Source organism: Panthera pardus, unplaced genomic scaffold, assembly GCF_024362965.1.
Source record: "Panthera pardus isolate Hobbes unplaced genomic scaffold, ASM2436296v1 HiC_scaffold_10, whole genome shotgun sequence".
Taxonomy (NCBI): Eukaryota; Metazoa; Chordata; class Mammalia; order Carnivora; family Felidae; genus Panthera; species Panthera pardus.
Genome location: NW_026526655.1, coordinates 50,603,597 through 50,675,685, shown reverse-complemented (window position 1 = coordinate 50,675,685; position 72,089 = coordinate 50,603,597). Strand labels below are relative to the sequence as shown.

At 36.5% G+C, this 72,089-nt stretch overlaps 1 protein-coding gene across 2 annotated transcripts; it reads left to right on the top strand.

The window, feature by feature from the left end:
- Positions 1–20,014: 20,014 nt before the first annotated feature.
- Positions 20,015–52,807, top strand: NUP35 (nucleoporin 35). 2 transcript variants are annotated; one of them, XM_019461471.2, is made up of 9 exons: positions 20,015–20,122; positions 23,565–23,735; positions 27,476–27,603; positions 30,461–30,527; positions 45,982–46,123; positions 48,633–48,702; positions 49,742–49,870; positions 50,928–51,092; positions 52,149–52,807. In XM_019461471.2, exons 1-9 carry the CDS (start codon positions 20,083–20,085, stop codon positions 52,224–52,226), a joined length of 990 nt encoding a protein of 329 aa, XP_019317016.2. In that variant the 5' UTR covers positions 20,015–20,082; the 3' UTR covers positions 52,227–52,807. The 2 variants fall into 2 exon arrangements, with proteins under 2 accessions (XP_019317016.2, XP_019317025.1); XM_019461480.2 differs by lacking the exon at positions 20,015–20,122 and adding an exon at positions 20,582–20,695.
- Positions 52,808–72,089: the final 19,282 nt, after the last annotated feature.

The following is a 72,089-nucleotide window of genomic DNA, read 5'->3' as shown; positions in this document are numbered from 1 at the left end:
AGTCTATAGTTTACAATTATTTTAGTAATGGTTCTTGTGGAGTATTTCTTTAACACCACCAACAACAACAAAGTTTATTTTTGAGAGAGGGAGAGAGAGAGAGAGCACAAGGAGGGGAAGGGCAGAGAGAGGAGACAGAATCCCAAGCAGGCTCCAGGCTGTCAGCACAGAGCCTGATGTGGGGCTCAAACTCACGAACTGCAAGATCATGACCTGAGCCAAAATCAAGAGTCTGATGCTTAACTGACTGAGCAGCCACCCAGGAGCCTTTCTTGTGGAGTATTTCTAACAGCATGCCAAGCTATGCTACAATCATGCAGATTATGACAGTAATTGATAATGATACTAATGTTGTAGGATTATTTTTCGGAGTTTAATTCTATCAATATAAATGATGCCCAATGTAAGGATATATACACAATGACCTGATTTTGTTAATGCTTATTATCTACAGGGTGGTGATTCTTCAGTTAAAAAAAAAAACAAACAAATAGTACAATTTGCTTTTGCTCTTGTTTTTTACCCACTCTTCCACTTGCATATCAGCAAGAGAGGAAATGTGTTCCATTGCTTGTATTCTGAGCTGCCATTTCCCTCTGTCTATTGCTCAGTTCTTCTACTAAATTTGTGAATTTACTTAATAATCACTGTAATTCCTACTGTGCAGCTTCATGAACTCTTAGGGGTACATGAAAACAGATAATGTCTTGCCACTAGAGATATGTTTGTATGTACCTTTTATAAAAGCAAATTATGTGTGTGTGTGTGTGTGTGTGTGTGTGTGTGTGTGTGTGTGTGTGTGTTTTCCTGAAATAAGAGTCTGAGCTCTGAAGTCAGATTGTCTTAATTTAAATTTCTACTCCAGTGCTTACAGGGGTAAGTTAACATCTCTAGGCCTCTTCACTGAGTTGTTTTAAAGATTGAGATAATATAAACTAATCTTTTAGCACAGCACCTGACACATTGTTATTAATAAGTGTTAGTTACTATTATTATAGTAGTAAAAGTATAATAGTTATCGGGGTTGGATCCAGTTGGCAGCCTCATCTGATAAACCTATTCCCTTAGAAAGATAAATACGTAAATCTTTAAGAGCACAAGAAAGCAAGAAACAATGTCATCAGTGGAATAGAAATTGTGAACAATTCCTAAAAATATGTAGTATTAAGGATAAAAGGAACCACATCTCAAATCATATGTACTTAGGACTCCTTTGAAGATGGAGTCATTCCAGAATTGCTCTAAGCGTAGAGACTATGGATGGATATTGTCTGGGGAAAGAGTATGTTGATGTGGGCTGTGTATAAGGGTTGAGGAGTTACATGGACATTTGGCCAGCTCCTCCACACTTTTGCTGAAGAATTAGCAGTGGAGGCCTTTAGCCACTAGTTGTTAAAACAGGGATGTAGGTGCTTTGCCTAGTGAGGCAGATAGCTACTGAGAATACAGGAGCATTTCCCCTACCCCCACCATTAAAAAGACCACTAATGTCCCTAATGGCAATTAGCATCACTCAAATAGTGTGATTTTCACACAAAAAGAGACAAATAGATCAGTGACACAGATTAGAGTACAGAACAACATACCTAGGTATATGTGAGGATGACTTCTCTTATTGTGGTCACTGATAGATGCACTAGGGCAACTCAAAGTTATACGCTTTCTCGGGAGCCTCATCATATTATAGTCTCATATTGTAATTACAATTTTTTTGATCCTGCTTTTTTTTCACATCTCCATATTGTTGTTTTTTTTTTTTTTGCCCCCACCTCCAGTTTAAATAGAATTTAAAAATAGCGGGAAGGGGTACCTGGGTGGCTCAGTCGGTTAAGCGTCTGACTTCGGCTCAGGTCATGATCTCGTGGTTCGTGAGTTTAAGCCCGCATTGGGCTCTGTGCTGACAGCTCAGAGCCTGGAGCCTGCTACGGATTCTGTGTCTCCTTATCTCTCTGCACCGCCCCCCCCACCCCCGCCCCTGCCCGCTCTCTCTCGAATAATAAAACATAAAAAAATAAAAACGGGGGGAAGATGCCATACTCAAAAAGGACTTAAAGAGAATGTTATAAAGGGTTTATTTACAAAGGTGTAGGGGGAACACTCAGCACATGGAGAAGCACCTTGAATCTAACAATAGTGGACAGCCATTGCAACCTCTTGGACAGAAAGTGCAAAGGGTAAAAGAAGTTACCTGAATGTTGGAAAAGTTGTAGCCATGGAGAGGTACTGCTACATAGGAGGGGGCGGTGGCCGTAGGTAGAGGCACAGAGCCATTGCCAAAGTGTGGCCTGACAGGGAGGGAGCCCTTTTTTTTTTTTTTTTTTCATTGTGGAAAAATCTTTATTTTAAGAAAAAAATTTAGTTAACAAAAAAATTTAACAAGTTTCACTTAGCAAAATACACCCAAAAGGAAATCACAGTACAAAGAAAGTTTTAAGTCAAGGCCTCACCAATTCCTACAGTATTAGTAATGTGTCTCAATTTTCAAAACTAACTTATTTTTAAAAGCTTAAACTTGGGGCGCCTGGGTGGCGCAGTCGGTTAAGCGTCCGACTTCAGCCAGGTCACGATCTCGCGGTCCGTGAGTTCGAGTCCCGCGTCAGGCTCTGGGCTGATGGCTCGGAGCCTGGAGCCTGTTTCCGATTCTGTGTCTCCCTCTCTCTCTGCCCCTCCCCCGTTCATGCTCTATCTCTCTCTGTCCCAAAAATAAATAAAAAACGTTGAAAAAAAAAATTAAAAAAAAAAAAAAGCTTAAACTTAACCTAGAAGATTTTAAACGAAAATAAACTAGAATGAACAAACATGAGAAATGTTCCTCTTTGAATTAGGGATCTAGCACGTTGAGTTTTCCAAAAAAGTACGTCTCCGCAATGTGTTCACGGTGATGTGGTGTAAAAGATCCATTTAATGTACTCAAAACTACTTTAACTCAGATAACATCACTCTGAAGTACACTACCAAAATGTTAATTGAGAAAAGCTGAAAATAGTTTTAGTTTACTCAATATCACATGCTAGAAGAAAGTTTGCATGAGAAAACACTGAAGAGGTAATTTTTTAATTCAGATTTCACAAACTCATGGTGCAAAATGGGTCCCACAGCTTCCTCTAGAGTAATAATTGCTTTTCACTGCTTGTTGGCTGCCTGTGAAAATTTGATTGCAATAACTCAAATGCTCCTACAAAACTAGTCATATCCACCCATGCTGTTCTGGCCTCCATAGCCAGCCCCATAACAGCCACTCACAGACTGGCTCTCGAGGCCACTGTAAGTGGACTGGGCCGACACCCCTGGACTTCTCTTTCTTCTCTTCCTCCAATCTCTTCCCTGTGACTTTAGTTGGCCAGACTCTGCCAGAAGCAGGAAGTCAGTGGAAGCCAGATGACACAACCTTTATACATAGATTTCCTCAGGGGCATGGCAGGACAGAAAAAAGAGTAAATCTGTAGGATCCAAGAGAGAACATCTAGGATACTTAACACTGAAAATCATTTGGGATCCTGATTGTCACCCACCATATTTATTATTATTTTTGGTTTCATAAAATCTGTGAACTCTGTAAGAATGCCATGTCTACAAGTTACTGACAAAAGGGTTGGATTGCCTTGGACAGAGCAATTCTACATATTAGTACATATAATTAGACAACAGCTCTCTTAGCTGAATTTTCCTTTTCATATGGTAAGTTAATCAACCATTTAAACAAATATAATTCATCCCCTAAGTAAACTCTTTCGTATGGTTAACAAGGCTAGTGTGTGTGTGTGCGTGTGTGTGTGTGTTTTCATACACCTAACCTTTCTCCGTCCAGCAACCTAGTAATTCCGTCACTGAAAGAAGTGGTTCTTTATCTGACATGACTTCATAAACCAAAGCTATCTCTGGCGTATCCTTTTTTTCAGAAACAAAAAGATTTATAAATTTTTCCCAGGATTGGGAAATGTATAATTTCCCATAATGATACTTTTTATATTTAATTTATAGTGTTCTCCTTTCCAATTTTTGAAAAGAACTCATGTAATCAATCATTGCCTATCTTCAGCTGTATGGAACTCTCACAACATGTCTCCAATATGATCTGGCTTTGAGGACATTATTAGCAGTTTTTCTCAGTACTTCTTCAACACATAGAACTAGTTTCATATTAGGGGCTCCCCTGTAGGCTCTACTTTTTCATGGAACAAATATTTATTGGTGATGACCAATAATTGGTCTGACCACATGTCAGACACTGTGTTTTAGGCACTGGGGATACAAGGGTGAGCAAAACACAAAAATTCCCACTCTGTGGAGCTTGTGTTTAAAGTAATACTGTTTAGTAATAATCAGACATCATCTACATTGATTTTCTCCAATTTTAAAATGTCTGAACCATGGAGCCCTTTTTCTTAGGAGAAGTAGACAAATTGCGAAGAGTCTTGGCCTGCAGGGGCAGTATTTTCTAAGGATCTCCAAACACAATTACTCCTGTCCTATTGAAGGGAACAGAAGCCTTAAGAAGAAATACAAAAACTCCTCCTCACCAGTAACTTCCTACAAAGGTAATGTCAATTAAAACCAAAAAGTTTAAAGAAAGCAAATTCCTGGTTTTAGCATCACCAGGAAAAACATTTGTCTACAGATACCAATTGTGTATTCTTTTCATTGTAAGAAAAGATCCGTAAAAATTACAGGTTTTTTTCAGGTTTTAATTTAAATTGTAGTTAACAGACAGTAGAATCTTGGTTTCAGGCATAGACTTTAGTGATTAATCATTTACGTATAACACCCAGTGCTCTCCCAACAAGTGCCCACCACCCATTTAGGTCATCTCCTTGCCTATCTCCCCTCCAATAACCCTCAGTTTGTTCTCTATAGTTAAGAGTCTATTTTATATCTGCCTTTCCTTCTTTTTTTTTCCCATATCCATCTGTTTGGTTTATTAAATTCCACATATGAGTGAAATCAAACAATATTTGTCTTTCTCTGACATTTTGATTAGCATAATACACTCTAGCTCTATCCACATGGTTGCAAATGGCAAGATTTCACTCTTTTTTTATGGCTGAGTAATATTCCATTGTATATGTACCACAACTTCTTTATCCATTCATTAGTTGAAGGACATTTGGGCTCTCTCCATAGTTGGCTATTGTTGATAAAGTTACCCTAAACATAGGGGTGCATGTGTCCCTTTGGATCAGTATTTTGATATCCTTTGGGTAAATACCTAGTAGTGCAATTGCTGGGTCCTAGGTAGTTATATTTTTAACTTTTTGAGGAACTTCCATACAGTTTTCCAAAGTGTCTGCACCACTTTGCATTCCCACCAACAGTGTAAGAGGGTTCCTCTTTCTTCGCATCCTCACCAACATCTGTTGTTTTCTGTGCTGTTAATTTTAGCCATTCTGAAAGGTGTGATATCTCATTGCAGTTTTGATTTGTATTTCCCTGATGATGAGTGATGTTGAGCATCTGTTCATGTGTCTGTTGGCCATCTGGATGTCTTTTTTGGAAAGATGTATATTCATGTCTTCTGCCCATTTCTTAACTGGATTATTTGTTTTTATGGGTGTTGAGTTTCATAAGTTATTTATAGATTTGGATACTAACCGTTTTCTGGATATATTATTTGAAAATATCTTCTCCCGTTCCAAAGGCTGCCTTTTAGTTTTATTGATTAATCAGATTGACAAGACCTAGCATTCATAATTGTGTATGTACAATACAGATGCAAAATATGCAAAGCATAAACTTACAGAACTGAAAGAATAAACAGACAATTCTACAATCATACTTGGAAACTTCATTCCTTTCTTACCAAGTGATAGGACAAATGTACAAAAAATAAATAAGGATATAGAAGAACTCAATATCATCAACCAACATGATCCAGTTGACATTTATAGAATTCTCCACCCAACTGCAGCAGAATATTCATTTTTTTCAGGTGCCCATGCAACATATGCCAAGATAGACCATATCCTGGGCTATAAATCAAACCTCAACAAATGTAAAATCATATAGAATGTATTTTCTTAAGTTAATATATTTATTTTGAAAGAGACTGAGCATGCATGTGAGTTGGAGAGGGGCAGAGAGAGAGGGAAAGAGAATCCCAAGCAGGCCCCATGCTGCCAGTGCAGAGCCCAAAATGGGGCTTGATCCCACTAACAGTGAGATCATGACCTGAGCCCAAATCAAGAGTCAGATGCTTAACTGACTGAGCCACCCAGGTGCCCCTGGAATGTATTTCTTGACCACACTGGAATGATATTACAAATCATTAATAGAGCGACACCAGGAAAATCTCCCAACACTTGGAAATTAAGCAGCATACTTCAAAATAATCCATAGGGTAAATAGGCAGATATTTCAGAGAAACAAAACAAACATTGAACTGAATGAAAATAAAAATAATCATAGAAAAATGTGTGGGGCATAGCTAAAACAGTGCTGAAAGGGAAATTTATAGGAGACATGAAATATATACATTAGAAAAAAGGACAGGTCTCAAATTAATAATCTAAGCCTTTACTTCAAGAACCTAGAAAAATAAAAAAAATAAAAAAGAACCTAGAAAAGGAAAAGCAAAAGAAATACAAAGAAAACAGAAGGATGAAAGAAATCAATGAAATTGAAAACAGAAAAATAATAGAGACAATCAATGAGACAAAGAGTTAATTCTTTGAAAAGACCAATACAATTAACAAACCTCTTATAAGATTGACAAAGAAAAAAGAGAGAAGACACAAATTACCAATATCAGCAATTAAACAAAATATCAGACTGTGGACATCAAAAGGACAGTAAAGAGGTACTATGAACAACTCTATACATATAAACTTGGCAACTTAGACAACGACAATTTCCTTGAAAAGTACAAACTACTACAACTCACCCAACAGGATTAAATAATTTGAATAGCTCTATAAACTATTAGGTAAATTAAATTAGCAATTTAAGAGCTGCTAAAAAGATAAATCTCCAAGATCAGATTTTCTTATAAAACTTCATTGGAGAATTCTACCAAGTATTTAAAAGGAATTAACACTACTTCTACACAATTTTGTCCAGAAAACAGAAGAGGAGTGAATCAAATAAAAAGAAAACTACAGCCAATATCACACTTAAAATATAAATGTGGAATTCCTTGACAAAATATTAGCAAATAGAATGTAGCTTAACTCATTACAAATTCATTAAAAAATGAATTGTATACCATGACAGAGAGGGGTTTATTTCAGATATGCAAAGCTGGTTCAACATTTGAAAGTCAACCAGTATAATCCACCATGTTATCAGGCAAAGAAGAAAGGTCCCATGATCACAGCAATCAGTGTAAAAAAGGCATTCGACAGACTTCAACACCCGTTCAGCATCCTCCCAGAAAAATAAGAAAAAGGAAGAACTTTCTCAGCTTGATAAAGAGGAACTACAAAAAACCTATAGCTAACATTATAATTCATGGTGAAAGACTGCATGTTGTTTTTTTTTTTTTTAAATTGGGAACAAGGCAAGGATGTGCATGCTCACTGCTTTTCTTCATCATATTGTTTCAATTTTTAGCCAGTGCAATAAGTCAAGGAATTAAAAGGTATACAGATCAGAGAGGAAGAAATAAAAGTGTCTGTTTTGTAGACAGCACTGTTGTCTACATAAAAATCCCAAATAATCTATAAAAAAACTAGAATAAGTGAGTTCAGCAAGGTTGTAGTGTACCAGATAAATATCTAAAAATAATTTAATTTCTACACACTTGCAATGAACACTTGGTCACCAAAATTTAAAAGGCAATACCAGGGACGCCTGGTGGCTCAGTTGGGGATCTCATGGTTTTGAGTTCAAGCCCCACATTGGGCTGTCTGCTGTCAGCACAGAACCAGTTTCGGATCTTCTGTCTCCCTCTTTCTCAGCCCCTTTCCCTCCCCTGCTATCTCTCACTCTCACTCTCTCTCAAAAAAAAAAATAATAATAAACAAACTTTAAAAAAATAAAAGGCAATACCATTTATAATCATTCAAAAAAACAGAGAGAGAGAGAGAGACAGAAAGACAGACGGACAAATACTGAGATATAAATCTAACAAAACATGTATATGACTTATATGCCCCAAATCTCAGAATGCTGATAAAAGAAATCAAAGATCTAAATAAATGGAGAAATATACTGTGTTCATGGACTGGAAGATTCACCATAGTGAAGATGTCAATTTTTCCCAGGTTGATATACAGGTTTAATGCAATTATTATCAAAATCTCAGCAAGAATGTTTATAGATACAGATAAGATTATTCTAAAATGTATACAGAAAGGCAAAGAACAAGAATAGCTATAGGAATTTTGAAAAGGAAGAAAAACGTGTGCTTATTGTATAGCAGTACTTATCACATAGCTGTAAGATTTACTATATAGCTACAGTAATCAAGATTGTGTGGTTGGCAGAGAGACAGGCACATTGATCAATGGAAAAAGAAGAGAGAAGCCTGGAAATAGACCCACATAAACAAATTCAACTGACTTCTGACAAAAGTATAAAAGCAAAGAAAGAAAGATAGCCTTTTCAACAAATGGTGTTGGAGTAACTGGATATTTGGATTTCCATAGTTTAAAAAATGAACTTTGTTGCAGTCTAATACCTTCAACAAAAAATAATTAAAATATGGACACAGGTGCCTGGGTGGTTCAGTCGGTTAAGCGTCCGACTTCGGCTCAGGTCATGATCTCACAGTTCGTGAGTTAGAGCCCTGCGTTGGGCTCTGTGCTGACAGCTCAGAGCCTGGAGTCTGCTTCGGATTCTGTCCCTCTCTCTCTATCTCTCTATCTGCCTTTCCCCCATTAATGCTCTTTCTCTCTCTCAAAAATAAATAAACCTCAATTTTTTTTTTTTAAATGGAGCACAAATTTTAACTTTAAATGTTAAATTATAAAAATTCTAGAATAGAATAGGAGAGACTCTTTGGGATCTAGCACTAGGCAAAAAGTTCTTAGACTTGACACCAAACTCATGATCCATAAATGGAAAAATTTATAAACTGGACTTAATCAAGATTTAAATTTTTACTCGGTGAAAGACCTTATTAAAAGGCTGAAAAGATAAGCTACAGAGTAGAAGAAAATACTTGCAAACCGTATATCCAACAAAAGACTTGTTATATAGAATATATTAAAGAACTCTCAAAACTCAATAGTAAAAACTCCGTCAAATTAGAAAATGGACAAAAGACATGAGGAGACATTTTACTGAAAGGATATACATACGATAGATAAGCACATGATAAGATGTTCAACATCATTAGCCATCAGGGAAGTGCAAATTAGAACCACAATGAGGTATCATTACAGACCTATCAAAATGGTTAAAACAAAAAATAGTGACACCATAAATTTTGGCAGGATGTGAAGAAACTGGATCACTTTACATATTGCTGGTGGGACTGTTAAATGGTACAGCCACTCTGGAAAAAAGTTTGGCAGTTTCTTAAAAAGCTACATATACAACTACCACAAGACCTAGCAATGGTAATCCTGGCCATTTTCCTCAGAGAAATGAAGATGTATATTAATACAAAAACCTGTACATGAATGTTTAGAGCGGCTTTACTTACAATAGCCCAAACTGGAAACAACCTAGATGTTCTTTAATGAGTAAATGGTTAATGATATCATGGTGGCAGTGCATCCATACCACGGAACACTACTAAGCAATAAAACCAAATGAACTACTGATACCTGCAACGACCTGGATGAACCTCCAGAGAATTATGCTGGGTGAAAAGCCAACCCTCAATGTTATACAACTGCGTTATTTCTTTAATATAACATTCTTGAAATGACAAAATTATAGAAACAGGGAACAGATTAGTGGTTGCCAGAGATTAAGAAATTGGTGGCAGCAGAGGGAAGTGGCTGTGGTTGTAAAAGGGCCACACGACAGATCCTTGTAGGACTGGATACGTCTTCTGTCTTGATGTATCAATGTTCAATATCCTGGTTGTGACATTGTACTATAGTTTGGCAAGATGTGACCATTGGGGTAAACTGGGTAAAGCAGATATAGGATGTCTCTGCATTATTTTTTACAACTTTCTGTGAATCTACAAATATTTCAAAATAAAAACAGTTTCATTAAAAAAAAAAAAAATGTTAACAAGGGGCATCTAGGTGGCTCAGTCAGTTAAGCGTCCAACTTCAGCTCAGGTCATGATCTCACAGTTCATGAGTTTGAGCCCCATGTTGGGCTCTGTGCTGACAGCTCAGAGCCTGGAGCCTGCTTTGGATTCTGGGTCTCCCTCTCTCTCTCTGCCCCTCCCCTGCTCCCACTATGTCTCTCAATCTCTCTCTCTCTCTCAAAAATAAATAAACATTGGGGCGCCTGAGTGGCTCAGTTGGTTAAGCGTCCAACTTCAGCTCAGGTCATGATCTCACAGTTCATGAGTTCGAACCCCACATCCGGCTCTGGGCTGACAGCTCAGTGCCTGGAGCCTGCTTCAGATTCTGTGTCCCCTTCTCTCTCTGCCCCTCCCCTACTTGTACTCTGTCTCTCGCATTGTCTCAAAAATAAATAAACATTAAAAAAGTTTTTTTAATAAAAAAAATAAACATTTAAAAAAGTGTTAACAACAACAACAAAACCCACGTACCTGGCCTCATAGAGTCTACAATCTAGTTGGGGATAGATATTATTCTAAAATTTGTAGAAGTGTATAATTCAAAGTGTGATCTTGTCTAGTTACACAGGAAAGCTTTTCAAACTTTTGAGCGACATTTGAGATCAGTTCTAAAAGAGAAATAAATGTTAACCAACTAAGGGGGGTGGGGTGTCAGAGATCTTACAGAACTGAGGGAAGAACATGTGTAAAGACCCAGGAATGGGAAGAAGCATGGGACATTAGAGTAATGGAAAGAAGGCTGAGTGGCTGGAGCAGTGAACAAGAGGAGATGAGATGGTGTCAGAAGTGGCTGAGGTGTTAGGCCAGTCAAGTGAAGGCTTGCAGGCAGCTTTAGGATTCTGCTCTTTTAGAGCAGTGGAAACAAGGGAAAGGTTTTAAGCAGGAGAGCAACTTGCTCAGAAAGTTATTTTTCAAAACGTCACTCTCTTGGGGCGCCTGGGTGGCTCAGTCAGTTAAGTGGCCGACTTCGGCTCAGGTCATGATCTCGTGGTCTGTGGGTTCGAGCCCCGCGTCGGGCTCTGTGCTGACAGCTCAGAGCCTGGAACCTGTTTCAGATTCTGTGTCTCCCTCTCTCTGACCCTCCCCCATTCATGCTCTGTCTCTCTCTGTCTCAAAAATAAATAAACGTTAAAAACAAACAAACAAAAGGCCACTTTCACTGCATTGTGGAGAATGGATTAAGAAGGAGAAGGAAGAGCAATCAGGAAGCTAAGTCCAGGTATCAGATGATAAAGCTGGGATTTGGCTATAGCAATAAAAACATTAGGGAGTGGATATATCTGCAAGGTATTTAAAAGCAAAATTCACAGGACCTGGCACCGGATTGGTGTTGGAAAGAGGTTTTCAAGACCGTTCCAAGGTTTTCGGCTTTACCAGCTAGATAGCTGGTGGTATCTTTCTCTGAGATAAATATATTCATGTTTTACAGAAAAGACTTTAAGTTTGGGCTTTTATATTTGATTTTGGGGTGCCTTTGAAATATCTAAGAGCAGATGTTGTAGAAGCAATTGAATATATAAATTTGGACCTCAGAGAATGATCTGGTTTGGTGGTATGAATTGAGAGTCACTGAGGGTAACGGACACAGATGACATCACATAGGAAAGAGTTTTGAGTAAGATTGAGCCTTGGGGAACAACATTTAAAGGCTGGCTAGGGAAGGATGAGTCAAGAAAAGAAACTTAGCCATATGATCACAGAGGTAGGAGGAAAACCAAGAGAGTATAATGTCAGTGAAACTAAGGAGAATTTCAAAGAGTATTTAATGTGAATTGATGCTGTTGAGATTTATTTAAGATGAGCACTGAAAATGTCTGGATTTAGCTTCATAGAGATCTTTGGTGACCCTGGCAAGAGCTCTTTGGTGAATTAATGGGGAAAGAAGCCAAATTAGTTTATTAAAAGCTATGTAATATACTGAATGACAGATAACATTAGTGTAAATTTCAGTTATTGAGTATATATTTTATGTATCTATGCACTAGGTGAATAAGTCAATGTATGACATATGAGTTAGTTACTATTATTTAAACTATTCAGATTAAAAAGCTAACTTTCAGAGATTTTAATGTCACGTAACTATGGAGTATTTAAAATCAGGCTGGCTCCTGTCTTAAACAAAATGCTGCCGCTTCTCTAAATGAAGACATTGTCAAGTAAGAAAAGACTTACTTTTCCATTATTTTGCTCTTTTTTTTACATAAACTGGGCAAAATGTATGACCTTTGAACACCCTAGAATTTAGGCTTATTGAATTAAAAAAAAGAATTTAATTAAGGAAAATGTCAAACATACACAAAATTATAAAGAATAGCATAATCAATTACCCATCAGTAATTATCACCCCGTGGCTTTTCTTGTCTAAAGGATTCCCTTAGCCATTATTTTCCTTCCCTGCTCCTGCCCTCACCCATCCCAACAGATTATTTCAAGGCAAATCCTAGACAAAGCCCTTTCTAAAATCAATCCTATTTTTTTTTCAAAGTTGTCTACTTTGCCTGTTATAAACTTCCACAGGGCTTTCAAATATCTGATTAAACCTATATGACAGTTCAAATATAAAAGCAGGAAATAAAATTACACCTGAAAGTTATACACATTTTAAAAAATATACACCTTATTTTTTAGAGCAGTTTTAACTTTACAGCAAGTTTCCCATATGCCCCCTGCCTCCTCCCCACATATAGCCTCCCCCATTATCAACATCTCCCACCAGAATGGTACATTTGTGATGATGGGTGATACTACATTGACACATCATTATCATCCCAAATCCATCATTTATATTAGGGTTCTAGGGTTCCTCTTTGTGTTGTACATTCTCTGGGTTTGAATACATTTTTAATAGCATGTATCCACTATTATGTAGTATATTATGTATTATATACAGGGTAGTTTCACTGCCCTAAAAGTCCTATTGCACCTACTCATCCCTCCTCTCAAAGTTATGTAAATTTTGAGGTTACTTTTTCACTTCCAACAGATGAAAGGAACTATTTAATTGATTTAAAGGCTGGGGTACCCTGGGTGGCTCAGTCGGTTGAGCGTCCGACTTCAGCTCAGGTCATGATCTCACACTCCGTGAGTTCAAGCCCACGTCATGATCTGTGCTGACAGCTCAGAGCCTGGAGCCTGTTTCGGATTCTGTGTCTCCCTCTCTCTCTGTCCCTCCCCCGCTCATGCGCTGTCAAAAATAAATAAACATTAAAAAAATTTTTTTAATTGATTTAAAGGCAACAGGTGAACCAGCTAAACTGATGTTTCCTTTGATATTTGGCTGCCCCCTTTCTGCCAGTTGTTTACAAAAATTCATACACTTCCAAATGTAAGAGTTTATTTTTAATTTATAAAGACATGGCTTTGGTAATTATATTTATAGAAATCAGATAGTGCAAATAGTTATTAATGGATTTATATTTTTCTGAACATGTTCCCTATGTCCTAAACATTATAAAGGTCTCTAGGAGATCATTTATCTTTGGCCCTATGAAGTCATGGTTCCTCTGTGTGCTTTACATGACATCACAGTCTAAGTGACTCGCAGCTCATGCTATACCAAATGCCAAAGTCTGAGATAATGAGAACGTGAGTGACAAGATGCTTCCTCTCCTTGCTTTCTTTCTGAGGGTGACAACCTCTGTCCTTTTCTTAAAGTTTGACTAGAGGTGGATATCTTTTTCTTCACTTTAATTTAAAAAAATTATTTGTGTTTATTTTTAGAATAGATGGAGAGTGGGCTTTTAGGAGAACGAATTTACACTTATACACAAATGTTGCAAATTAATAAATATTTATAAATAGCTACTGAGTATTGAGTTATATACATGATATGCACAAGCAGTTTGGCTGTGAATATATCAAATATATTGAACATAAATAAATTTTGAGATTTCACATATTTCTGACTTTTAAAAAATTTGTTTTGGCTTTAGAAAAAAATTGAAATATATATAAAGCCCAGAGCTAATTTTCAAGTGGGCTCTCTGTAGCCCAAGGTACTCTATCCAAGTGTTTCAGGGCATTTGGAGGTGTGATAGTCAATAGACACTTTAGGGCACAAGAACCCTGAGTTAGTGGGGCTTGTATTCTTCCCTTTTTTCCAACCAGAGCAGTTCTGTTGTATGTAATAAGTATCTGCACCATACATTGTTCAACGAAAGGGTTTCTCATCAAAGTTTGAATATCCACTTTCTACAAAAATAGCACTTTGATGAAATCTTATGTTATCAGAGGGCAGACTTCAGGGAACCATGAGTCCAGAATAGAAACAGGGAATAGGTGTTTCACTTTATTTTTAAAAAGAATTTTATTTTTATTTATTTTTTAATGTTTATTTTTGAGAGAGAGACACACAGCATGAGTGGGGGGAAGGGCAGAGAGAGAGAGGGAGACACAGAATCCAAAGCAGGCTCCAGGCTCTAAGCTGTCAGCACACAGCCTGATGCAGAGCTCGATCTCACGAACCATGAGACCATGACCAAGTAGAAGTCATAAGCTTAAGCGACTGAGCCACCCAGGCGCCCCTTAAAAAGAATTTTTTAACGTTTATTTATTTTTGAGAGAGAGAGAGAAAGAGAGAGAGAGAGAAAGAGAGAGAGAGAGAATGAGAGATAGAGTATGAGCAGGGGGGAGGCAGAGAGAGAGGGAGACACAGAATCTGAAGCAGGCTCCAGGTTCTGAGCTGTCAGCACAGAGCCTGACGTGGGGCTTGAACTCATGAACCATGAGATCATGACCTGAGCCAAAATTGGACACTTAACTGACTGAGACATCCAGGTGCCCCATAGGTGTTCCATGTTATGTGAAATCTTATTTAATATGTTCAGAAAGGAAAGTAGGAAAACAAGTATTGCAATTAAGATAATAATATTCATGTACAGAATATGGTGAACATGGAATATTGTTAAAGATAATAAAAATAAAGATAAAATAAAATAAAAATAAAATAATATATAAATAATAAAATAAAATACTATATAAACAATAAAAAAATAAAATAAAATAAAATTAAATTAAAATAAAGAAATATAAAAAAAAGTAAATCATGCCACACAAGTTTTCCATTCAAGTTAATGCAAGTTATGATCATTTCATTTTATCAAAAAGGATAAATAGTTAGAACTATAAACTTCATTGTATAATATAAATAGAAGTACTTATAATAGACTTAATGTCCAAAATTATAATTTAAAAAATCTGAAAACATATAAAATATATCAAAATGTCAGATAATTAATCTTTATTCTAAGTTTATTTATTTAGAGCTCATTCATTCATTTACTTTTTCATTATATCACTCATTTCCTTTTCCAATATATATTTACTGAAAATTGATGGAAATACAATAAAGTAAAGTTATGGTCCCTATCCCCAAGAAAATCCATCTACTATGGCTGAGAACAAAAACTTAAGGGGCGCCTGGGTGGCTCAGTCGGTTAAGCGTCCGAGTTTTGATTTTGGCTCAGTTCATGATCTCATGATTTATGAGATCGAGCACCACATCGACTGCTTGGGATTCTCTCTCTTCTCTCTCTCTGCTCTTACCCTTCCTAGCATGCGCAGACTCTATCTCAACATAAATTAAAAAAAAAACAAACTTAAAAAATAAGTAGTTTATGGCAAATGAGTTCCAGAAACAATGCATCAGACATTCTGAAATTGAATGATGGCTGAGGGCTGGCACAGCTGGGGCAGGCTTCATGATGGAAGAGAGGCTTGAGCTGCTACTTGTAGGAAGGACAGGACTTTGTAAATTGGGGTGAAAGGAAAGAGTTGGTAGGCAGAGGGACTGCTGTGATCAAGGAATACAGTGTGACTATCTTTCCCAAGAGGTTGAAGGTTTGCCAAGGGAAATAATGGGAGAATTGATTAGAGAAGTTTAGGGTAAGAGGATAAAGGGACCTGATTTTTGAAGCCAGAGTTTTCAACACTTTAAGGTGAAGTTAGGGTGACAATGTGTATTCCCTTTAGGGTGCCTATTGCAGTCTCTAAAAGATACTCCTACTCTCCTCTCTGAGTCTGTTTGGTCTGTTATAACAGAATACCATAGATGGGAAGACTTATAGACAACAGACATTTCTTTCTCATAGTTCTGGAGGCTGGGAAGTCTGAGATCAAGGCATTAGCAGATTTGGTTTCTGGTGGGAGGCTGCGTCATGGTTCACAGATGGCAGTCTTGTCACTGTATCCTCACAAGGCTGAGATAGGATGGGGTAGAGAGCTTTGTTAGGTTTTTTATAAGACTCCAAAGACTCACTTCCGAAAAGCATCATATTGGGGGTTAAAACTTCAACATATGAATTTTGGGGGACACAAACATTCAGTCTGTAGTGGCTTCCACCCTGTGATTCTGGTTTTCCCCTTTCCCTTTCTGCCCAGGTGAGAATGTATGTTATGTAATGAGGGACATCATTGTTTGGTATGTGCTGCACACGTGAATCTTATGGAGTTGAGGATAAGGAGGTTTGCTGTAGGGAATAGGAAATCAGTGAGAGCTTTTGAACATCTGGGTAATATGTACAAAGAAGAGAGTATTGGCTATTGGTATGTTAGATTTGGTGGGAGAGATGGAAGGCAAGGAAATGTTAAGTGCTGACTACAATTTAAGAATTGAGGAGGCAAAATAAATACATAAATAACACTTGGTATCTGAATGTTTGATAGCAGGGAAGATGGAAGCCAGAAAAAGAAAAGTGGACCAGGGACCTATATTAAGCATAACCTCCCTTTTAAACGTATTTTTTTTTTTATTATTTTACAGACAATAAAATATGGAGATATTTAATAGAAATCCAAGCAATATAGGATTTAAGTGGAAAAGTTGGGCTCTGAATTTAAGTCTGTTTGACCTTAAATTCTGCTTTCATATGCAATGGTTTTAATTTGGGGTTTCTAAGACTCTAAAAGAAAAAGGGACAAACAGAATGGTTTTAGGGATACGATGAGTTTTTGAGGTTTGATGTACTGGTAGGTTGTTCAGCAAGCATCTAGAAAAGTAGCATTTGGCTTTAGAGAGTGGTGGGGCATTAATTGTTTGCATAGGTGAGAAGAGAGAGAGGATCAAGTTTTAACTAACAATAACATGTCCAGGTTAGAATGAAATGGGACCAGGTATGGAAAAGTTAGGGAAAGAGTAGAAAGTTATAAGGAGAAATAGGAAGTGTAGCATCACCAAAACAAGAAAAACACTTGAATTGAGGAAAAGATTGTCAAAGCTATTGAATATTGCAGATGTCATAGAGACAGACCTTCACTTGGCAATTAGGAGAAAAGGAGTTGCAGTCCATGGTTTCAGAAGAGGATTTACCCAGGAGCAAGTGTGTAATGAATTAAAAGACAAGATGGCAAACTTAGGGAAAGAGATCGTCTACTGAAGTCTGTAGACCCTTATTTTGAGATCTTAAAAAAAAGAGAAGAATGTGAATGCAATTAGTGCATGGTATCCAGAAGAAGGAGCAAGGTCTAGAGAAGGTTTTTTGATAGGGCAAACTGGGCATTTTTATAAATTGATAAGGAAAGAGCCAGTTTAAAGGTAGAATATTGAAATGCAAATGAAGAAAGGAAAATGAGTTTTCTTAAAGAAACCAAGTTTTTAATTTGAAGAACAATAACAACAGTAAATAATATCTATAGTCAACCATTAGTTAAATAGAATAAGCTAAAGGCCCTTCTTAAGCCCTCCAACTACAAACGCCTTTCCTCCTCCATCTTCCCTGTGAATAGTTTGGCACAAATGTTTTCTAGCTTCCTTCCTTCCTCCTTTCCTTCCTTCCTTCCTGGCTTCTCTCTCTCTCTCTCTCTTTTTTTTAAAGTTTATTACTTATTTTGAGAAAGAGTGTGAGCAGGGGAGGGGCAGAGAGAGTGGGAGAGAGAGAATCCCAAGTAGGCCCCACACTCAGTGCAGAGCCCAACTCTGGGCTCGATCCCACATACCATGAGATCATGACCTGAGCCGGAACCAAGAGTCGGATGCTCAATTGACAGAACCACACAGGTGTCCCACTTCTTTTATTTAATAAGCATTCCTCCCCACCCCTTTGCATATGTATTCAAATATGCTTTTTAGTGGCACCTAGGGGGTACATGTGCACTCTCTCTCTCAAAATAAATGAATAAACGTTAAAAAAACAAATATACTTTAAAAAAATGAAATGATGCCATATATATTTTTTCAAATTGCTACTTTCAGTATGTCGATCATGAAGACTTTTCTAGATCCACACACACACACACACACCAAATATAGCTCATGCTTTTTAACAGGTGCATAATGTTCTTTTGTTTGGACAGATCATAATTTATATTTATAAATATAATACATATTATAATATAATATTTATATTACTTAGAAATCCTTCATTTATAAACCCTTCTTGGAATCTTCATTCTAAAAAGGGGTTTCGTGAGCATGCTGGGCTGAATGACAGCCCCTGAAGATGTCTTCACTACCTTACATAGCAAAAGGTGCTTTGCAGATAGGACTATTGACTTAGCACAGTTGGCTATTGAAATGAGAAGATTATCCTGGATTATCTCAGTGGGCCCTAAATATAATCACAAATGTCCTTATAAGAGGAAGGGACAGGGAAAGTTTACTACAGAAGTTCATGTGATGACAGAAGCAGAGAGAAACAGTGCCAGAGAAAGAAAAGATGCTGTACCACTAGCTTTGAAGGGGGAAGGAGCTACAAGCCTGAGGAAATGGATTTTCCCCTGAAGCCTCCAGAAGAAACCAGTCTTACTGACACCTTGATTTTGGCCCCTTTAAGACTCATTTCAAGTTTCTGCCCTCAGGACTATACAAGATAAATTTGTGTTGGTTTAAGCTGCCAAATTTGTTGTAATGTAGTATGACCTCATCTGAACTTGGTTGCATCTACGGACCTTATTTCCAAATAAGGTAACATATGTATTGGAGGTTAGATATTGAACATACCTTTTTGAGGGATGCAATTCAACCCACACACCTGTTTTAAAAAAAAAAAAGTCAATTGGTTTTAAGTTTGATTTCTGGGAACTTGCCAGAAACTAAGTAATGCTGGAATTGTTATTGCCTCATTCAAATTACAACATTCTTGCTGGATTTGGAATTTCAGGAAATCCCAGAGGAAAGAGGGAGAGAAGATGGGTGGGGATTTAGAGGATAACGAGTTTGTTATGGACCAGAGAGCATCTCAGAATATATACATGCTGCATATCATTTTTATAAAGTTAGTGAACAAAACAACGTATAGAATGCGAATATGTGTAACCTGTATTTGAAGACTGTAAAAAAAAGCAGCAAAGTAGGAGGAGGACGGAAGAGATGGGACAGTGAGGAGCACACAGGATTCTCCAGTGTTATTAGCCTCCACTGTTCAGTATCTTTTGTACGTATATAAAACAATGTATGCGTTACGCTTAATGTAAAATAGTGCCTTTATAACATCTTTAAAAAATGGCATAGAGATGGTAGGAAATATACTTTGAGAACGCAACTCATATACTCATATACCAAGCCTGAAATCAACACTGGAAAGCGGCACCGTTACTTCGTTAAGGTAATTTTTTCAGGTGTTACTCGGAAAAGCTGACAGATGACAGAGTGCTGGGTAAACTCACTCTAATTATGAAACCGTGAGTAAAAGAACATGTGCTTCCATGAAACTTAAGCACCAACAGTTCAGGAGGCGCACAGCGTTAGCAAAAACCATTGCCGGAACCATCGTTTTCACCATAGTTCATCCCATTTCCTGCGAAATTCTTCTCGGAAACGCAGACTCTGCGAAAAGACGTTTGCCCGATTCCAAAATGACTGCTGCGGCGCCCACAATAAAAGTATAGCGCAAGACCGGAAGTTACGCAACCTCATAAGGCAGCGCGCCCTTACCCGTGAGAGAGTTTCCGCCATTTTTGAAAATCGGGAAGGTCCGGGGCCAAGTGTGGTTGCAGCTGCGATGGCAACCTTTGCCGTGGAACCCCAGGCGCCCTCGTTGGGTGAGTGAAAAACTGCTTTTCCTCGCTGGCGCTGCGATCCACGCCGTAGAACTAGGAGCAAGCAAGACTGAAAGCCAGTAGTCATCAGGCTCTTTGCTAGTTTCAGTCGCGGGTACGAGCCCCTGGTTCACCCACAAGTTTTCAGTTGTCCCCCTGCTCAGGGCGTCATCACCCTGCCGCCAGCAAGGCGGCTCCGGGAAGCTGCGGGCCTGGGTAGGGCGTGGGAATGGCTGTCCAGTGGTGACTAAGCCGTTTTGTCCCCCAACACGCGGGCCGCATTCGTTCTGCCCATACCTGAGACTCTCCGAGCGCCGAGGACGCGGTGCTGAGTTCCTGGATCCGGGGAGGCGTCGGTGTAAAGGAACGGATCCGCGTACACGTGGGTGGGCGGTGACCTGGAGTGTGGTTACAGCTCACCGTTCTTTGGTCACTTGGGCTTTTAGTTTCTGTCGGATTCCTACCTGCCCTGGGCTTAGCAAAAGGAGTTTTATTAGTGGAAACTACGCTTGTGCGACGTTTAACCCCTTGATGGTAGCCATGGAGATACTGGCGTTAATAGGAAGCCGGGAGTTGGTACGATTTTCCCGCCTTTATCTTGGGGAAGTGACTTTGTAGGAGGTCTTTTTCTCTAATCAGTTACGTAATGAATTTTTTAAAAATTCATTCCCATTGTTTAACGGAGAGCCTTGCTGAAAGTGTTGTTCAAAAAAAAATCTATCAAGTTAACAGGATGTAGATTTCCTTTTTGTTTGCTGAGTTTCGGCACTTGTGAGAACCGTCAAAATTTTTAGCAGAAAATTGCTATCATAGAGACGCATTTGAAAATTAGGTTACAACTTTGAGTTTGGAAAAGAAAGCAAGCGCGATATTTGTAGAACGAGGTTTTTTGTTTGTTTTTTGTTGTTTTACATTTGAAGGGTGTAATAGTGCTTGCTATGCTTTGTGCAAAATGTTTCTTTTGGGAATGGAGTTAACTTGGACTGTTTTAGAATTAGTCATAAAAAACTAAATGCATAATGTCAGTGCAGATATTCTGCTACCTTTAAACTTAAGTACAGATGTTTGTTTAGGTATTTATGTTTTGTATTATTTTAGAGATCAGGAAATCATTTCCAGTCCCAAAGTTTTCTATTCAACAAAAACATTTTGGAGTGCATATTTCTTGGGGTTGTAAATGTGAATAAACCCGTCTCTGTTTATTGCCTCATCAGAAATCTGACATTTGCTGATATTGTTCAAGTTCATATATTGCAGGTGAAGAATAAATAATTTTCCCAGCACCTAATGCTATATGAAAATCAAGGATTATTTCAGCAAACAGTGCTAGCTGAGTAAGACCTAGTATTTAACAGATTTTAGGTGTGCAGACTGAAATCGAATTTAAGACTTGCATGATGATTGTTCTAGCTCTCTAAGTGAAATTTAGCCTAAGGGGTGATAACTGACAGGCGGATTAAGACCTCTCTGTGCTCTCCACACTCTGGTGCTTAGTGTTACCACAATATATATACAGATATATCAGAACTTTTCTTAATTCTTCTTACAATGCCATATATGTTTTTTTTTCTTTGGGGGAATGGGAGAATGAGGTAGTTGGTGGTACCTAAAACTTTGTATTTACTACTATAAGTTTCTAAATATCTGTTCAGAATTTGCTTTTGTTTAGGCTTTTGGTGTGTATATTCTTTGGAAATATGTACTAGCAACGTAGTAACAGCACTTTAAAACAATTACAATATAGTTATGGTTCTTCATACCTTATTTCAGTATTTGCTTCATTTTTTTTTCCTGACTTTGCCTTTTTCCTCTTTTATACACTTGCATTGGCATTGTTAATACCTAAGTCTACTATAATGAGGAAGGATAAATAATTGACACCATTTGAATAGCAAGAAACAAATTCTTGAGACTGCTTAGAACTTAAGGAATAGTTAACCATGTAAATAATACATCAAACGTTTGGCCTTTCTGAGTGCAGTGAATCACATTCAGTTTTGTTACATAGTTGAAAACTTAAATTTTAATAAGTAGAAATTGCAAATCCTACATTTACACTTTAGTCACTCAGTTTTCCTATCCTAGGATACCCTTAGAATAATAAGGGTTGAGCACTACTGATATTAGATACTGGGTCAAGTGCTTAATTTGCTGTAATTCTAATCAAAGCTCTGTGAGTGGATGCTGTGATTATGCCCATTTTGCCAAGAGATACGAACCCAGGTCTCTGAGTCCAGGGCCCATTTTTTTTTTTTCATACTGTGCTAATTTGTTCTGAAATTAGAGTAGGTTATAGCTTCCTTTTCTTCAAAATGGGAATAATAATACCTATCCTGTAAATTGTGAAAATTAATTTTAAATTGATGATTGTGAAGTATCAACTGTCTTTAAATTGGTTTTATGTTAGGGAGATTTTTATTGATTATTCCTAACTTTAAAATGATTTTTAAAAATGATCCAAAAATAAAGTTTCCAAATCTTTCAATGTTTCTTAGTTTCTAATCATCACTATTATTTCATGTGTGCTCTTTGTGCTCTAATGTATGCATGATTACACATCGCAATAATGGTTTATAGTTCTTGTTTATGGAAAAGAAAAAAATGGAACATATAGCAAGCTACACCCATTGTGTTTGATTTGCTAAAACTTCGTGTAACTAGCGCACCCACTCTTTCCTTGTTTTTGGTTGTTGCATAGTAGAAACTGACCCAGAAGTGGAAAGAAGTTATTCTGTATGCATTAAGAATTTTTTAAAGATAATACAAAAATTTTCCATTTAAAACTAAATGTTAATTCTCTTTTTGAAAAATGTTTATTTATTTATTTTTGAGAGAGAGTGGGGGAGGGTGCGAATATGAGCAGGGGAGGGGCAGATAGAGGAAAAGAAACCCAAGCTGACTCCCTGCTGTCAGCGCAGAGCCTGATGGGAGGCTCAAACTCATGAACTTGAGCCAAAATTGAGTGGGCTCCTTAACCAGCTGAGCCATCCAGGCATCCCAATAAAAGTGGATTCTTAAATCTGTGAAATAATATAAACAGGAACAGGGGTGCCTGGATGGCTAAATTGAGCAGTTCGAGTCATAATCTCACAGTTGTGAATTCGAGCCCTATGTTGGGCTCTGTGCGGAGCTTGCCTAGGATTCTCTCCTCTCTTTCTGCCCCCCCCCCCCCCCCCCCGCTGCTCTCTCTCTCTCTTTCAAAATAAATAAATACACTTAAAAAAAAAATGAACTAGGACAATTGTAAGATTAGTATTGTTAATAAAAATACTTTTACATTTTTATAAAAATAATTTTTATTGGTTTTTAAAATCTCAACTTTGCTTCTGTAATATGTAAGTTTTGATTAAAGTCTCAAAATTTTTTGTGCTAGCTTCTTACATCTTTTTGTTAGGTATTGTAACATTAAAGTCCTTTGTTTTACTTTATTTTTTGATTAATTTAGGATCTGAACCAATGATGCTAGGTTCACCCACATCTCCGAAACCAGGGGTTAATGCCCAGTTCTTACCTGGATTTTTAATGGGAGATTTGCCAGCTCCAGTGACTCCACAACCTCGATCTGTCAGTGGCCCTTCAGTGGGAGTAATGGAAATGAGATCACCTTTACTTGCAGGTGGGTAAATGCTTGAAATGGTTTCTTAGTACTGTTAAACCATGTATTAGAATTTTAAAAAGAGTAATGATGCAACATTCACCCTTATCAACACATTTATTAATTAAAACAAATAAGCAATGCCTCTATTTTTGATTTTTAGACTCTGGGAATAAAGGTATAAGTAGTATAAGCTACTGTAATTCTAAGAACCACTCATTAAAACTATGTATACTGTATTTCATCCGATCTAAGATGCCCTTGATTGTAAAACTCACCATTATTTTAAGTAGTACTAAGAAAGAAAAGCACTAAATATGATACAATGCCAAGATACTGTTTTTTATAAATTATCCATATCAGAGATGTTAAAGTGTGGGGGAAGAAATACCATTTAACTTCAACTGAATAACTTAATGCATTTAAATAGTTCATCTTAAATATGATAATAGCAAATATCCAGTCAAAAGAAACTAAGTGTAATCAACATGCAGTGCTATATTAGTTTCAGCGTACAGCATATTGACTTGACAGTTCGGTATATTACCCAGTGCTCACCATGACAAGTATAGTCAGTCACCATCTGTCTCCATACAACGTTATGACAATATTGTTGACTGTATTTCCTATGCTGTACTTTCATCTCTGTGGCTTATTTATAAATAAATAACTGTAAGTTTGTACCTCTTAATGCCCCTTGTCTATTTTGCCCATCTTCCCACTCACCTCCCTGTGGCAGCCACCAGCCCTCTGTATTCAAGAGTCTGGTTTGTTTTGTTTTTTGTCTGACTTCACTTACCACCCTCTAGGACCTTGATAGATGAATGGATAAAGAAGATGTGATATATATATGTGTGTGTGTGTATATATATATATATATATGTGTGTGTGTGTGTGTGTGTATATATATGTGTGTGTGTGTGTGTATATATACACACATATTTATATACATATACATGTGTATATATACATACATACGTACATATATATATATACATACATACACACACACACATATACATATGTATGTATGTATATATATATATATGTACGTATGTATGTATATATACACATGTATATGTATATAAATAAAATGGAATGATGGAATGTTAGCCATAAAAAAGAATGAGATCTTGCCATTTGTGGTATAAGAAATGTAATTTGAAATGTGTAGATATAAATTCTACTTCTAGTCATAGTGAATTAAGATTCTCAGCATGTTTAGTGGAAAGATTTATTCTACAAACTATGGGGAAGTTTTTTTACACAGAATTTGCAATTATCAGCACAAAATATTATCTAAATGCAACACATATCTTACAAGACTCCTTTAGCAAAGAAATATTTTAAAAGATAACTTTGGGGGCGCCTGGATGGCTCAATCAGTTAAGCGTCCAGCTTTAGCTCAGGTCATGGTCTTGCAGTCCGTGAGTTCGACCCACGTTGGACTCTGCTGACAGCTCAGGGCCTGGAGCCTGCTTCAGATTCTCTGTCTCCCTCTCTGTCCCACCCCCACTCTCACTCTGTCTCTCTCTTGCTCAAAAATAAATAAACATTAAAAAAAAGAGAGATAACTTTGAGGTTTTCACTATGAGTAGTGAGAATTAGCTACAGAAATGGTTGGATTCCAAATGTGAGCTGATATCCTTTTAATAGATGTTTAAATGGAAAACTTCTCACTTTGCTCTTAAGGTATTATTTGGTTTGAAGTGGTTTATTATTTTAAGATTGATCAGGGACAATATAAATTATATTCATAATTGACTTATTGTTATTCTGGATAGGTTTTTGTTTTTTATACATTTGACCCTTGAACAACACAGGGGTTTGGTGTGCTGATCCCCTGGACACTTGGAAATTCTAGTATGATTTTGACTCCCCCAAAACTTAACTAATAGCCTGTTTTTGACTGGAAGGTAGCCTTCCCGATAACATAAATAGTTGATAACTATATATGATATAGTTGATATACTGACATATAACTATATGATATAGTTGATATGCTGATAACATAAACATTTTGGATATGTATTATAAACTGTTCTTACAGCAAAGTAAGCTAGAAAAAGAAAATGTTACTAAGAAAGTCATAAGGAAAAGAAAATACATTTACAGTACTGCACTGTAAAAAATCTGTGTATAGGTGGACCTACATGTGCAGTTCATACTTGTGTTTGTCAAGGGTCAAATATGTATTTCAAATGTATTTTTATTGTAGCTACTATATGTTGAGTACTTATAAGCCAGGCAATACCCTAAGCATATTATATGTTACTTTCATTTTTTCATCAGTCTTAAAGGTTAGGTAGTAGTATCCCTGTTTTTCAAAAGGGGAAACTGAAGCTAAATGCAATAAAGAACTTCCTTAAGCCTACTTTTTTTTTTCTTAACTTTTTTAAATGTTTGTTTTTGAGAGAGAAAGAGAGAGACAGAGTGTGAGCGGGCAAAGGGTAGAGAGGGAGAGGGAGACACAATCTGAAGCAGGCTCCAGGCTCTGAGCTGTCAGCACAGAGCCCGATGCGGGGTTGAACTCAGGAACCGCAAGATCATGACCTGAGCCGAAGTCGGACGTGTAACTGACTGAGCCACCCAGGTGCCCCAAGCCTACTTGTTAGTAAGTGACAGAGCAGGAGGTTAAAGCTCAGATTAGTTCTGTTTTATAGTCTATGCTCTAAACAGCTTATGATGTACTATCTAAGCTTAGACATTAAGTCATAACAGAGGGTCAGGTCTGTTTCACTATTTGGCATTGATGATTCTCTGATTTATAAAGGCATCTTTTTTTTTTTTTTTTTTTTAATATTAATTTTTGAGAGAGAGAGAGAGAGAGAAAGAAAGAATCCCAAGCATGCATCTTGCTATCAGTGCAGAGCCCATCCTGGGGCTTGAACTCACGAACCATGACCTGAACTGAAATCAATAGTCAGATGGTTAGCCGACTGAGCCACCCAGGTGCCCCTTTAAAGACCTTCTTATGTCCCCAAAGTTGATTTTTTCCTATATATATATATATATATATATATATATATATATATATATATATATATTATGTACTTCAATATATTTCTATTATGAGGAACATGAATGGGATCTCTTTAATTTTGACAAATTCCACATTAGGTGATTATATTCAAGTTAATTTTGACAAATTCCACATTAGGCAATTATATTCAAGTGTATATAAACTGGAGCTGTTTACCTACTTTCAAGTGAGAAATACGATCAAATTTTGTATTGAAATGTTAAGGATTTGTAGAGAAAGCAAAAGCTACATGTGTTTACAAAAAACTAAAATTTCTGTTTTCTTATTCTGAAATTTTTTATTCACACACAGTCTATGAATCACCAGCTTTGGCGTAGCTGGAAACTTGTTAGAAATTTAGTGTCAGGCTCCACCTCACATGTTCTGAATCAGAATCTGAATTTTAACAAGATGGACTCTTAAGTGTATTAAAGGTTGAGAAGCCCTAGGAAACAAGAGTTTAAGTTGATATTTTAAAGATACAAATGAGAAAGGGGCACCTGGGTAGCTCAGGCTCTGATCTTGCGGTTCATGGGATCGAGCCCTGCATTGGGCCCTGTGCTGACAGCACAGAGCCTGCTTGGGATTCTGTCTCTCTCTGCCCCTCCCCTGCTTGTGCACTCTCTCTTGCTCTCTCAAAATGTATAAATAAACACTTTTTTAAAATGTGTAAATGACAAAAAAATCTTATCAGAAAGGTGGAAGACTTGTTTTCTCACCTGTTTTTTGTGCATTGTAGGTGGATCACCACCACAACCAGTTGTGCCCGCTCATAAAGATAAAAGTGGAGCCCCACCAGTTAGAAGTATATATGATGATATTTCCAGTCCAGGACTTGGATCAACACCTTTAACTTCAAGAAGACAGGTAATGTACACACCCCCATTTATGACCCACAGTAATTTCTTATTTTTATGTGGATACACAGCGAGGATCAGTAATTTGAAATGTTCTTCTGAGGTCTACTTTAGTGTAACTGTGTTGCACAGAATAACTATCAAGGACATTTATCATAAAATCTACTTACATTGTGTTTATCATGAAATGTTCTTAACAAATATAATAGAACAGCCGATTGTTTTCTCATATTGGTGATTCTGTGGTGTATTATAGGTAGGTCTTATTTACTTGTCCCTGCCCTAAACCTAGCAATACACACATGGAAATGATTATGGTTTCAATGATTCCAATTGTTTAAAAAATTCAGTATGCATAATTTTGTGAAGGAACAAATGAAGAGTTAGGGTTTCATCCAGATGTAGGGTACTTTGTAATGATTTGAGATCTTTGTTTTAGGAATGGTTTTATTAATATAAGACACATATCCTTTTAGAGCTATGCTCACTGTTTACTTATTTTACTGAAAACGCATCCTCCCATATTTATGAGCTGATGGTTTAGTTTGTTCCAGGTGCAGGTGTTCTGATGGTGATGTTTAATTTTGGTTGGTGTGGGTGTAGGCGTTCTGATGGAGTTATTTTCAGTCATAGATTATGCAAGGTAGAGATCCTGTGTTTTGATGGGACTGATAGCTATAAAAGAAAATGATACTTTTGAAGTACCTCTGGTATACAGGTCCTGATCTTAAAACTTCCTGTTTTATGTATTTTTTTCACTTCTTCCTCATGGTAATTTTGTGAATTAGTTGTTATGAGCTTCATTTTATCATTGAGGACACTAGGGCACAGAAAGCTTAAATAATTTGTCAAGAGTAAGGCAACTAGTCTAGTGGAGCCAAACTTTAAACCCAGGCAGTCTTCAATCTAGAGCCAACGTTTGTAACAGCCATGCTGTCCTAACACTACTATAATAACTCTGGATGGTCAGTTTAAAGGTAGTGTGGATTTTTCTTTTAAGTAGGAAGGTTAGTAGCTTATGGAGTCACAAATATTCTATCCCTATTGTGCTTTAGCAGGACATACAGTTACATACAGTGTGTCAGTTAAACTGATAAGTTGTTTGTATAAGGATATTTCTGCAGTTTGGTTTGATTTGCCTTTCCCTGAATCAAATAGAGCATAGTGGCTAGAAAGTTTAAGAATGGTAGAAAGCATCTTCTAGTAAATTTTGACTATTTTTAGACTTGGTATGCCTAGCATAGTAGGCCTACTTGTCAAGCAAAGCAGAATTAGTTCACTGTGTAAAACACATTACCTTCTCTTTCCGTCACTTTTAGAACTGCCCTACTGTCCAATACAGTAGCCATTGGCCAAATGTGGCTGTTGACACTTGAAATGTGGCTAGTCCTATACATAATTGAGATACGCCGAAGTGTAAAATACACACTGGATTTTGAAGACTTAGGAAGAATGTGAGCTATCTCATTTAGTTTTTTATGGTGATTACGTATTGAAAATGATGATAATTTGGACCTGCTAGATTAAATAAACTACTTATTTTTACTTTTTTAATGTGTCTCCTATAGAATTTAAAATTACTTCTACTGCTTATGTTCTATTTGGACAATGGTATTCTAGCCAAATCAGAATATTCTGGCCTGGGATATTTTTCTAAAAGGCTGATAAGTAAATTTCATGTTTGGTTTGAGAATGACTGGCTTATAAATTTATGCTAGTTTTCATTACTTCTCTGATAACCAATGAAAACAAAGGTAGTTTACAGTTATTACTATGTTCAAAATGTTTAAAAGTCTTGTGTTATAATTTGTAGAGAATGTTTTTGATTTAAAAGTTGGTAAGAATATTATTATTAGTTAAAAGCCCTCATTAGTTTTGCCCCAAGACTTTGCTTAGCCTCTCTCTAATCGTGAAAGAAAATGGCATTAAGAATTGAACAGTACATTTTGTATGTCTCTTAAAGTTATTTCAACATTTGGTTCTGGTTGCTAGATAATAGCTAGATTTTAGATTTCCTTAGTTTAATCAGAATCTGTTACTAAAAAATCTATTTCTGTATATTTACTTCTAGAGAAAGTCTGTTCTCATTCTTGATTAGATATTGCCTTTGTTTAATCTTTAATTTTCTCACATTTAAAGGAATTAGTATTGATAATTTTCTTGCTTTGTAACTTTCTACTAGTAGAGACAGAGGCATACTGTCTTTTTTATTATATAGACTGATTTGTTTAAAAAAAAATTTTTTTTTTTTTTTTAACATTTATTTATTTTTGAGACTGAGAGAGACAGAGCAGGAGCAGGGAAGGGGGCAGAGAGAGAGGGAGACACAGAATCCGAAGCAGGCTCCAGGCTCTGAACTGTCAGCACAGAGCCTGATGCAGGGCTCAAACCCACAAACCATTAGATCATGACCTGAGCTGAAGTCAGAGGCTTAACCAACTGAGCCACCCAGGTACCCCTATATAGAGTGATTTGAATCTGTATTATTTCATGGTTTGTAAATGTCTGCTTAAAAATAGAATTCTGCCATCTTTCTGTTTTTCTGTGTGTTATTTCAAATATTGTGCTTTAGGAACTAAAAACAAATAGCAAAAGTTATTTTCTACTAAGAACAGTGTCTTTTTATTTAATGTAACTTAACTTTAAACAAAGAATATGCTAAAGGGTATAACATATTTTAGAATCATACTGCTCAACTTAAAGAAAAAAGTTGGAGTACTCTTAGATTGTGAACTAATTAGAGGCATCCTTAGTACCTGGTAGACATGCAGTTGTCTATTGAATGAAACCTTTCAACACTTACTGTGTTTATGTTCTGGTAAGATCATTGCGTTTTTACTCTAACACTTTATTCTATTTTCATGTAGCCAAACATTTCAGTAATGCAGAGTCCTCTTGTTGGAGTTATGACGACTACTCCTACTCCTGGAACAGGTAAAGGCCTTTTAATGTCAAAGACTATTCTGTCTTTTTTGAATGAGATAATATAAGACTTTGTTGATAATTGGCCAAAATTTTTTCTTTCATATTTCAAACTTGGAGACCTTGTCAAATGTTAGTAACTTCATTCATAAGGGAAATACTTTGTATATTGGATTTTTTTTTCCTGAACTTATAGTAGGTAGGATGTGATATTCTCAAAATATTAAGAGTTTAAAGAAAATATGTACTTAGTAGTGTTTCCTCAGTTACTAAAAACTGTAATTTAAAAAAGAGGTGTTGCAGTTGGGAAGAAAAGGAATACAGAGACTGAGCAATAAAGATGTTTTGAAAGCTTTTAATATATAGCTATAAATCTAAATGTCATTGACTACAAACAGCCACTGATTATATGTAGTTTTTCTTTAAGATTAATGGTATTTTTATCACCATCAGCATCATCATTAGCACAACTCTTGTTACATATTCATATAATTTATCAAATGATCTCTCAGTAAATATATGAACACATAACCATATGTGCCAGGCCCCGGGAAACTGAACAAAATAGGTAATCCATACCTTTATTGAGTTTGCATTTATTTAAAGAATTTACATTTACATTTATAAATGAAATAATTAAACTATAAAGTTTATTAGAAGGTGATATATTTTATGGAGGAAAATTAAGCAGCAAAGGGGGAGTTAGCAGGTGAGGGCTTATAGGTTTAAATGGGGGGTAGTATATTAGTTTTCTATTGCTGCTGTGACAAACTACTACAAACTTAAAAGTGGCTTAAACAACAGTTCTGGAGGTGAGAAATCTCAAATGGGTCTCAATGGACTAAAATCAATGCATTTGTAAAGCTGTGTTTAGTTTATGGAAGCTCTAGGGGATAATCTGTTTTCTTGCCTTTTTCATCTTCTACCCACATTTCTTTGCTCGTGATCTCCTTTCTCCATCTTCAAAGCTAGCAACTTTGCATCTCTCTGATCATTCTTCCGTAGTCACATCTCCCCCTTCTCTCTTTTAAATACCCTTGTGAGTACAGTGGATCTGTCTGGATAATCCAGGATCATCTCCCTATTTTAAGGTCAGCTGGTTAGCAGCCTTAATTCCATCTGCAACCTTAATTCTCCTTTGTCATGTAACATAGCTTATTCCCAGGTTCCAGGGATAAGGACATGGGCATCTCTGGGGGCCATTATTCTGCTTCCTACAGAAAGGTAGAGGAAAAGTGACATTTACTCAGAAACCTAAACTAAGTAAGGGAGGGGCGCCTGGGTGGCTCAGTTGGTTAAAGCGTCCGACTTCGGCTCAGGTCATGATCTTACGGTTCGTGAGTTTGAGCCCCACGTCGGGCTCTGTGCTGACAGCTTGGAGCCTGGAGCCTGCTTGGGATTCTGTGTCTCCCTCTCTCTCTGCCCCTCCCTTGTTCATGCTCTGTCTCTCTCTGTCTCAAAAATGAATAAACGTTAAAAAAAAAATTTTAAAAAAATTAAGGGAGGTGGGGACAGTGTTCTAGAAAGAGAAAAACGTAGAGGCACTGAGGTGGCAGTGTGTCTTGGGTGTTCAAGGAGGCTAGTGTGAAATGGAGCCAGTGAGGGGTAGAATACTAGGAAATGAGGTCAGAAAGATAACGGGGACCCATAGTACAGGGTCTTGTATGTCATGGAATCAACTGGTTTTTACCCAGAAAAGGCAGAAAACAAATAGGATGAGACTGCTGCTGTGGTGATTACAGACTTTTGGTTAAGGGGCGGGGTAGAAGCAAAACCAAAATAAGAGGCTACTACTGCATTAATCCAGTTGAGGGACAAAGCAGGGTGGGAAGAGAAAGAGGAATAACAACAACAAAAAAGATGGGACAGAAAAGCCCAGCAAGACAGTAGATTTAAAAGGAACCAGATCAACCATTATATAAACTGAAATGTACTAAACACTGCAGATAAAAGGCAGAGGTTATCAGAATTGTTAACAAAAGCAGTATCCAAAGACAAGTTTTTGTTTTGTTTTGTTTTTTTTTCATCTTCTGAGTCCAGAGTTTTTCAAGCGTCTGAATCTTCACTGGTGGCAGTGGTTTTTATAGTCACTTATAGGTAGATTTCTGCTACCAGTTTGATCAAGGCTATTTAGGCTTTTTCTGTACGTTCCTCAGATTTCTTCTACTATCCAGCCACTGCCTGGTTCCAAAGCCACTTCCACATTTTTAGGTATTTGTCACAGCAGCACCTGGCTTATAATCAGAATCTGTATTAATTTTTGTAAGTTTATTTATTTTGAGAGAGAGCACACACGAACGTGGGAGGGACAGTGAGAGAGGAAGAGAGAGAACACCTCAGAGCTTGACTCTGGGGCTTGATCTCACAAACTATGAGATCATGACCTGAGCTGAAATCAAGAGTCTAACGCTTAACCGACTGAGCCTCTCAAGTACCTCATAATCTGTGTTAGTTTAAATTTGCTGCCTTAACAGATTATCACAAATTTAGTGGCTTAAAACAATACAAAACTTTTTTTTTTTTTTTTTTTTTTTTTTTTTTTCAATTGTAAGTAATCTCTACAACTGTTGTGGAGCTTGAACTTGTAACTGTGAGATCAGGAATTTCATGGTCCACCAACTGAGCCAACCAGGCACCCACCCCTGTTTTTTCTTTTTAAAGATTTTAAAACAGATTTATTTTCTCACTTTTTTTCTTTGCTTTAGAGCTCGGGTGTCAGCAGGGCTGTGTTCTCTTCGTGAGGTTCTGGGTATTAATCCACTTTCAAGCTCATTCATGTTGTTCGAATTTACTTCCATGTGGTTGTAGGACTGAGGTCCCTGTTTCTTTCCTAGCTGTTGCCTGGAGGTGTTTCTCAGCTTGTAGAGTCTGCCCTTATTCTTTGGCTTATGACTCCCTTTCCATATTCAAAGACAGCAGTGGCACATCAAGGTCTCTTTTATACTTTGAATCTCTCTGACCTCCCTCTTCTCTTGTATTTCTGACTTGACTTTCCTGCCATCTGCTGCTATTAAGGGCTCATTTGATGATATTGGGCCTACTGGAATAATCCAGGGTAATTCCTTATTTTAAGATCCAGCTGATTAATAACCTTCATTTTATCCAGCAGTACCTGGACTAGTGTTTGAATTACCAATGAATTAAACCAGGGGACAGAAACTTTGGGGGTATATCTTTAGATTCCTGTCTGCCACCTATACCATAGTGAACAATTTAGGTGTGTTACCTCAGTCTTAGTTACATATGTGAGGTGGAATGTTCTGGGGGGAGTTCAGGTATTAACAGTCTTAATCTGATCATGCAAATAGGTAGATGACAATGTTTTGTTACTTGACTAGTTGCTACTAGTGACTCTTCATTATTCAGTTGAGTCAGTTAAGTCATCCCAGGGACATTGAAAATGCAAAAACACAATGTTAAGTAATGTACTTCATGCTTTAAAGGTTCTCTTAGTTGTTTGAAAAGCATACATGATAATATTCTTATTGTTGTCAAGTAGAAGAACACATGATTAAAGTTATTTAAACATCCTTTTGTTATTTTTCTCAAATAGTGTTAACTTCTGTGAGGTTCTTGTACTTTTAGAATTTTTTATGAAAATACAAGAACCATGGTAGGAAAATAATATGTATCGTAAATTGGCCACTGGGAGCCACTGCTGCTTCTACTTTGAGGTTAAGGAATTTATGTTTAGAAAGTCTTCATGTGGCATATGTGAAAAAGAATATTTTTGAAAAGATATGATGGGCATGAGGATCTATCGTGTGATCAATAATAAGCAACAAAAAGGGGGAAAAGAAGTTGACTTGAGAAAATTGAAAGGAAAATGTAGACTTAAAACTTAGAGCTTTTTTTTTTTTAGCTCCTATAGTGTTAACCAAATGAAAATTTCTTGTATAATTTGTAAATTTTAACTTTCTGAGATAGACAACTTTTATAAAGAGATATCATGGGGTTTAGTGATGTTAGTGTGTTTATGCTTAGGTCTTTGTGTCCAATAAGGAGTTTTTTGTTTGTTTTAATTTTGTAAGTGATGTTAAAATCTTTTTAAAAATTTTATTTCTGGTGCAGGGAAACCTTGGTCATATGATAAAGTGAGAAATCTAGATTAGAGAATTTCAGAAACTGTTTTCAATCATGGCATATTATTGCCCTGAGTATGTTTGGCCTGTTTCCCTGTCTGCACCTCTCAGTTTTCTTCTGCTGCTATTTAAATATTCCTCTGTTTTTCACACTCTTTTAAATTTTTTCTTAATTTTTTTGAACTGCTTTCATGTATCTATCCGTTTTCTTCTCAAATGGTATACCACTTTTGTCTACTGAATTAGAATCCTTATTTATGTTAGCATATTGTTAACAGACTAAGTGTGTTATTCAGGCTATAGTACTTTCCAAGTGTTTTTGTTGATGCTAGGAGCTCAGAGTTCTGATAGTGTTCCTAGGAGAGGAGGAAGAGGACTAATTTATCTGTGAGGGACCTTTTCCTGACACTTCTTTTTCTGATCTGGGTTAGCTGATCTTGCATGTGCTTCTGTACAGCTGTCTCTGCTTAGCTCCTATCTTTCTCCACTACTGGACTATGAACTCCTTCAGGACAGAGATTCTTTCTGTATTTTTTCATTATTTACCCATCACAGAGCTGGTTATAAAGGGACCTCAGTAAACATTTGTTGACTGAATGGGTTGATGGATATAAACTGTAGTGAATTGAATAGTGGCCCTGAAATGGTATGTCCTTGTCTTAATCCCCAGAATCTATGACTCTTACTGTGTGGTTCAAATAAATAGTTAAGGTCTTGAGAGGAGGAGCTCCCAAGGAAATCTTGAAAATTCAGGAGAGAGCAGAGTAGGGAGAAGGTAATCTTGATAATTACCTAGATGGTCCCTAAATTCAATCATTAGTGTCCTTAACAGGAAAGAGAGATTTGACACAGACCTCCAAAACATGCAGTGGATTAGGTGATGTGAAGACAGGCACAGATTGGAGTGTTGTCACCACAAGCCAATGAACACCAAAATATGCCAGCAGTAACCAGAAGCTAGAAGAGGCAAGCGATTGATTCTCTCTGAGTGCCTTTGGCACACATTTGGTCCTGATGAAAATTTGATCTTGGACTTCTGGCTGTGACAAGAGCTGTGAGACAATAAATTTCTCTTGTTTTCAGCCACCCAGTTTGTGGTAATTTGTTAGAACAGACACAGGAAACCAGTATATATGTATATAACGTTTTGAGGTGATGACATCCCAATACCAAAAAGAGGATTGGAATATTTGTGTCTAACTTGACATGGCATAGTTTTAAAAAAAATTACAATTAGAGTAGTAAACACTAACCTTACTCCAGATTGCATTAGTTTTGGATGCTGCTGAAACAAATTATCGCAGATTTATGGCTTAAAACAACTCAAATTTGGGGTGCCTGGGTGGCTCAGTTGGTTAAGTGTCCGACTTTGGCTCAGGTCATGATCTCACGGTTCATGGGTTCAAGCCCCGCATCGGGCTCTGTGCTGACAGCTTGGAGCCAGGAGTCTGCTTCAGATTCTCTCTCTCCCTCTCTCTCTGCCCCTCCCCTGCTCACTCTCTGTCTCACTCTCAAAAATAAATAAACATTTAAAAAATTTAAAATAAAAAACTCATTTATTACATTAAAATTCTGGAGGTCAGAAGTCTAATATTGTCAATGGGCTGAAATCAAGGCATCAATAGATCTGTGTACTTTTCTGGAGGTTCTAGGGGTTAATCTTTTTTTTTTTTTTTTTTTTTTTTTCTGTCTCCTTTCTAGCTTTTAGAAGCTATCCATATTTCTTGGCTCATGGTTCCCTACCATCTTCGAAGTCTGCACTAATCAGTTGGGCCTTTCTTCTACCACTCTTTCTTTCTCCATTTAAGGAATCTTGTGATTATGTTGGACCTACTAGGTTAATCCAGGATAATATTCTCATTTAAGATCAGGTGATTAGTAGTCTTAATTCCATGTACATCCTGTAGTTCTTTTTACCATGTAATGTAATTTGCTCACAGCTTCTGGATATTAGGATTTGGACATCTTTGGGAGACCATTTTCTGCCTAACATACTGATTTTTTAAAATTAGTCACCAAAATTTATTTAATCTCATGCCAGACTAACCATAGTACCATTGAATAGAGTCTAGCTTTGGTGGGGATAATATTTTCTATTTTAGTCAAAATAATAAAAGCAGATAGTTTTTAAAAATCAAACAGTACTAAAAAAAAAAAAAATCAAACAGTACTTAACTATGTACAATGAAATGCAGCATTCTTTAGCCTTATTCCTCCAGAACCAGTCCAGACCTTAGAGCTATTCCTTTTGGAATTTACTTTCATTTATCTAGATGAGATGCTATGTTAGTTTCAAATTACCACAAATTTAGTGGCCTAAAATAATTCAGATTTATTCTGTTGCAGTTTTGTAGAAGCCAGAAGTCCAGAATCAGTTTCCTTGGGCTAAAGTCAAAGCGTTGGTAGGACTAGTTTCTTCTGGAGGTTCTAAGGAGAATTCATTTTCTTTTTTTCTCCCAGCTTCTAACAGTTACCTGTATTCTTTGGTTTGTGGCCCCTTTCATCTTCAAAGTGTATCTCTCCAATCTCTGTTTTCATCATCACATCACCTCTATGGAGTTAAAAAATCTTCCTCCCTCTCCCTTTTTTAAGGGCACTAGTGGATATATTGGGAGCCCACCTGAATAATCTTGGATAATCTTCCCATTTCAAGATTGTTAAGCACATCTGCAGAGTCCCTTTTGCCATATAAGTAAAATATTCACAGGTTCTAGGTATTAGGATATAGTCATGTTGGAGGTCCATATATTGTTGGAGTCCACCATATATGATTATGTGGCTAATCGATTGTCAGTTTTCAATGTTGGTATATTATCTTAAGGTAATTGGAGTTTATCTTACCTCCACATTATCTGAATATATCAGACTTTATTCCTTTGTCAATGTTTGTTATGACTATATAAACACTTTTTTATGCTTAACCAAGTAGTATAATTTATCTTTCTCTAAAATTTTTCTAAGTTAATAATTGTATTTTTTCCCATTTGTCTAATTTTCTCTGTGCCATCTACTCCTTTGATTTTAGGCAAATGTCGTTGCTAAGATACATATCTGAGCATTTTAAAAATGCTCAAAGATAGTTTCAAATAGTTTTTTGTTTCACTTTAAACTGAGAACTCTCTTTTAGCCTCTGTTTGGGCTGTTTCCTCTTTGGGCTGAGGCCAAATTCTTTTTTTTAAATTTTTTTTTTTAACGTTTATTTATTTTTGAGACAGAGAGAGACAGAGCATGAACGGGGGAGGGTCAGAGAGAGAGGGAGACACAGAATCTGAAACAGGCTCCAGGCTCTGAGCAGTCAGCATGGAGCCCGACGTGGGGTTCGAACTCGCGGACGGTGAGATCGTGACCTGAGCCGAAGTCGGAAGCCTAACCGACTGAGCCACCCAGGCGCCCCGAGGCCAGATTCTTTATTGCACATAGAGCTACTTGGTTTCATGGTAAGAAGGAAGAGCACTGTCAGGAACCACTTTTTTCCCAAGTTTCTTGTGCCGTATATCTGTTTAAAATTTATCACTCTTTTTATCTCCATTTATGTTAGTGGCCTATTTTGAAATAATTAAATCTATTCTTTAATTGAAGACATTTCATAAAGGGTAATAAGGTCTTTTGCCCTCTACTTTAATTTGATCTTATGAAGAGTGTTTGAATAGTAATTTACCAAGGGAGACACATTACAGTCCAATTTGATGTGGTTTGATAGGTGTACTTTATTTTCATCTTATAAAGCTTAGCATGTGGGTACAAGAAGTCTGATTGAAAGGAAGTAAAATCAGTGGAGCAATTAAACATTAACAAGGTGGGGGGCAATTATGCTAAAGTTATGTAAATAGTTTTAGATTATGTATAAGTAATTATGTTTTTCAGAGTAGTTGACAGGGCAAAAATTAGATTGCTTATTCGTTTGAGACTTAATTTTGATTTGTTTTATTTTTAAAGGTCATAATGGTTGTCTCATTTTGAGCCTTCATTTAATTTCTTGCTTGAAGGTTATTACATGATGTAGCATAACTAAATTGAACCTTTTTAATGGTAATACACAACATAAAAAATTGGAATTGGCTTTAGATTTTATATTAAAATGCTCTTTACCATCTTTTGTATGTTAAAGGCATGTCTTTGTGGTAAGAACTAAATTCATTTAAAAATATCTTTTGTGTCTTTTGCTTATTTCCTAAAGGGATAGTTGATAAGTTAGTTGATAAGCAGACACTTGTCAAAGTAGCGAGTTACATTTTAAATCATCCTCATTTTTTTTTTTTTTTTTAAAGTTTACTTATTTTGAGAGGGCATGTGTTTGCACGTTTGCGCCATCAGGGAGGGGCAGAGAGAGAGATAATTAATCTCAGGCAGGCTCCACACTGACAGTTAGATGCAGGGCTCGAACCCCCACAAACTGGGAGGTCATGACCTGAACTGAAATCAAGAGTTGGATGCTTAACCAATTGAGCCACCCAGGCACCCCAAATCCTCATTTAAAAAATGTGTTGTACTTATTAAATGCATCTGTGATGATGAGGAAAAAGAATAATTGGTAGATAAATGTATTATAGCATGTATGTAGTTTGATTCTTTTTTTTAAATGTTTATTTATTGTTGATAGACCGAGTACGAACAGGGAAGGGGCAGAGACAGAGGGAGACACAGAATCTGAAGCAGGCTCCAAGGTTTGAGCTGTCAGCACAGAGCCCGACGCAGGGCTAGAACTCATGAACAGTGAGATCATGACCTGAGCCAAAGTCGGATGGATGCTTAAACAACTGAGCCACCCAGGCACCCCACAGTTTGATTTTTTTCAATAAATTGTATTATCTCTTTTATTAAGCATGAATTTGGTTTTAAAATTTAAATCTATAAGACTCAGCCATGTAATACACTGAGATTCCATTTCCTTCTTGTATACCTTTTGTGTTCTCTAGAGTTAATAATGATTGCATATCATCATTTGCTTGATTACTTTTGTAAAAATATTTGAATATTCATTTTTCAAGCTTTCTGGCTACTGAGCTATTTTTTGTTAACCTGGTTACTTGATGGCTGAATGTAAGCAATCTTGAGCATCTTTCCTTGTTTCCTAGTAATGTCTAAGAATGTTCTGTTCTGAATTAAATAGATTCTTCAATAATCGTTTATAGAGCTGAGGTGATCTGAAACTTTTTTCTGAAAGAAAGGCTGCATTACTAGGTTAAATTAGATTAATTGTGGGTTTCTACATTTGAGTCCAATTAAAGGACATGGATGCAAGTTGTATGACATAGATAAAAGAGTTAAGAATTTTCAAATCTTTAGGTGATCATATTTTTTCTCTTTAATTAGAATCACATTGTTGCATTATAGTTTTTACTTGATTGATTAGCTTTAACTTTTGATACTGTTGAGGGTATAGTTTTGGTTTAGTACTTTTTGGAGGCAAGAGATGGACATCATTCCTGGAAATCTTTCAGACTTTATATATTTGTGCCTTCAATGTAAAAGAAGTACCAATGTATGTACCAAGTACATCATTTATATTGAAGTTTAGTATTAAAATAGTTAACTTTTGTGAGTTCTTGTCTAACACTATTCCATTTTATTATTGGAGTAACAGGTAAGTCTTGTGGGTATAATAACTAAGGGAAACTAACACTTATTACAGGTTTAAGATACAGTTGACATAAAACATGTATATGTTTAAGGTATACAGTATGTTTATTCAACAAGCATATGTTGTAGAATGACCATTGTGTTGACTTTCAAGTATATAAAACGATATTATTAACAATAATCACCATGGTGTTGTTTAGATCCCCAGTACTTACTCACCTTATGACTGGAAGTTTGTACCCTTTGACCAATATCTCTCCATATCCTTCAGCTCCTAGGCCATAGTAACCACTACTCTACTCTCTGTTTGTCTGAGTTGGGCTTTTTTACATTTCACATATAACTGAGATCATACGGTATTTAGTATTTGTCTTTTCTTTGCTGACTTCTTTCACTTACCATGCACGTCATGTTAATGGCAGGATGCCATCCAAATGGCAGGATTTCCTTCCTTCTCATGGCTGAAAAACATCCATTGTGTATATGTACCATCTCTTCTTTATCCATTCATCCACTGAGGGACACTTCGATTATTTTCATATCTTGGCTAATGTGAATAATGCAAGGAACATGGAAGTGCAGATACCATTTTGAGATCCTGTTTCCATTTTCTTTGGATCTATATCCAAGAATGGGATTGTTGGATCATGTGGTAGTGCTATTTGTAATTTTTGAAGAATCTCCATAGAGTTTTCCATAGTGGCTGTACCAATTTATATTCCCACCAGCAGTGTACAAGGATTTCCTTTCCTTCGAATCCTTGCCAACACTTAGCTCATGTCTTTCTGATGATAGCCTTTCTAAAAGGTGTGAGGGGATATCTCATTGGGGCTTTGATTTGCATTTTCCTGATGATTAGTGGTTTTGAGCATCATTTTGGTACCTGTTGGCTATATGTATGTTGTCTTTGGAAAAATGTCTATTCAGTTGCTCTGCTGACTTTTTTGGCTGTTGAGTTGTATGAGTTTCTTATATATTTTAAAGAGTAACCCCTATCATATACGTGGTTTGCATATACTTTCTTCCATTCCATATGCTGCCTTTTCATTTTGCTAATGATTTTGTAGATGCTTTGGGTAAGTATGGACTTTAACAATACTAATTCTTCCTATCTGTGAACGTGGTATATCTTTCCATTTGTTTTTTCAGTTTCTTTGATCAGAGTCTTGTGGTTTTCAGTATATAAATCTTTCATCTCTTTGGTTAAATTTATTCCTATGTATTTTATTATTCTTGATGGTATTTTAACATTTATTTATTTTTGAGGGACAGAGCATGAGCAGGGGAGGGGGAGAGAGAGAGAGAGAGAGAGAGACAGGATCCCAAGCAGGCTCCAGGCTCTGAGCTGTTTGTTAGCACAGAGCCAGACACGGGCCTCGAACTCACAAACTGCAAGACCATGACTTGAGCTGAAGTCGGAGGCTCAACTGACTGAGCCACCCAGGCGCTCCTTCTTGATGGTATTTTAAAGGAGATTATTTCATTTGTTTTTTAGTTATTGTTGTCAACGTGTAGAAGTGCAACTGATCTCTGTGTGTTGGTTTTGTATTCTGCAACTTCACTGAATTCATTAATTAGTTCTAAAGGTTTTTTAGTGGAGTCTTTAAGATTTTCTATGTATAAGATTATTTTATGTGCAAAAACAATTTTGCATCTTTCTTTCCGATTTTGGATGCCTGTTATTTTTTATATTTTTCTTACTTGATTGCTTTGATAAGTACTTCCAGTACTATGTCAAAAGGAGTGGTAAGTGGGCACCCTTGTTTCTGATTGTAAAGGAAAAACCTTCAGCCTTTTCATCACTGAATATGATGTCAGATGTGGGCTTATCGTATATAGCCTTTATTATGTTGAAGTATGATCCTCCTATATCCAGTTTGTTGAGCATTTTTATCATGAGAGAATGTTTTGTTTTTGTCAAAAGGTTTTTCTGCATCTGTTGATGATCATCTGATTTTAATCTGGCATTTGTGTCAGAATAATGCTGCCCTGGTAAAATGGAAACTAACATTTATTGAACCTATTAAACATACTCTTTCAGTTAATCTTCTCTATGTTGGATAGATGTTAGATACGCATTTGTGTTTTGTGTTCTTCATATGTAAAAAGCAGAAGCTAGGTTCTGTCTCATAGAATTGCCTTTAGGATTACATATGAATACATGCAAATAACCTGTAATCCCACCTTGAACATAGTATAAATGCTCAATCCTTGTTAGCAATTATCATTAATATTGTTACAGTTTTTTTACTTTTTGTTGTAATATTTGGGAAGTAAGGCTCAGTAACTCTCTTTAATTGTGACATTAAGTTATAGAACTATAGTGTGAACTAACTACAAACCCTTTTACTCTATTCCCACTCATCTTCCCATGATGCTCTCTAGCAAGGTGAATGATTGGTTCAGGGGTAGCAACACTAGCCTTCTGCCATCCAGTCCAATCCTTTCTGGGCTTCTGACACAATTACGTGTTACCTTCCTCAAAGCAAGGTGTTGTACTTCCTTCTCCCCCTATACATTAAAGATATTTTCATTATTTTTTGTAATTCACTAGCAGTTGGAACATGAGGATCTAAAATAAGAATGTTCCAAAATAGATTGCAGGGGGCCTGTTTAGGTTTTTCCTTTTTAAAATTTGCTCTGACCTTTTAAGTGTTGTATCTGGAAAGTAACTTGATTCTCCAGTCCTTCTTTGTTACGGATTAACAGTGTGTCACTGTGACTGGTCGTTGAATGTGTTTCTTTGTTAAGAGAACTTTTTGTGTGGTTCTAAGAAAATCATTCTGTATTCATGAGTAGGAAAACTCAGTTACCCTTTTTGCATCTCAGCTTTGGATTTGAATACTAGCTTTATTGCTCATTTCCTAATAGCAGTTCCTATGTGCATTAATCAAGCATTTTTAAGGTATATACAATGTACTCAACCCAAGATCAGCAGCATTTACCAAAGTATGTGTTTTATGAAGGTAAAATGTAGTCATTATAGTATAGGAAATTTTGGGTTGAATAAAGTTTTAAATATTTATTGACTAATCTTCGCAAGTTTTTTTTATGTGCATTATAAATCTCCCATCAGGATAATATATTATATGGCCTTTTATAAAACTTAACACACTGGCTCTCCCCGCCCCCCCCCCCCCTTTTATTTTTCTAAGAATATACTTTGAGGACTCCATTTGACTACAGACACTTTGGAATGTTAGGTTGATTTTCAACTCAACTGGGAATTCAGGACAAATGACATGACTAAGCAGCAGATACACAGTTAGAATGTATTGAGCAGAGAACCTCCAGAAAATCAGTAAACGTGGGTTGTGAATGATGTACAAGGCCCTGTAAAACAGTTGTTCTCAGGCTTCTTTGTTGTAGGATCCTTAATACATTCTTAGAAATTAAAGGCCAGAGAGGTTTGGGGTTATACCTATTGATAGTTACTGCATTAGAAATTAAAAAAATATTTTACAGTATGTATTAATTCATTTTAATGTAATTTGTTTCATGTAAACATAAGGAACTTTAAAAAATAACTTTTCTACAAGAAAAGATTATGATGAGAATCCATTGCTTTGTGTTTTTCAAATTTTAATGTCTGGTTTAAAATAGAGTTGAATTCTCATATCTGCATTTTTTTTTCTTTAAACACGTATTTATTTTGAGAGAGAGAGCATGCGCAAGGATGGGAGGGGCAGAAAAAGAATCCCAGTAGGCTTGCGCTGTCAGCATAGGAGCCAGATGCAGGGCTCGAAGCCACAAACCATAAGATCATGACCTGAACCGAAACCAAGACTTGGATGCTTAACCTCCTAGACACCCCCTTATATCTGCTTCTGTATTCAATCTCGGTGCTTGATTGAATGCTTGATTGAATTGCATCAAGCATCCTTTGGAAAGGTCCATTGTACTCATGAGAGAATTAAGAGTATAAAGGCAAATGAAACCTTAAATCACTATGAAAATAACTTTGACTTGGCTGATCCCATCAAGAGAGGTTGTAAGTTATTCAGAGTCTCCAGTCCATACTTGTAGAATTGCTGGTATAGTAAATACAAATGTTAACTAGATTACTTCCTAAGAGCTTGTCCTTTGAATTTGGATTGCATAGATTGGAATTTTGGCTGCACTTCTTGACGTTATTTAACATCCCGTTTCCTAATTCGTTAATTGGAGTTACTAATAGAACCTACCTTGTAAGATGGTTAGAATTAAATAAACTTAGACCTGTAAAATGGTAAAATAAGTACCATGAAATAAATAAATGAAATGTTGCTGTTCATTATTATTTCAAAATTTTAGTCCTGTTATGGCACTTTTGTTCACAATTTTCCATTGGCTTCCCAACTCGTTTGAGGTAAAAGCCAAAGCCTTTACTGTAGCTTACAAAGTTGTTTTTTTGGGGGGGATCTGATTTTTTTGTTACCTCTCGCTGTGCTCATATACTTGTTTTGACCTCACATCCCCTCTTCACTGTCTTGTTCATCAAACACCAATCATATCCTTTCTCAGGTCCTTTGTATGGGGTTTTTTCTCCATTTAACATTTATTTCTTCAGATACTGGCATGTTTTGCCCTCCCCCTTCTTTGGGTTTTTATTTTAATGTCACCTCAGCAAAATCTTTGTTTCATTTAACGCTTCCGTGTATGTATATAGGTACACACTGCTTTATCTATTTTTCTGTAGGATTTTCCTTCCTTCCTTCCTTCCTTCCTTCCTTCCTTCCTTCCTTCCTTCCTTCCTTCCTTCCTTCCTTCCTTCCTTCCTATTTGAGAGAGAGTGTGAGTGCAGGAAAGGGAGAGAATGAAACCCAAGCAGAGCCTGACCCAGGGCTTGATCCCACAACTCTGGGATCCTACCCTGAGCTAAAATCAAGAGTTAGACGCTCAACCAACTGAACTGCCTAGCTGCCTCAAGGAGTTTCTGTTTTCTAATGTACTAGGTATTACTTATTTGTCTCTTTTCTACTAGAATTTAAGCTCCATTAGAGATAGATGGGGTTTTGTTTATTTTTTTATTTTTTGTTTTTTATTTTGGTCTTACTTTTCATTACTGTGTCTTCAATACCTATAATGATGCTAGGTGTGTATTTAGGCACTGAAAAAATATATTTTTTTGAGTGAATCATTATCATTACTGCAAAGAGGAAAGAATGGTTTCTGCTTCTCAGAAACGTGTGGTTTCAATAGGACAGTGCCTCTGAAATAAAATGAACATGTAAAGCAGTTAGTTTGGCATTTTGGACATGTAGAAGTACTCATTAGTTGGTAGCTGTTATTGAAGGATAAGCAAAGAAAGAACAGAATTAGACATTTAAATTAGAAATTACCTTAGTAAAAGAAAACTGCATTTGTATCTCAGGATCTAGGGTAGATACTGTTTAGGGACATATTGAAAAATATAGGTTGGAACTATATTGTGGAGCTTCTTGGATTATTCTGTAGGTAATGAGTTATCACATAATTCTAAGGCAGAGGTGCTGTGATGAAAGTGGTAGATTTGGAAGATGAATCCAATAGTAGTCCTTGAGGTTGATTGGAGACCCTTTTGGTATAAGCTTAACTGGAAATTAAAACATTAGCAAATTTATAAAAATAAAACTTTTACAAAATCATAAATTATGCTCAATTATTAATGACCTCTGAAATTGTACAGTAGTATAAAATGATCATTTGATTACAATTTGCGTATCTTGAAGTATTTATGCAATTGCCAACTTTAATATATCTTTTCATTTACAACCAAGAGCTTTGATTTAAAATAAACCAAGATGTTTATATTGGTAACTAACTTACTAAACATACTAATATAGGGCAAAGTATGTTTAGTCCAGCAAACATCGGTCAGCCACGAAAGACAACATTATCTCCTGCACAGTTGGATCCTTTTTATACTCAAGGAGATTCTCTGACTTCTGAAGATCACCTCGATGACACTTGGGTAACTGTGTTCGGGTAAGGTTTCTGAATCATTTACCTTTCCAAAAAAACTAAAAACCAAACACTCCTTAACATTTCATAATAAATATTATCAGATGTCCCCCCCCCCCCAAAAATACTGCACAGCAAACACACATGTACCCACCACCTACCTTCTACAGTTGTTAATATTTTACTTCATTTGTTTTATGTTCCATTAATTCATCTTTCTTTGTTGGTACATTTCAGAATAAGTTGCACACATTAGTACAAATCACGCTGACACTTCAGCATGCTATTATTAATTAGTGTTCAGTATTTGTTGATACTTTTAAAAAAAATTATCTGCTTCTCAGATGTATTTTCTTTAGTGTATTTGCTGGATAACGAAACAGAAATCCTTCTTTAGACTTCCGAAACTCCCTTCTTTCTAGTGGTTATTCTCCATCAATTGGACTTAACCGGTTTGGAACTAACAAATTGAATTTCATTTGTGTATAGATGTGTGTGTGTGTGTGTATACACGCATATATGTCACAAGGTTGGTACTTTATAGTCACAGGATATTGGATATTAGTAGACATTATACATGATATTCCTGGATACATTTTGAATAGATTTTTAGATCCAAAAAAGTACTTTAAAGCATTTTGGAGATCATATTGCATCATTTCCATATGAGAAAACTGAGGTATTAGACTAAGTGATTTATTCAGGGGTTTACATATAGTTATTAGTAAAGTGTCAGCAAAAAACCTTAGGTCTTTTGATTTTTAAGTTGTTACTGTTCATGCCATGCTACATAAGGTTTCCTTCTGAAAGTGTGATAGGTCATACTGATATTGGACCTTACTATATTTAGTTTTGGGGTAAAAAATACAACAACACTTGAGCTTCTTGAAGAAAGAACAATGCACAGTAAATGTTAGTGCATTTGAATAGACTATGTACATTCAGTTTATTTAAAATTTAAAATTCAAAAGTAAATGTAAAAGAATATACAATGAAAAGTTTTCCTTCCCACTTGTGTCCCCAACTACAGTTTTTCTCCCTTTTAAGGCAGTAATTGCCACCTGTTTTTTTGTGTAACCTTCCAGAGAGAGTCTATGTGTTATTGATTCTGTTTAGGTAAAAAAGCAAGATCATTGCTTTCCTTTATTCCCAGAAAGCCCATGCATAGCTCATAGCAATTGGATGGCTTTTTGACTTTTTTCTTTTCTTTTTTGTGTTTAAATTTTCATACTCTCTCACAACATGGCTATGTTTTTGAATTTGGGTGTCCCATCCCGTCTGTCAGGCTCAGTAATGTGTCACTTTTAAGATTCCGTAGTAATTGGATAAATTACTTGAATATCTTCTGCTAGTCTTTTTCTTCATTTTTAAGATACACACTTTTCCACCTATTAACTTTCTGTTGGTTTTATGTTTTAGTAACCCTCTGTATGAGTTTGATTGCGAGAACTGAAATGTTTTCTTCTAAGAGATAAAATATTTTATTTTGACTGTTTATAGGATAGTACATCTAAAATATATGTGTTCTTTGATAATTTAACTTTTTCCTACTGACTCAAGGTCATCATGATATATCATTGTTTTGGGGTGGTTCTTTTATAGGGTATTGAAATGTTTCCACTCAAAGTGGTCGTAGAGTCTTAGAATTACATTTTATTTTTCAAGTACCTCCCCTCTCTTGGAACCATTATTTCTCTTTCATTTTTATTTTCTTCAGCTCTTCTTTGTAGGCACTTTGCCTCATTTGTTGCTTTTCTTTGAGGTTAGAAATTTTATATCCAAACATACATAACATAAAATAAAATTTCAGTCCTGAATGCAAGCTCTCGATAACTAAAGCTACTGGTTAAGGAAACTCCAGATTTTCAACTTAAAATAGCTTCATTGTTTGGACTATAAAAGTAATAACACCTCATAAAATATTTTTAAACCATAAGGAACTTTATAAAGAAGAAAAGAAAAATCACTTAAAAATTTTCAGAGATATATGGCTATTAAAATCTTGGTAACCACCCTTTTAAATGTTTCTATACTAATGATGCTGGTATTGATTTTCATTTTTATTTAGAACTAAACTTCTGAATTTTCAGTTGGTACTCAGTGTGTAAATAATATGACCATATAATTTAAAATTCTTTTCCTTTTAATAGCTGTAGTATACCTAAGTATTTCACACACACACACATAGACACACGCATATATGCCCTCGTAGAATAAATTATATACATAGCTGTGACATGATAATTCTTTTCTAAGAGTGTGATAATGGCAGTGAGAGTAGAATTTTAGAGATTTCATATGTGGAATCTGGGGTTGGGGAAGAATGACTGAGTCAAACGTAATTTTAACATATTTGCTTTTGAGTAATGGGCAATGATATATTTAGCTGATACAGAGGAAAACAGAATGATCAGGGATCTCCTATTAATATTCTAGTCCATTGGGGGAAACTTTTCTTGAAATACTTATACGTAGGGTAATTTGCATTTGTATTTATTATGGAAGTTGACTGTTTGGACAACTCTTTTTTCAGGTTTCCTCAAGCATCTGCTTCCTATATATTATTACAATTTGCACAGTATGGGAATATCTTAAAACATGTGGTAAGGCTTACTTCTTTTCAGTTCAAGATTTAGTGTGAAGAAGGAGAAGCTGTGAATTGAGGGAGACTTTGCTCCTGAATATTGTCTGCTTTTTTCCAAACTTAAAAGTTTTTCTTTCTTTTTTTAAGTTTTCATTGAATATGTCTGTTGCAGTCTAGAAGGCTAGAGGTTGCATAGTAGTTAATAAAAGGGATAAAGAAAGAAGATAAGAGAGCGAGAATTTCATGCTCCCCCCCTCTTTCCTTAAATGCTTCATAGTCTCTTAACAAAAATTACACCAAATATTATATAACTGTCTTCCAGTATCCGCTTGTTTTATTGGAGATGAAAGAAAAGAGAAGTTCCTTATTTACAGAGTTCATAGGGCGTTTTTAGCTTGTAGAGAGCTTTTTAAAAACAAGTATCTTACCTTGTCTTACCTATAACAAGTTATAAATAACAAATCTTTTTTCTGTTATCAGGGATTGACTTAATTCCTACAGAAATAACATTGATGAATACAATTTTTAACAATTTCATAGCAAGGGTTAGTAAGATCTTTTTATTTTTTTTTTTAATTTTTTTTTAACGTTTATTTATTTTTGAGACAGAGAGAGACAGAGCATGAACAGGGGAGGGGCAGAGAGAGAGAGGGAGACACAGAATCTGAAATAGGCTCCAGGCTCTGAGCGGTCAGCACAGAGCCCGACGCGGGGCTCGAACTCACGGACCGTGAGATCATGACCTGAGCCGAAGTCGGACGCTTAACCGACCAAGGCACCCAGGCGCCCCAGTAAGATCTTTTTATAAGAAACAATTATCTTTTGAGAATTACTTTCAGAGAATTTTTGCCACGTATTCTTTATATTGGAGAATTGAGAGGTAGAAATTATTGAAACTGTTTAATAGGATTTTTGTTGAATCCTAGCATTCAGTTTGTTATGGGGCATCAAATAAAAAGTAGAAGCATATATATCTCCTTATCTTTGTATTTTCTAATAAAATTCATGGTTAGGTTTTATATATTTTATGTTTTAAGGGACAACTTCATTCTTTGCAGATGTCTAACACAGGAAATTGGATGCATATTCGTTATCAATCTAAACTGCAGGCTCGGAAAGCCTTAAGCAAAGATGGAAGGATTTTTGGAGAGTCCATCATGATTGGTGTAAAACCATGTATAGATAAAGTAAGTTATTGCTGATGTAAGAAAAATGGCTTCATCTGTATGAAGAGTACAAGTCTAAGTATAGACATTGGCAGTTATGTCACTTTGCTTCACTGTGCCCCTTTTTCTTCGTAAAATATGATGATGTTATAGTATTGTTTTCATGGGAAGCTAAATTTTTAGTCATGGGACTTTAGAATTTAGAGGTAATCCATCCTGACTCCTTCATTTTATAGATAAAGAGGCCAACGGGACTTGGGTAACTTATCTAGAGTTGTTAAAGGTAAGATCTAGATTTTAGGTCTCCTAACTTCTAGCTCATTCTCCTGTGCAAAAGCAACATAAAAATCTTTAAATACTTCAAAGGAATGCTGCTCTTTCAAAATGAAATACTCCACATGAGTGGTAACAGGGTTAACTATTTAATGGCTGAAACTTTTTAGTCATTTTTATTTTAAAATGTTTAAAAACTATTATATGCCTATAAATAATACTGAGAACAATTTATACTTCATGGCTTGTAAAATGATCATAATTGTTCTTAAGTAATTATACATGAACTTCTGTCTACCAGGCACTGTGCTCATATATACACATTAATGCACAAAGCAGGTCTGGCTCCTGTTCTTACAATCTGTGGTTACTTTAGAGTTCTGTAATTATTATATTATGCTGTAACATATGTTTGTAGAGGCCAGAGGAGAATCTGGGGTTCCTGGCTACTAAGTAGCACTGGAATTTCATGCCTTACTTCCCCCAGGATTTCCCCAAGAATCTTCTTTTTTCTCCCTTGAGGGTTTTTCATAGTATTTTTTAGGAGATTTTTACTCTTGTGAGTCTCTAGTCATCTTGAGGATGTTTGAGATCACTGAAGTGAGCTTTCTGGTTGAGCATTAGATCTCAAATACTAGCTAAGAAGTATGTATTGCTTTATCAAGCCTAAAATTGTTTGAAAGTTTAATTAGATCAAATAAAGTGTGCCTCCTTCAATAAATTTTTCTTTTTAAGTAGGGTGTAATAGTGGATAATAGCATATTATGTTTATAAACAGAGAAGTTCTTTACCTTTCTTTCTCCAGAGTGTTATGGAAAACCATGACAGGTGTGCTTTGTCATCTCCACCTCTAGCCTTTACACCACCAATCAAAACTGTAGGCACACCAACCCAGCCTGGAAGTGCTCCTAGGATTTCTACCATGAGACCTCTTGCTACAGCATACAAAGCTTCTACTAGTGACTATCAGGTATTTTAAGAATTAGATAAAGATAAACTTGAAAAAGTGAAATGCATAGCATGTTTAACCATTGGATTGATTTGTGTGCCATTAAATATTTCTTACGTGATTGCCTTGATGAAATCCCTATAAATTTGCATTCTTAAATTCCTTATTTTAAAAATTATAGTTTTGGCCAATTGAAAACTTACCTTGAATTTTAAAAAAATTTTGCCATTATTTAAAACATTTTGAAGGTTTTAGTTTTTTCTGAGTTATACTTGCATACATTAAAGTTTCTCTTATGAACATCTCTTGGTGTGAGGGAATATTAAAAAACTTGTTGAACTGATGACTGAATCTGATGGTATCACAAATGAAGAACCTCACTGATGTTGGAGTAGCTGTGGTTATCAAAGAGACCATTGACTAGCTCCCATTTCACTGTTTCTTGTTTCAAAAAAGTTTAAAGGGAAAGTTCATTATATTCATTGAAGAATGATAGAAGTATTATGACTCTCATTCAGTATGTTACTGTCTCCTACTTAATCAGGTTCTGAACTTGCCTAGTCACAGACACAGGTCCTGAAACAGCAAATAAAACATTTTTAATTTAGTAAGATAGTGACAATTTAGTCTTTTGATTTCCCCTGAAATTTGGAGACTAGGACTGGATTTTTCATTAAGGTTTTCTTTTAAGCCAGTCCTGTCTCTTTTATAGTAGGCTCCATGCCTGGTGTGGGGCTTGAACTCATGTCCCTGAGATCAAGAGTCAGATGCTCTGCCAACTGAGCTAGGCAGGCACCCCTAAGGATTTTAAAACCCTCATCTCTTGTAGCTTTTGTATTGTTTGTTCACTTTTCTGATATAAGGAGAAGATATAATTTGTCTTGCCAAAGGAATAGGATTTTGTGCTTTAAAGCATAAAGTTGTTCTAACTAAATCCCTATCTTCTCCTTTAAATATACAATTCGGTACCACAAATGCATTTAACTGTTTGGCTCTTTTAAATTAGCCATTAACTCTAGAATTGACTATGATACTTAAGAAACTATAGCCTAACAATTGTGTGTGCTTTTTTAATAGGTTATTTCTGACAGACAGACGCCAAAAAAAGATGAAAGTCTTGTATCAAAAGCAATGGAGTACATGTTCGGCTGGTAGTATAGTAAGAGCTAAGAATCACCTACCACGGAGGAGGCTGCTACACTAAAACAGAGTTAGCCCAGTACTGCCAGCTTGCCTTTGGTTAGTTATATAACCACTCTTGGCAGTGCTGAATCGCTCTCTCTCACTTTCTTAGAAGCCTTTTTTCTTTAAGGATACAGCGTATTTGTAGCTTGCACTTTAAAAGATGATTGAGATACGTTTTAAAGAAAACAAAAAATCCCTGTAAATAGGATTTTGTGCTTTCTGGGTTAGTGCATGCTTTAAGCACAAAAAACTCAGCATTGATTACTGTAAATTGTATAATTGAATTTGTGGTGAGGTTTTGTAGTCTTCATGAGTTGGTGGGGTGAATTTCATGAAGGGTAAACTATACAACTCCTAACAATACACAAAGATTATAATCAACCAATTTGAATTATGGTTTTTTAATTTAGATAGTATTTAATATTTTAATTATCCTTGTTTATATATGTCCTGTCATGGATTGTCATCTTTCAGTATTCTAAAGTCAAAAGTCTTTTTAAAAACCTACTAAAGTTTCGTGATAATAAACTTTGTCAATTGTATATATTAAACATTTTTTGAAAGTGATTTGTTATTTTATTAACTATTTAAAAAAATTTGAAGTGTCTGCTGAAATAGAGAAAATACATCATGAATCTCCACATACTGTAATCTAGCTTTAATAACCATATAACCATAAATATTTTGCCATAGTGGTTTCTTCTCTCTCCCTTTTGTTTAAAGCATATCTCAGATGTGATGTCATTTTAATCTAAGTACTTGAGGATATATCAAAAAAAGAACATTCCCACTTGTAATTACAGTATCAGTGTCATACCTAACAGAATTAGTAAGTTTCTTAATATCTAATATATAGCCCATTAAAAATTTCCCAGTTATCTCCAAAATATATTTATGGTCGGTTAGTACAAATCACTGTCTAGAGTAGGTGTACATAATATATTTGATTATTTTGTCTTTTAAGTATCTTGAAATCTAAATTAGCTCCTGCTCTCTTTACACCGTGACTTCTTGAAGGAATTGTGAGAGTTGCCTACAGTGTCTCATAGACTGAATGTGGTCAGTTGCTTTCTTTAACTTGTTCTGTCATTTATCCCATATCCTAAAAGTTGGATCTAGGGAAGATTAATTAGATTCTGATTTCTTTTTTTTCTTTTTTGAGCAACAATACTTGATAGTATCGTGCACTTTATATTTAATCAAGAGATGTTTAATCTGGTTGTCCCACTTTTACTGAGGCTCAAATTGGTCATTGGGCACATGGGTAGAAGCCCAGCATCTTGTTGGAAAATTCCTCATAAGGTTCTTGCATTATGTTTTTGAAAGCAAAATTAGTGATATTTGCCTGAATAAATTATTTCATTAAGGTTTGCAAAATGATTTTCCAAATCTATTATTTCTGTTGCATTTATTACCTGGAATTCTTTTATATATAAAAACTTTGCTCCACCCACTAGGGCTATTTTCTTACATGGAATATATTCATACCAAAATGGCAGGATAAATATTTGATCCTTTTCCTTTATTATTTTTCAGAGTAACTGTTGGTGCACTGGAAACTCTAATTGGTGTCCAGTGAGTTAAAAAAAAAATGTTTTTCTCTGCAGTATCGCTATGCACTTAGAGCATTTTTTTGTTTTTTTTGTTTTTTTTAATTCACTGTGTTAGTCACTTGGTGTCATTAGTCTTTTGTTCAAATTATCACCCTTGGCCAGTGAGAACCTCATTAAGCTGGCTCTTGAGTGAAAAGGCCTTTAATTGAAATAATATTTCACCGTAGTATAAGTATCTAGGTAATCAGCATCTCTTTATCTTCAATACTTCTTGATAAAGAATAACTAAACACATTGTATGGAAAGTATTGATATGCCTTTTAAATCACAGCAAACTACCATTAAAGATTTGTTTAGTTCTCTGAGGTGAAGTGTGATACTAAGGACTGTACTGGCCTGGTGAAAATCCATTTATCGTTATAGAGTATTTTTATTCTGATACTTACATATTGAAGTCTTTCTATTCCAACTTAAAATAGGATTTTATTTTATATCTTCTAACATACAGAACTCAATTATTCAAAGTAGAACTGTGGCTACTAGATCCCATTAAACCCTAGCATTTGTATTTGAGTTTTATACATTTTTGTAAAAGGATTATACTTTTTGTTTCTTTTGAGAGGTCATTTTATTTCTGTAGACCTTCGTGGAGCATGAAGTTTGCTTTCTGACTAAAAGTACTTGTTTGCTATGTTTGGGTTTGGGTTTTTATCCAGTGTTTTATCTTACTTGTCTTTATCTCCATCACATCATTTACTTGAAAAGAGCCAGGAAACCTATAAATCTATCAAACCAACACATCTATGACATAAACTTACACAATGTTACATGCCAATTATATCTCATTTTAAAAAGTATATAAAATAATAAAACAAAAACAAACTGAACAGAAAAGAGCTAGGAAAATCTAAGAAAGCAAACTCCTGTATTTTTCAATGCTACAAAACACAACAGAATTGGGAACTGAGAAAGCTAGAAAAGTTACCCTGAACCAAGCCTCTTCCTAAAAGTTCAGAAAAGCTGATTTCACACAAAAATAAGTAACAAAAAACTATAGTCATGCGAAGTTGTTATACAAAATAAGAGGATAAGGAACAAAGTATCATATAGACATTGGAAGCACATCAGAAAGGCACGCCCATAATAGATCAAAACTATGACCTGGTTATTTAAAAATGACTTCTCAGATGTTTTGGGGTACCTGAGTGGCTCAGTTGGTTAAGTGTCCGACGTCAGCTCAGTTCATGTTCTCGCGGTCCGAGAATTCAAGCCCCGCGTCGGGCTCTGTGTTGACAGCTCAGAGCCTGGAGCCTGTTTTAGATTCTGTGTCTCCCTCTCTCCCCTCCCCTGCTCACGCTGTCTCTCTCTCTCTTTCTCTCTCTCTCTCTCTTTCTCTCTCTCTCTCTCTTTCTCTCTCTCTCAAAAATGAATAAATGTCAAAAAAATTTTTTAAATGACTTCTATCATTTGAAAGTGAACCGAAGTATGAAAGAATACCAATAATCAGAATTTTTAAAATTTGGGAAAGTACTAGAAATAAAAGGAAGAATAATTTGGAAATGAAGACTAAACTAGACTAAACACAAAAGCAGGTAATGCCTTATGGGAACTAGAATGTCAAAAAGTAGGATGGCCTTAGAAATCAGAAAAGATATAAAAAGGATTTGTGGGAAAATGACAAATTAAAAAATATTTATTTTAATTATAACATAATTCTGTAATGAAATATATATAATATATAATAAATATATACATGTATATATATATATAACAAATTACATGAAGAATACTTTGCTAAAAAAATACTTGGAGCTACATATTGAAAGAAAACCCTGCCTACCTGAGAATGTTCTCTTATGTAAAAACTTCTCATTTGGCTTTAGACAAACAGCAAGTGGCTTAGAAGAGCAAAACTTATATGGCACTATGCCAGGAGCAAATACTACATTTAAGATACTTGGGAGGAAAAATATGAACAAAATATTTTATTTCTAACAAAACTGATTTTGAAGTGTAAAAATTACTTCTTACATATCAGTTTGCAGGAATTCAGGAAACATGTTTTCCTTGAGTGCTTCCTGGGAGATGGACCACAGAATGTGCTCAGATGAGCTAAGTAACTGGAAAGCTGTTGACAAAAAGTCTTTGGTGAGCATTAAATTTGACATCACATCATGACCAAAGTGCTGACCAGGTTCATTGCTTGAAGCTTAATCCGCTGGGTGGATTTTCCCTCATTACTTTCAAGTCCACTCTGTGTCTAATATGGCATCAGTCAGTGTGGTTGGCCTACAGCAAGCTGATCCTTCTGTGAATAAAGCCTGGATTTCCTTTCCCCTATTGGCTGATGGTAGTGAACTCCAATTAAGCCATAGATTGTGAAAGGGAGAGGTGTCAGTACCTTGGAGGTAAGTGATTTAGAGTTCTGGGCCACTTTTTCTTGAAACTTGGGAGCCTGTGGACCTGCTTGGGAGCCATCCTGAATGTACCATGGATTATTACCATGCTGGCCAGGCTGGTGGCTTGGTGAATCTGACAGTACTGAGCTTTTGTGATGGGCAGCTTTGGTGACATGGTTGATATACTATGTAACTGATTAGTTACTAAGTCACTTGGTGTGGTACCCTCTCTCACTGTGGCCCCACTAAAACTTAGGAATAGGTTAAAGCATTGTCCCCATGTATTTTGTGTTGTCTCAAAAATCCAGAAGGCTGCCGAGTGCTGTAGCTTTTTTAGTGGTAGTAGGAGCAAGATACAATAATTTATTCTTTGGAGAGAGATGTCTCAGCATGCCCCAGTGGTAGAACTTCATAACTTCACCAATGTAGTAAAATTGAGTTTTTGTGCTTTACCTCCTACCAACTGGCATACATTTGTCTTTAGAGGATGTCTTGAGTATTTGCCACTTACCTTCTTGCAGGTTTAGTGAACATGATGCCATCAATGCACACTATTTGAATAATCAAGAGTTCTCTGACTGGAAGACAGATTTGCCCACTGTTAGGGGTGGGCCAGGGCTCCATTTATCACCAGACCTTATGACCTCATGCTAACAGGAACCATGAGAACATCTGGGTTCATCAGTGTCACCCTATGACCTTGTATCAGCCCCTAAAATCTCTGAATATTTGGTGCACTTTGAAAAATGAAGACTCTGGAGAATTGCTACTGTATATACTTGCTATGGCATTGAAAATTCCTTTCTCAGTTGGAACTTGCCTCCCATTTCATTTGGGTCTAACAGTTGAATCCTATCTGTACACTGGGCTGTGGGGTGGCTGACCTCAGTCTTCTGCATATCTGGTCTTGATCTTTTTAGATTGTATGTAAAACAAAACCTCTTTTGGCTTCATTTCCCTTTCTCCTTTTTAAGAAATATTTAGTTGCCCAATAAGACATAAATACAGAACATTAAAATACACTTTAATGAATTATAAGGTGAATAATCTTGTAACTACCACTCATCAAGAAACAATCTTAACCAGCAATGTCCATATGCCCCATTCCAACTTCTATCCTCTTCTTCCCCCACAAAATTAAACACTACTATAATTGTATTTTTTGTAGGTCCAGGTAGTAGGCTTTAAAAGAGTTGGGATTTCTACCTGATGTAGAAAGCTGGTGAAAGTTACAATTCTTAATGAGGTGGTAAGATTTTTGAATGTTAATGAAGCAAAAGTATAGCTGTTGTAACTCCAAAATCCAGTTTTGGAAATTAACTGGTTAGTAAATAAGTTGGATCAATATTATTTTAACTTACAATTTTTTTACATTTTATTTTTACTTTTTTAAAATTTACATCCAAATTAGCATGTAATGCAACAATAATTTCAGGAGTAGATTTTTTAGTGCCCCTTACCCATTTAGCCCATCCCCCCTCCCACAACTCCTCTAGTAACCCTCAGTTCTCCATATTTATGAGTCTCTTCTGTTTTGTTCCCCTCCCTGTTTTTATATTATTTTTGTTTCCCTTCCCTTATGTTAATCTGTTTTGTCTCTTAAAGTCCTCATATGAGTGAAGTCATATGATTTTTGTCTTTCTCCAACTGACTAATTTCACTTAGCATAATACCCTCCAGTTCCATCCTCGTACTTGCAAATGGCAAGATTTCATTCTTTTTGATTGCCGAGTAATACTCCATTGTGTGTGTGTGAGTGTGTGTGTGTGTGTGTGTGTGTGTGTGTGTGTGTGTGTGTATACACCACATTTTCTTTATCCATTCATCCATCAATGGACATTTGGGCTCTTTCCATACTTTGGCTATTGTTGATAGTGCTGCTATAAACATGGGGTTGCATGTGTCCCTTTGAAACAGCACACCCGTATCCCGTGGATAAATGCCTGGTAGTGCAATTGCTGGGTCATAGGGTAGTTCTATTTTTAGTTTTTTGAGGAACCTCCATACTGTTTTCCAGAGTGGCTGCACCAGCTTGCATTCCCTACAACGATGCAAAGAGATCCTCTTTCTCTGCATCCTCGCCAACATCTGTTGTTGCCTGAGTTGTTAATGTTAGCCATTCTGACAGATGTGAGGTGGTATCTCATTGTAGGTTTGATTTGTATTTCCCTGATGATGAGTGATGTTGAGCATTTTTTCATGTGTTGGTTGGCCATCTGGATGTCGTCTTTGGAGAAGTGTCTATTCATGTCTTTTGCCCATTTCTTCAATGGATGATTTGTTTTTTGGGTGTTGAGTTTGATAAGTTCTTTATAGATTTTGGATACTAACCCTTTATCTGATATGTCATTTGCAAATATCTTCTCCCATTCTGTTGGTTGCCTTTTAGTTTTGCTGATTGTCTCCTTTGCTGTGCAGAAGCTTTTTATTTTGATGAGGTCCCAGTATAGTTCATTTCTGCTTTTGTTTCCCTTGCCTCCAGAGACATGTTGAGTAAGAAGTTGCTGCAGCCAAGATCAAAGAGGTTTTTGCCTACTTTCTCCTCGAGGATTTTGATGGCTTCCTGTCTTACATTGAGGTCTTTCATCCATTTTGAGTTTATTTTTGTGTATGGTGTAAGAAAGTGGTCCAGGTTCATTCTTCTGCATGTCGCTGTCCAGTTTTCCCAGCACCACTTGCTGAAGAGACTGTCTTTATTCCATTGGATATTCTTTCTTGCCTTGTTAAAGATTAGTTGGCCATATGTCTGTGGGTCCATTTCTGGGTTCTCTATTCTGTTCCATTGATCTGAGTGTCTGTTGATACTGTCTTGATGATACAGCTTTGTAATACAGCTTGAAGTCTGGGATTGTGATGCCTCCTGCTTTGGTTTTCTTTTTCAAGATTGCTTTGGCTATCCAGGGTCTTTTCTGGTTCCATACAAATTTTAGGATTGTTTGTTCTAGCTCTGTGAAGAATACTGGTGCAGGGGCGCCTGGGTGGCGCAGTCGGTTAAGCGTCCGGCTTCAGCCAGGTCACGATCTCGCAGTCCGTGAGTTCGAGCCCCGCGTCAGGCTCTGGGCTGATGGCTCGGAGCCTGGAGCCTGTTTCCGATTCTGTGTCTCCCTCTCTCTCTGACCCTCCCCCGTTCATGCTCTGTCTCTCTCTGTCCCAAAAATAAAATAAAATAAAAAAATTAAAAAAAAAAAAAAGAATACTGGTGTTATTTTTATAGGGATTGCATTGAATATGTAGATTGCTTTGGGTAGTACTGACATTTTAACAATATTTTTTCTTCCTATCCAGGAGCATGGAATCTTTTTCCATTTTTTTGTGTCTTCTTCAATTTCTTTCATAAGCTTTCTATATTTTTCAGTGTACAGATTTTTCACCTCTTTGGTTAGATTTATTCCTAGGTATTTTATGGTTTTTTGTACAACTGTAAATGGGATTGATTTCTTGATTTCTCTTTCTGCTGCTTCATTGTTGGTGTATACGAATGCAACTGATTTCTGTGCGTTGATTTTATGTCCTGCAACTTTCCTGGATTCATGAATCAATTCTAACAGTTTTTTGGTGTAATCTTTTGGGTTTTCCATATACAGTATCATGTCATCTGCGAAGAGTGAAAGTTTGACCTCCTCCTGGCCGATTTGGATGCCTTTTATTTCTTTGTATTGTCTGATTGCAGAGGCTAAGACTTCCAATACTTTGTTGAATAACACTGGCAAGAGTGGACATCCCTGTCTTGTTCCTGACCTTAGGGGGAAACCTCTCAGTTTTTCCCCATTGAGGATGATATCAGCGTTGTGTTGTTCATATATGGCTTTTATGTTCTTGAGGTATGCTCCTTCTATCCCTACTTTCTTAAGGATTTTTATCAAGAAAAGATGCTGTATTTTGTCAAATGCTTTCTCGGCACCTATTGAGAGGATCATATGGTTCTTGTCCTTTCTTTTATTGATGTGATGAATCACGTTAATTGTTTTGCGGATATTGAACCAGCCTTGCATCCCAGATATAAATCCCACTTGGTTGTGGTGAATGATTTTTTTAATGTATTCTTGGAGCTGGTTGGCTAATATCTTGTTGAGTATTTTTGCATCCATGTTCATCAGGGAAATTGGTCTATAGTTCTCCTTTTTAGTGGGGTCTCTGTCTGGTTTTGGAATCAAGGTAATGCTGGCTTCATAGAAAGAGTTTGGAAGTTTTCCTTCCATTTCTATTTTTTGGAACACCTTCAAGAGAGTAGGTGTTAACTCTTCCTTAAATGTTTGGTAGAATTCCGCTGGAAAGCCATCTGGTCCTGGACTCTTGTTTTTGGCAGATTTTTGATTACTAATTCGATTTCCTTACTGGTTATGGGTCTGTTCAAATTTTCTATTTCTTCCTGTTTCAGTTTGGGTAGTGTATATGTTTCTAGGAATTTGTCCATTTCTTCCAGATTGCCCATTTTATTGGCATGTAATTACTTATAATCTCTTATTATTGTTTTTATATCTGCTGTGATGGTGTGATCTCTCCCCTTTCATTCTTGATTTTATTTACTTGGGTCCTTTTTCTTTTTGATCAAACTGGCTAGTGGTTTATCAATTTTGTTAGTTCTTGCAAAGAATCAGCTTCTGGTTTCATTGATCTGTTCTACTGTTGTTGGGTTTTTTTTTGTTTCTTTTTAATTTTTTTTTTTTTAACGTTTATTTATTTTGAGACAGAGAGAGACAGAGCATGAACAGGGGAGGAGCAGAGAGAGAGGGAGACACAGAATCTGAAACAGGCTCCAGGCTCTGAGCTGTCAGCACAGAGCCTGATGCGGGGCTCGAACTCACAGACCGTGAGATCATGACCTGAGCCGAAGTCGGACGCTTAACCGACCAAGCCACCCAGGCGCCCCTTTTTTTTTTTTGGTTTCGATAGTATTAATTTCTGCTCTGATCTTTATTATTTCCTGTATTCTGCTGGTTTTGGGTTTTATTTGCTGTTCTTTTTCCAGCTCTTTAAGGTGTAAGGTTAGATTATATATCTGAAATCTTTCTTCCTTCTTTAGGAAGGCCTGGATTGCTATATACTTTCCTCTTATGAGCACCTTTGCTGCATCCGAGAGGTTTGGTTGTGGTGTTATCATTTTCATTGGCTTCCATATACTTTTCAATCTCCTCTTTAACTTCTTGGTTAGCACATTCATTCTTTAGTAGGATGTTCTTCAGTCTCCAAGTATTTGTTACCTTTCCAAATATTTTCTTGTGGTTGATTTCGAGTTTCATAGCATTGTGGTCTGAATATATGCACGGTATGATCTCAATCTTTTTGTACTTGCTGAGGGCTGATTTGTGTCCCAGTATGTGGTCTATTCTGGAGAACGTTCCATGTGAACTGGAGAATAATGTATATTCTGCTGCTTTAGGATGAAATGTTCTGAATATATCTGTTAAGTCCATCTGTTCCAGTGTGTCATTCAAAGCCATTGTTTCCTTGTTGAGTTTTTGATTAGATGATCTGTCCGTTGCTGTGAGTGGGGTGTTGAAGTCTTGTACTATTATGGTATTACTATCGATGAGTTTCTTTATGTTTGTGATTAATTGATTTATATATTTGGGTGCCTTCACATTTGGCGCATAAATGTTACAATTGTTAGGTCTCCTTGGTGGATAGACCCCTTGATTATGATATAATGCCCTTCTGCATCTCTTGATACAGTCTTTATTTTAAAGTCTAGATTGTCTGATATAAGTATGGCTACTCCGGCTTTCTTTTGTTGGCCACTAACATAATAGATGGTTCTCCACCCCCTTATTTTCAATCTGAAGGTGTCTTTAGGTCTAAAGTGGGTCTCTTGTAAACAGCATATAGATGGATCTTGTTTTCTTTTCCATTCTGTTACCCTGTGTCTTTTGATTGGAGCATTGAGTCCATTGACGTTTACAGTGAGTACTGAAAGATGTGAATTTATTGCCATTATGATACTTGTAGAGTTGGAGTTTCTGGTGGTGTTCTCTGGTCCTTTCTAATCTTTGTTGCTGTTGGTATTTACTTACTTATTTACTTATTTACTTATTTATATTTTCATCTTTTCTCCCCTCACAGAGTCCCCCTTAAAATTTCTTGCAGTGCTGGTTTAGTGGTCACAAACTCCCTTAATTTTTGTTTGGGAAACTTTTTATCTCTCCTTCTATTTTGAACGATAGCCTTGCTGGATAAAGAATTCTTGGCTGCATATTTATCTGATTCAGCACACTGAATATATCCTGCTACTCCTTTCTGGCCTGCCAAGTTTCTGTGGATAGGTCTGCTGCAAACCTGATCTGTCTTCCCCTGTAGGTTAGGGACTTTTTTTTTTCCCTTGCTTTCATGATTCTCTCCTTGCCTAAGTATTTTGTGAATTTGGCTATGATATGCCTTGTTTATGGTCGGTTTTTTTTTAATCTCATGGGAGTCCTCCGTGCTTCCTGGATTTTGATGCCTGTGTCTTTCCTCAGGTTAGGAAAGTTTTCTGCTATGATTTACTCACATAACCCGTCTACCCCTATTTCTCTCTCTTAATCTTCTGGGACCCCTGTTATTCTGATATTGTTCTTTTTTAATGAGTCACTGATTTCTCTAATTCTTTTTTTTTTTTTTTTTAAATTTTTTTTTTTTTTTTTTTTAACGTTTATTTATTTTTGAGACAGAGAGAGACAGAGGATGAACAGGGGAGGGACAGAGAGAGAGGGAGACACAGAATCTGAAACAGGCTCCAGGCTCTGAGCTGTCAGCACAGAGCCCGACGCGGGGCTCGAAATCACGGACCGCGAGATCGTGACCTGAGCTGAAGTCGGACGCTTAACCGACTGAGCCACCCAGGCGCCCCTGATTTCTCTAATTCTTAAATTGTGCTCTCTTGCCTTAATCTCCCTCTTTTTTCCTTCTTCATTATTCTCTATAAGTTTGTCCTCTATATCGCTGATTGTTCTGCCTCATCCATCCTTGCCACCACTGCATCCATCTGTGATTGCAGCTCAGTTATAGCATTTTTAATTTCATTCCATTTTTTACTTCTTTTATCTCTACAGAAAGGGACTCTAATCTATTTTCGATTCCAGCTAGTATTCTTATTATTGTGATTCTAAATTCTGGTTCAGACATCTTGCTTGTATCTGTGTTGGTTAAATCCCTGGCTGTTGTTTCTTCTTGCTCTTTCTTTTGGGGTGAATTCCTTCATTTTGTCATTTTGAAGGGAGAAAAGGAATTAATGATGTAGAAAAATTGAAATTAAAAGGAATTAAAATTTAAAAAATATTAAAATTAAAACACACACACACACAAATTGAATAAATGATTGGTAGATCCTAAGTGTGTTTTGGTCTGAGTGTTGATAGTGCTTTGACAGATTAGAGAAAAGAAAGGGGGGGAAGGAAATCGTTTGAGAATTTGAAAAAATGAATATGCTGAAGTCGACTAAAATGAGATGATGGGAGTAAAATAGATTTTAAAAAAATTTACACAAAAGTAAAGAATATAGTGGAAAAAATTAAAGAAAATATTTTTAATAAAAACTAAAATAAAAATTAATTTTTTTCTTTCTGTATTCAAGAAAAAAAAAAAGAAAAAAAAAGGAAATCATTTGAAAATTTGAAAGTGAATACACTGTAGTAGATTAAAATAAAATGATGGAAGTAAAATAGAATTTGAAAAAATTTACATAAAAGCAAAAAATATAGTAAAAAAATTAAAGAAATATTTTAATAGAAACAAAGTAAAAATGGAGTTTTTCTCTTTCTGCATTCAAGAAGAAAAGAAACGAAAAAAAAAATCGTTTGAAAATTTGTAAAGGTGAATACACTGAAGTACACTAAAATAACATGATGAAAGTAAAATAGAATTTGAAAAAAATTACACAAAAGTCAAAAATATAGTAAAAAAGAAAAATATATTTAATAAAAATTGAACATAAAAATGAATTTTTTGTCTTTATTCAAGAAAAAGAAAAGTTTAAAAGAGAGAAAAAAGGAAACTGAATAGATAAACCTACTAACAGATTGAAGTAGGACTGAAATTAGTTTGTTTTCCCTTAGAAGTCAGTCTATGTAGTGCTTAATAGTCCATAAACTAAGCAGGTGGTGAGACTCGTGTTCTTGAAGAGCGATGTTGGCCCACTTGGGCAGGACTCAGTGTAACAGCTCCACTCTCCACTAGATGGCGCTGACAGCCTACTGGGGTGGATTTTTGTGGTGCTCATAGGGCCTGCGCGCATGCACAGGAGCGGTGAAAATGGCGCCACCTAGCTACCCAGTCTGTTCTCCCGGATCAGCAATCACTCACCCGTCCTCTGTCTTCAGCTTTCCTCCACTCCCTGCTTTTTCACTCTCCGTGACCAGCCCCCAGGCAGTACCTGTCTCCCGAGTTTTGTCTCAGATGTGGCTGTTTTCCCCGGCCCCTTACTTATGAAGGACTGCGGCTTTGACCCGCTCCGCCCCTCTGCGGGAGGGTCTCACCGAGCAATGGCTGAATGAGCAATGGCCAAATGTCGGCTGCACCCAGGAATGCTTGCTGGACCCTGCTGCTGCCAATGCCCAGAGACTGCAACCAGGTGCCAGGCCGCACCAGAAAAAGTTCGCAAGACAGTGTAGCAGCAGCGTTTCAGGGATTATGGAAAATCACAACCCACATCTGGCACCAGGCTTCACCCTTAACCACCTTGTTCCAGCACCAGCGAATGCGGCCGTTTTCTGGGGTCTGCTGGGACCAGGTGGCTTCAACAGTCTCTACCAAAAGTCCTTCCAGCAGTGGAACCGCTTTTCCCCGTGTGGCCCAAGAACCTCCCAGACCCCACTCTGTTCCTGGGGATTGGCCCTTCCCACCAGAGCACCACCAGGTATCGAGCTCCAGAGTTGCAGCCTTTGCGCTTCCCTTGTTTACAGTCTTAATGGAATTTAAACCCTCTCCTTTCTCCTTTCTCCCTTTTTAGTTTAGCCCCTGCGGCGATTTCCAATTTTCCACTTCCTCTCCAGCTGCTTTTGGGGAGGGGTGCTTTTCCCGTATTCTCCCCCCGCACCTCCCCACCAGTCTCCGCCCTCTCTCAGCTCACAAAAGCACCTCCCTTTCTGCTCCGTCTCGCTCCCCAAGTTCACCTCTCCATGCCACGTGCCTGCTGAATTCTGTGGTTCAGGTTGTGCAGATTGTTGTGTTAATCCTCCAATCAGTTTTCTAGATGTGCAGGATGGTATGGTGTTGGTCTGGCTGTATTTCATGGATGCGAGACACGCAGAAAACTTCCATGCTGTTCCATCATCTTGGCTCCTCTCCTACAATTTTTTTAAATTAGGTTATGATTTAAAGGGAAAGTAATCTATCTGACATAATTTTAAATAGCTTTCTAAAATGATTATCTGACTAACTCTAAAACTTAACTTTTTGACTCAGTGTCCTTACATAGTTATCAGAACGTTAACTAAAAATTAATTCAGTTCAGAGAAATTGTAGTATTTGCTGGTAAATTAAAAAGTAGTGGTTAAAGTTACTGGAATTTTATTTTTTTATTGTTTATTCTTTATTTATTTTTGAGAGAGAGAGAGTACAAGTAGAGAGGGGCTGTCAGTGCAAAGCCTGATGGGCTCAAATCCACAAACCATGAGATCATGACCTGAGCTGAAGTCAGAAGCTAACTGAGCCACCCAGGTGCCCCAAAGTTACTGGAATTTTAGAATTTGTTTTATACAGTGATTAAGAGCATGGATTTTGGAGTGAGACTTAAAATCCTCTCTCTGTTTACCAGCTTAGCTATTTAACCTTGGACAAGTTACTGAACCTTTTTGTGCCTCAGCTTCATCATCAATAAAATGGTAATAATGATAGTGTCTTCTTCATAGAGTTGTTAGGATTAAATGAATGAATACAGTAAATCATTTAGAACAGTGCCTGGCTGTACTAAGCACCCATTAAACATTAACCATCATTAAGTAGTTAGCAAGATTAGTTCACGTGCTAGCTTATTAGCCTCATTAAAAAAAAATGAATATGTGGTAGATTAAAGATGACTTCAAATTTTTGACTTTCCTCCCCGCTGAGAGGCAGGATCTATTTCTCCCGTGTAGGTGTTTTTATTTGCATTTTACTTTTTATGAAACCAATGTAGTACAGGGAAAATGGTGTTATGCCAGTTTCAAAACATGTATAAGAGGACCAGCAGCTTCTACCTTGGTCTCTTGAAGTCCTGATCTGCCACGCAAGAAGACTCCTGCGGGGCAGAGCTGGGAAGGGCCTGAGACCACATGGAGTGGAGAGAAACTCAGCTAAGCCCAGCCTTCCAGTTGCCCAAGGCACCAAGTATGTGAGTGAGGCTGTCACGGACCCTTCACCACAGTCCAGCTGCCAGGTCGCTATCACTGAGAGTCCATTTATATACACCGCAACTGGAACAGAAGGTGAGAACACATAATGTCTCCCCTAAGATCACATAGATATATACTGATAGAAATAGGGCAGAAATCCAGATTCTTTACTCCAGAGTGCAGTGTTGTGGAATTATAGTGTATTTTCTTTAATATTTAGGTTGATTTTTAAATCACTTAAATTTAAGATGTACTGGAGAAGTGTTTTAAATGAATTTCCCACATTCCAGCTGTAGCTCTAGAATCAACTACTGTGTAAAAGAATATTTGAAAAGAAAGTATTAAAAACAATATAAAACCAAATTATTTTTGGCATAGAAATTATTTTTGGACCTATAAAGTTAAAATCTTTATAATATGCAAAGTATTAACAAATGACTGCACACACTTGTTAATTGAATGTTTAAACATTAACGGTTGCTGAATTCTTCATATATTTTGTTTGTGCTAGCATTTAGGCATTAGCATAGGGAAAGTCTTGGGACAAAAAGGTTCCAGGTTCTGCTAACTGGGAGAAACCTCAGGGCAACTTGTTCTGGAATAGGGAGATGGACTCTGGAAAGGGGCTCACAATTGTTTTTTTTTTTTTTTTTAAGAGGTGGGTCAGCAAATGGGGTTTTTGGAGACTTTGGGTCATATTACCAGGTTATTTCTTGGTTAATTAGTTGAAGATATTTTATAAATTTAATTAATCTGTCACTCCTGGTTGTTTCTTATAAGTAGCTGCTAATTCTTGCAGAAACAGTTTTTGAAGTGGAATTTAAATAGGTTTTCTATTGTTGAATAAGGGGTGCCTGGGTGGCTCAGTTGGTTAAGCGTCCGACTTCGGCTCAGGTCATGATCTCGCGGCCTGTGGGTTCGAGCCCCGTGTCAGGCTCTGTGCTGACAGCTCAGAGGCTGGAGCCTGTTTCAGATTCTGTGTCTCCCTCTTTCTCTGACCCTCCCCTGTTCATGCTCTCTCTCTCTCTCTCTCTCTCTCTCTGTCTCAAAAATAAATAAACGTTAAAAAAAATAGGTTTTCTATTGTTTAATAAACTTCAGAAACAACTATAGATGTACCCATCTTGTGGTGACCATCAGAAGTGTCCAAAATGAAAAGGTTTTAGAGTAAAAACAAGCTGGAATATCTGAGATTAAAAGCATTAGCTATTTACGTTTTTGGAAATACTGACCACTTCTTTTTTTACATTTTTGTTACTTTCTGCCTTTTTTTTTTTTTTTTTTTTTTGAGCCCTGGTGTTAGTCTTACTGCATATATTTACTTTAATAATAAAAGATAAAAAATATTTTTTGGAGGGAATGAATGAACAGGCCATTTTTCTTTTTCAAAGTTTTCTTTTGAGCCAGAATAAAAGGAATATTGATAAGTTGAAACATGGAAACCTTGAGTTATGTCATTGATTTAAAAAGGAGAAATTAGTATCAAGGAGATGTAATCTGGTATTTCAAGTAGCTGTACTATAGTTTATATGATCTACAAAAAGTACGTAGAACATATACCTGTAATCCCACCCGTCAGTGTTTGGAAATTTTTTCAACAACCAATTCAAGTAATAATTGAGCTCTTAATATGTGCTAGAGCCTTGGGATATATGGGATGAATAAAGACAGGCACCCACTTTTGTGGAACAAACATACCAGCAGAAAGAGGTAACAGGAAATAATCCTAGTAAATAAGTCATAGAGTAAGTTAAAAGGTAATAGGTGCTGTGGGAGAAAATGATCAGAAATGCTGGAGTGTTAAGCAGCACTCATGGTAGGCCTCATTCATAAGGTGAGATTTGAGCCGACTTGAAGGGGATGAGGTTGTTAGGGTGGAATTTGGGGAAGAACATTCCAGGCAGAGGGAACAGCAAGAATTAAGACAGGAGTTTGCCTGGTGTGTTCAAGGAACAGCAGAGGGGAAGGTTGAGTTGAGTGAGCAAGGGGAGGAATAGTAGGAAAATAGATCAGAGGTAATGAGGGCTCAGATCACATAGGATCTTCTAGACCTTAGTAAAGATTGTGACTTCTATTCTTTGTGGTAGGCAGAATAATGGCCCCGAAAGATGTCAGTGTCCCTATCCCCAGAACATGTGAATATGTTACATTACATGGCAAGGGGAACTATGCAGATAGGATTAAGGGTGTGGCCCTTGATGACAGGTACGTGTAAAGATGCTCACCATCACTAATCATGAGAGATGCAAATCAAAACCACAGTGAGATAACACCTCACACCTGTTAGAGTAACTATTATAAAAACAAGAAATAAGGGGCACCTGGGTGGCTTAGTTATGTGTCCGACTCTTGGTTTTGGCTCAGGTTATGATCTCACGGTTCATGGGATCAAGCCTCTCATGGGGCTCTTTGCTGACAGGTTGGGGCCTTATTGGGATTCTCCCTCTCTCTCTGCCCTTCCCCTGCTCATGCATGTGTGTGTTGTCTCTCAAAATAAACATTAAGGCGCGCGCGCGCACACACACACACGCACACACACACACACGAGATAATAAATGTTGGTGAGGATGTGGAGTAAAGGGAATCTTTGTGCACTGTTGGTGGAAATATAAATAAGCACAGCCACTATGGAAAACAGTATGGAAGTGCCTCAAAAAACTAAAAATAGAACTACTACATGATCCACTAATTCCACTTTTGGGTATTTGTCCAAAGAAGAAAAAAATACTAATTCAAAAAGATGTATGCACTCCCATGTTAATTGCAGCATAATTTACAATAGCCAAAATAGGGAAACAACCTGAGTGTCCACCGATGGATGAATGGATCGAGAAAATGTAGTATACATACACAACAGAATATCACTCAGCTGTTAAAGAATGAAATATTCTCATTTGCAACAACATGGATGTACCTTGAAGGCATGCTCAGTGAAATAAGTCAGAGAAAGATAAATACCATATGATCTCATTTATATTTGGATTCTAAGCAAACAAGGACCAACAGAAGAACAAAAAAAGCTCTCATAGATAACAGAGAAGAGGTTGATGGTTGCCAGAGGGGAGATGTGTGGGTGGGGAGGGCAAAATGAGCCGAGGGAGTAAAAAGGTACAAACTTCCAGTTATAAAATAAGTAAGTCATGGCATGTAATGTACGATATTGTCCTTATAGTTAATAACGCTATAATATGTATTTGGAAGTTACTGAGAGTAAATCTTAAAAGTCCTCATCAGAAGAAAAAAATATTTTGTAACCATGTATGATGATAAATGTTAACTTACTGTGGTGACGATTTCATAATGCAAATAATGAATCATATTGTACACCTGAAACTTATATGTTAATTGTACCTTAAAAAAGCCAAAAAAACAAACAAAAGGGTATGGAACTCCAGGTGGGAAGACTGTGTCTGATAATTCAGGTGGGCCCATTTTAATCATATTAGCTCTTAAACTTGGAGGAGGCCCTCCTCCCTGGAAATCAGAGAGTCTCCAGAATCTGAGAAGAGCCCTCAGCTGACAGCCAGTAGGGAAATGGAGACATAGTCCTACAGTGCGGAGAAACTGAGAAACTGAATTCTGGCAACAACCTCAGTGAACAAGGAAACAGATTTTCTCCTTAGAGCCTCCAAAAAGAGGCACATCCTTGCTGACTTCTTGACTTTGGCCTCGTGAGACCTAAGCAGAGAATGACTCATCCTAGCTCACCGGACTTCAGACCTGTGGGAACTGTAAGAATAATACATTTTGCCCTGTTTTAAGCCACCAAATTTGTGATAATTTAACAGTAATAGAAAACTAAATACCCGGAGTGAAACAGGAAGCGATTGGATACTTTTTAGTAGAGGAGTATCATGATATAACTTGTTTCCTTTTTATTTATATTAATTTCTGTGATCTCTTGATGACACAGGTGGTTTTTCACAATCTCTCAGGAAGGGTAATCACCTTTCACCTTTGGTACTTGAAAGCCAAGTAATTTATATTCTTGATGACACTATTTTGATAATTTGAAAAGGCTTTTACACTTTCTGAATTTCAGTGTTAATATATGTTTCTTTTTCAAGAAATCCAGATTAATATGATCTGGAACGTTTAAGTGAATTTAAAGCTATTTTACTCATTTAGGGAAAAATGATACCTATCATCTGTAGCAAAGCCAACCTGAATTATCTCTGAAGTTAATTTTAATCCTCTATTTTCTCTTCTCCTGTTTTTTTTTTCATTTTCTTCTCACAAACTAAATCTTTGTTAAAACCAAAGTGCCAAGGATTAAGTGAAGAATAAAAAGATACTAAGATTGTCTTTAAGCTCCTGTTTCAATGTTTCTTAACATTTGGGTATATTTTCCACAGCATTCCATTTTGGCTATCTCAAGCAGAAGCAGCACAGAAGTTTAGTGAATGAATCCTCAGTAAATAACTATTTGTCTTCTAAATTTGCATAGAATAGTAGCTTAGTAAAACCTAGCTCCATTCAAGGTAACACATTTCAGCTTGGGACCACAGAGCTTTTCCAATCAGCTAGAGATAGGAAGTTGTAGCTGTAGGAAAATATGACAAAAGAAAACCTCTGGGCCAACCTGCAGAAAGGCCAAAAATGGGACTTAGCAGTTACTAATAGAATGTTCCTAAAAAGAGGTTTCCTCAAAATTATCTGTATTCAGTATCTAGTATATACATTGATGGAAGCTAATCCTCTGTTGTGCTTTTGTGTTTCAAAATAAATTGACCAACTCTGTGCACAAGAAGGCCACTAGCTTTAAAAAATAACTTAAGTGAGGGGTGCCTAGGTGGCTCAGTTGGTTAAGCGTCCGACTCTTGGTTTTCGGCCCAGGTCGTGGCCTCACGATTCTTGAGTTGGAGCCTTGTGTGGGGCTCTGCGCTGACAGTACAGAGCCTGCTTGGGATTCTCTCTCCCTCTCTGCCCCTCCCCGACTCACACTCTATCTCTCTCTCACAAATAAATAAACAAAAACTTGAAAAAAAACCCTTAAGTGATAGAACTATAACATGTAAGTATTCTTAGGGAGAAATTGAGAAATTCCCATGTCCCTAGAGAGAAGAAGTTTAATTCTCTTTTTTTGTGTGTGGTAAAATGCTGGACACAATGTATGCACTGCTTTGACAATTCTTTCTAAGCTAAAAAAGATAAAGTCACTTAACCTAAGATTAAATTCACTTAGGCATTGTAAATTGCACCAAACATCAAGGCAATTGGCTCTCGAAGGGTCAAGAAAGCCTGTTCACTTTAGCATAATGCAAATTCTCATAGCAGCAAGTTCCTATTCCCCATGAAACCCAATCTCAGTGTAACATTGTCAGATTTAAGTTAAACCTTTTAAAATATTAATGATTAATATTATGATTAATTTAGGAAAGAAAATTAGTACTATAGGTTTTGAAATATTAATGATTAATATTATGATTAATTTAGGAAAGAAAAGCTGGTACTATGCAGTGTTGAAAACCAAGGAGACTGAGGGCTTGTAAAACTTAATGTAAACTTGTTCATAATGACTTAAGAGGCTTCACTCTGGGACTTTGTTGGGTGACTCAGAATCTTTATTGTGGTGATTCAAGTCAGACCTAGTCTATA

Coding starts and splice junctions, on each gene's coding strand:
- NUP35 (XM_019461471.2), top strand. CDS start 20,083: ATGGCAACCTTTGCCGTGGAACCCCAGGCGCCCTCGTTGG. Junction 20,123..23,564: donor ACCCCAGGCGCCCTCGTTGG/GTGAGTGAAAAA, acceptor TGATTAATTTAG/GATCTGAACCAATGATGCTA. Junction 23,736..27,475: donor GAGATCACCTTTACTTGCAG/GTGGGTAAATGC, acceptor TGTGCATTGTAG/GTGGATCACCACCACAACCA.